Raw genomic sequence first — 72,089 nt, 5'->3', positions numbered from 1 at the left:
TTTCGGGTGCACTGGCAGTAGGCAAAATGCGTATTCGATGTCTGTCTTGGCTAGTAAAGCTCCTTTCCCTACCTGCTTGATCAGATCCACTGCCTCATCCAGAGAGGCATATGATACAGAGCAGCTTTTCTGCTCCAACCAATCATTTATTGATTTACTTAGAGGATGTGACAGATGATGGATACGGTGATATTTCTATTCCTCCTTCCTGGGGAAACTTTGCTGAGAGAGGGGAAACTTTGCTGAGAGGAACACCCTGTGGACTGTGTTGAGGCTCCTACCTGCTGCTGATTGCCTTCGTGGGACTAGGAAACGTCCGACGCCTTGCCGGACCCGCTGCGCGGGTCCCGCTTCGTCCCCTGTCACTGTGGGGCTTTTCGGGACTGAACTGAACTGTGCTCACTTGCACCGGCAGGGCTGCGAGCAGCATAGCAGGGACTCAATTTCCCAGGAGTCCCTGCTCGTAACACCTGAGGCCGCTCTCCCTGCCGGTCACGCCGCCTGCCCTAGCTCTACTTAATTGTTTGGAGAGACCGCTGCGCGGTAGCGCGCGGGAGCGCCCGGGGCGAAGCCCGGGCAAAGGGCGGGCCCTCTGAGGCCAGAAGAGGCCGGGCTGGGCACCCCATATTTGTCAGTAATTCCGAATGCTAGTAATGCTTATAACTGGCGCTTTGGTGTTTTTCTGTTCCCTTTATTTAATTAACATTTTTGTAATCCTTTAGGATTTTGCATATTTGCCTGTTGTTGGTTAATAGTAATTTGTTTATTGCGTCCCCCTTGTTGGCCTGACTAATTTATCCAGTGAAATGTCTTTACCCACTCCTAATTTAACTGAGGAGGCGGGAGCCAAAAAAGGCACATTGGATAATTTTGTCATTAGATCGGCTCTGACAGCCAACAGGGATCTAGCTTTAGCAGATCGACGCGCTAATAGGCGCCGCTCGATTGAATTCATTAAAAATAATAGATCCTCACAGGGCCCTGTTTTCCCCGTTTCGCCTTTGGTTTCCGATAGAGCTGAAGGCCCTAAGAGCCCAGAGCCCCTGCTGGATTCTAGTATTCCCCTACTACTTCAAGAAAGGGATACCCCTCCGAGCTCTATGCCCGTCCCTAATTCTATTATTAATCTTTCCGCCTCGTTGATTAGCATCCAAGACGAGGTGGAACTTTTGAAAGACAACCTGCTACTAGTGTCTGAGCCACCACCTAAGATTAACATTAGGTCGGATGATGTGGATATCCATCGCTGCCTGCTCCAAGGCACATTCCCTTCTCAAGGCTGCTCTACACAAAAAGATCAGGGACCCGGCTGAGGTGGCTAATTGCAGAAAAATCTACCGATTATCCAGAAAGAACTGTAAGAAAAACATTAAACAGGAGGCCTGGAATAATTTGGTTTCTGCCGCCCAATCTAAGGACAGCGCCCAATTTTGGCACGCAGTCAATGCACCCTTTTTTAATACTCTAAATAGTGCGAGGATTGAGGTCGCCATTAGCGAAACTTCCTGGATCAACTTCTTTTCGGAAGTCTACAACCCAGGGGAGACCTTAAAACTAGTCGATATGGAGGGCATAGAAAAAGAGGCATCTCGGATTTTCAATAAAGTTAATCTGGGAATTTCAACTGGTGAATTGTCCACCGCAATTGAGCAGAGTAGGGGAAGAAAGGCCCCGGGAATTGATGGGGTACCTATCGATTTGTTTAAACATTCAGTAGACTTATGGTCCCCTATTCTGAAAAGAGTGATGAATGCAAGTGGCGAGTTGGGCTTTCCTAAGACCTGGTCTGATTCCATCATCATTCCCATTTTCAAGAAGGGAGATAGAGAGAGCCCTTCGTGTTATCGTCCCATCTCCCTTCTTGATTCTTTTATGAAGATCGTGGGAAGGGTTGTCCTAAACTGATTATCATCATAGGTTGAAGACGTAGGTGTCCTATCCCAGGTCCAGTATGGTTTCCGAGAAGGCATGGGCACTGTAGAACAGGTTTTAAATTTCACACTCCTCCAAGGGAAATACGTTCAGGCCAAGGCTGAAAAACTTTATGTGGCATTCGTCGACCTAAGTGCCGCGTTCGATTGTGTTAGGCACGATCGATTATGGGTGGTGATGGAAAAACTTAAAATAGACGAGCCCATTATTTCTTTTTTAAGACAACTCTACGCCGGGGCTAGGGCAAGGGTGAGATTCGGTGCCAGTGGCGAATGTACCAAACCTTTTTACGTGAAACGAGGGGTGAGACAAGGGTGCGTCCTTGCGCCCCTTCTTTTTAATCTCTATACGAACGACCTAGAAGAGGTCCTGTCGTCCAAAGTTATTGATTCACCTAGAATCAATTCTAAACAAGTAGTGTCCCTACTATATGCGGACAACGCTGTCATTATGGCTAGAACTGAGAGGGGTCTGCAGTTAGCCTTAGATACGTATACTAATTTTATGGAATCCAGGGGCCTGTCTCTTAATGTAAAGAAAACCTTCGCGATGGTTTGCACTAGAGGCAAGTTTAAAACCTGCAAATTGTTTGTGGGAAGGGAAAAAGTGCAGACCACAAAAACTTTCACATACTTGGGAGTAGTTCTGGAGGGCGGGGGACACTGGGGTCCAGCAATTAGGAGCAGAATTGTGTTGTTTAAAAAGGTCACAGCAGCACTCATGGCCTTTTCGCGTAAAATGAGAAAAAGACCTCCAGCTATCTTACTTAAGATTTATTCGGCTAAATGTGTAAGCACAGCCATTTACGGGGCAGGTGTCAGGGGCATTTTAGATTCTAGAGAAATACAAACTGTAGAAAACGCTTTTTTAAGGTTTATTTTAGCTGTTCCGCCTAGTTCTTCTGTATATAATTGCCATGCTGAGCTGGGGGTCCGACACATTAGTGACCAGATTTCGATGCAACCATTACTTCTCTGGCACAGGGTCTGGACCGCAGACGAGTTAGTTTTAAACAGAGAAATCTTGCTTGACGTTATGGCCCTCGATAATTCCCATAAAATAGCATGGCTATCTTACATTCGAAAGTTCTACCTAGACTTGGGTAAACCAGAGTATTACATTGATCCGAAGGGGCTACATAGGATCATGAGGGCAGCTCTAAAGAGTGAATGCTGGTCTCATTTGGAATCCCTGAGGCTAGCGGTAGAGCTGAACAAAGTTACGGTAGTGCGGCATCATTCTTTGCTCACTTCAGACAGTATGCAGTCTTATCTGATCTGGTGTTCTAGGGGCTTTGACAGGTACCTACTCACTAGATTCAGATTTGATATCTTTTTCCGCCTGGTGTCTTTCCCTCAAACTAATGACTGGTCTAAAAAACATATTAACTGTCCATGTGATGGGAGATCTGATCAATCAACACTGCATGTGATCTGTTTCTGTGGTTTTTATCAAAATGAAAGAGTCCAATGGATTAAACCTCTCCTGAATAAATATGGCCCATGGCGCCATTGGCGCCTTGCTCTGTTGTATCTCCAGCTCTTAAATGATTAACTTTGTGTGGCCACTATGACCGGTTTTTTAAAGAGTGTCTTTTTAAAAAGGAAAATCCTATCAAGTTCTTAAATTTATTTTAAACATTGTTGTTTTTCCCCATCGTTGTACTGTTCTATATATGCATTTTATGTATTGATTTATGATGATGTTGCTTTTATGATTTTTTATTTTACAAAAATCGAATAAAGCTTTTTCTACTACTATTCCTCCTTTGACACAGAGTCGAGTTGGAACACTATGAAATTTCCCAGCGAGGGTCATCGTACGGACCTGCTACTTTCCCAAGCTGGAGTTCCTCGGCCACCTTCTGACAAACCACGTCTGGATTGTCTTTTACTGACTTTAGATTCTGACTCAGGTGGGGGGTTGGGGCCCATAATAAGGTATAGCCAAACCTAATGTGAAGTCATCCACCATTAGTTGCTTGTCTCTGGGGGTAACTGTTGAGTGACTAAATCAAACTTCTGACTTTGATGGGGGGTAAAATTCCTGCCAACATCCGCTCCTCCCCCTTGGTGGGCGACCTGCCTTGCCCTTCCCTACTTGCTGTTGCTGTTTTCTTTGCTGTCCCCTGCTCCTCTTTCCTGCTTGCAGTTGACTGCTGGGTAAGTGCAGCTGCAGTTGCTGCAGATATGCCTAAATCTGCAGGCGTGCCCTCATTTATACTGGTCTTTGTCATTTTTCCAGCATGTTGTGGTGCAGCCTTTCCCCAAGTTTGCTCCCCAGGACCCCTTTTGCCTTGGCACTCTACATGAAGCCCTTGAGTTTGCCTTTAAATCCTGATAGTTGAAAAATGTGTTCCTGTGTAGCTTGCCGCTAAATTAGTAACTGCTACCAGGCCTCCCCTTAGTATTCACCCTCTGCCCGGGTACCTATTTGGCTCCAAGGCCAGGGGAAGGGGGTTCTCAAATACCCCTGTGCTATGAAGTTCGTAACACCCATCTGTGTTTCATAATTGACAGTTCTCCTTAATGCCCCCAACAGTCCCTGTGGTTGTTCTAGCACCCTTGCACACATGATTGTCCCCTCGCCTTGTGCATGTTGCTCATCAGTCCAAATTGCTGTGTGGTGGTCTGCTGTGCTCTCTGCCCTCCTGGGTGCGCCTGTGTTGGATACAGACACCTCTTCTGGGCCATTATTGCTGGTGCCCTCTGAATTGCTGCTACCATTGTCCTGGCGGGGGCGGGGTGTTGGTTCCACACTCGGTCTGTGCCCAGACTGCCCTGTCATGGCTGTCTTTGACCGTTCCCCTCTTTTGCCTCATGTTGCTGGATGCTTCTGTCTCTTTGCCCCTGCCCTCACATCACCTTTTTTGGAGGGGCCCCCTCCCACTAGGTCTTGGGGCCACTGCTGCAATGTTTGTTTTTACTTTATGGGCCTGCTTGCACTTCTTTGCAGGCCGTTCCTCAAAGTAATCCATCATATGCTCACTGAGCTATTCCTTCCCTTTTCTGGCAACAAGTACCTGTGCCCTATTCAGCAAGGCTTGCAGGTCATCGTCCAACTCAGGGCTGGTCTGCTCCTGTTCCTTCCGAGGTGCTCACCACCCCCCTTATGATGGCCCTGCCTCCTCCTCGTAAGCTGATCCCTCCCAGAATGTGCTGGCCTCCTACTTCATCTACCTCATTCACTGATCTTTCCTGCCATGCTTAGTCCTGGTCTAACAGTCCTCGTCCCGCCCTTTCTTCACAGTCGCGTTGCACACCAACCCGCCATCCTGCTTGCCTTTGGTGGGTTTCCCTCTCCTTTCTCTTGGTTCTTGGAGTCGGGCCTCATAAGGCCACAGCCGCGTGCTCTGATCACGGCCTTTCGATAACTCCACCCACCGCTCTTCTGCTTTGCTGTTTCCCTCCTAGACTGCAGCGGTCAGTTGTGGATCACAACTTCTTGCTCCATTCACGCCATCGCTGGTGCTCCAGTAGCACTGGATTCCACCTTGGCAATCTTCTCTGGCACCGCCCTGGCCCCCGCTGCTACTACCATGCAGCATCTTTTCCTCAATGCGCTTCCCAATAACAAGGCAAACTGGTTCCCATGCTCCAGCAAGCGGCCCAGTCGGAGGTCAGTTTTCACGGCAAGGATACAACATTTTCCAGCTATCTCGACAAGAATGTTTTATTCTATTAAGGACATGGAGGCGAGGATTATGCTTTCTCATTCCTTTACTACTCAACCAGCAGCCAATATGAAAAAAGTAAACATTGTATTAACGCTACATTTCCCATGAGGCTTTGAACCATGCCTCTCTACACAACCAATAACATTAGAGCATATCCTACAAAATAATGAGGCACCATCTTGGCTTCTTCTTTCTTTGCAAAACCAGTCTGTAAAAGTGTCCAAAGTGCAAAATAGTGTTAATTCTCAACGGAGAATACTAACATTACTTCAACTCTCAACGGAGAGCACACTTCAGCATTTTAAAAAGGATTCTCATCCTCCAACGGCGAGGAGATACAGGTCACTGATCCCCCTGACTTTGTTTAAACTCTGTTTCTGAAATAGAAACCAGTTTGAAAATATGGAACCCACAAAGTTTGAAAATTCAGGGTGGGAAAAAGACAGAGCATTGCATGAAAAACATCATTGTAACATGACAGTTGACATCTTACCTATCCCAATGGATGGGATAATCCTCACCTCCGTGTCCTTAATAGATTCAAAAATTCTTATTGCAATAGCTGGAAAATGTTGTATTCTAAGGCAGGACCGGAGGCTCAGATTATGCAGGTTCAAAGCTGACCAACAACAATAGACGAAACATGTGCAATAGGTTTATAATAAAATGTTTTAAACATTGAATCTTATGACCAATCTGCTGTTCTCAAGATATCCTCTAATCAAGAGCCTAATATGTATGCTTTAGAGGCCATAGCAACTCTCGTGGAATGTGCACCATAAACAGAAACATCAATCCCTGATTCAGACATGACCCACCTAACCCAGCGGGCTAAGGTGGCAGCGGAAACTGGACGGAACGGTTTTTGAATTGCTAACAGCAATTGACCCAAGGGACCTGTCCTATGAGCTAAAGAGCATTCTTCATAAACCTGTAAACATTGTAAAACACATACATTTTCATTATGATGGAAGGCAGGATACTCAACCGAACGTGACATTGTCTTCGTTCTCCTTGAGATGAGGAAAGAAACACTCTGAGGGGAAAAATCCTTCCTGCTAAAACTAATGCATGAACATCAGACACGTCTGCAGGAGATTAAACACAACAACATAGTGAGTTTAGCGGACAATTGTTTTAAAGATAAATCTTTGTTATGAGGCCAAGACTCTAGTAACGATAAAACTTTAGAAACATCCCACAAGGAAGTGTTTCTGGGGCGAGGTGGGCAAGCCTCTGATACCTTTCAACAATTTACACACTAAGCGATGCATACCTACAGATTTACCATCGATATGGTTATGCCTGGCAGAAGGGCTGACCTGAAATTATTCATGGACCTGTAGGCAAGACCAGACTCGGCACATTCAGATAAAAAATGTAAGATGTCTTTCACATTTGATCCCACGGACTCCACCTGTAGTTGAAGGCACCAACCCACCCATTGCTTCCAGGAAGCCAAATATCACTTGCGGGCGGAAGTAGCCCAAGCCTGGTGTATAAAGTCAGCAGATGGCGATGAAAGGCCTTCAATTCTCTCATATATGCTGAGATCGTCCACACCATGAGGGTAAGCTGGTTCTGCAGGACCAGTGGATGAGGGGATCCCACTGGGTCCTGGAGAAGCATCGGGAACACAGGTAACTGAAAAGGAAGATTCACTGATAATTCCAACAGTGTCGCAAACCACGACTGAGTCTTCCACAAAGGTGTGACTAACACTAGGGCTTTTCTCAGTCGACGGACCTGGGCCGCCACTCTCAGGATCAGGGCAAAAGGCGGGAATGCATAGTTCCGTTGTGACCCCCAATGTTGCAGGAACGCATCCGTTCCCATTGCCATTGGGTCCGGTCTCCAACTGAAGAACAGGGGAAGGTGAGCGTTGAGGTGAGAGGAGAACAGATCTATCTTGCAAGGCCATCGCATAGTCATGATCTCTGCAAATATCGAAGGGTGGAGTCTCCAATCGCTGAAGTCTCGCAGGAACCTTGAGTTCCAATCGGCCACCTGGTTTAACTTGCGTGGCAGATACTCCGCTATTACACTGATTTTCTGGTCCAGGCAAAAATGTAAAAATTCCGTCACTATGACAGCCAGAAGACGGGATTTCGTCCCTTCCAGGCGATTTATATAACGCACTGCGGACACATTGTCCATTCTGAGCAGAATGCAACAATTACTCTTCAGAGGGGAGATTGATTTTATGACAAAGGAGCCCGCTAGCAACTCCAGACAATCGATGTGCAACTTTAATTCGTTGGCAGACCATCATCTGCTGGTGGCACAGTCCCCACAACGTGCCTCCCAGCACCAACGGCTGGGGACGCATGTCAGGGGAAGCCCCGAAAATGGCTTAACCATTCCATGCTTCCATGTGGTCTAACCACCACTGAAGCTCCTCCTGAGCCTCCGGGGACAAGGGGATGAGATGATCATAAGAAAACCTCTTTTGAAGATAGTGAATTTTGATGCGCTGAAGTGCCCTGTAATAAAGAGGACCCAGGAATATGGCTTGAATGAATGAGACCAACAGACCCACTATCCTCGCTAACACTCTCAGCGAGATCGGTTGCTTCAATAGAGTGGATCGGATCTCCCTCATGATGGATTTGATTTTTGTTATGGGGAGGAGTAACTGAGCGGTGAGTGAATTTATCTGAAACCCCAGAAAATCTATCTGTTGACTTTGGTGGTTATTGACTTTTTGTGATTTATCATGAACCCTAGGTTCTGTAATGAGATCGTCCACTCCAGGTGAGTGAGCAGGAGGTTCCGATCTTGGGCCAGGATTAACATGTCATTGAGATAGACAATCATGCAAACCCCCATTTCTCTCAAGCATGTGACTACTGGTTTTAGCACTTTGGTAAAGTCCCATGGTGCAGATGAGAGGCTGAAAGGAAGGGAGCAGTATCGGTACCATTGCCCTTTCCATTTCTGATGAGAAGGGCAAATCGGAACCGTGAGATATGCATCCTTTAGGTCCAACCTGACCATCCAGTCCTTCTCTAAGAGAAGGACTCTCAACAGATGGATGCCCTTCATCTTGAAATGTTGGTATACCACAAAGGGATTGAACTCCCTGAGATTTAAAACCAACCTCTGACCTCCTCCTTTCTTTTGCACCAGGAAAACGTTGCTGCAGAACCCGTCGGGTATGAAAGGTCCCACAGCAATGGCTTGCTTGGCCAAAAGATTGTACAGTCCGGAGTCTATAAGACTTTTCTCTTGTAGACAAAAAGGATCGGTGAAGGAGGGGTTCACCTGGCACGTGGAGTCGATCAATTCTATCTGATAGCCCTGAACAGTGCGGAGTACCCACGCGTCTGCCGTGAGACGTGCCCAATTGATCACAAAATTCAACAGTCCGCCCCCTAGGGGTATCAGAGGAAGGACAGGAGGACATACCTGAAGATTGATTGTTGAAGTTTTTGTATCCTCTGTTAACACCTGTGTTAACGCGTCCCCGAAATCCTTAGACCAGGAGGGGTAGAAGCCCGCTTGGTCTGGCTCTTGAGTGTACCCTCTTCGATGGGGTGTAAAACCTCTATGGGGACTGGGATTGGAATACCGACCGGTCGAGCGTCCCCTGCCATTACCGGCCCTGCCAGAGACTAGATGAAAAACCCTTTTAAGCAAATATTGTGACTTGTCTAGGGATGCGTAAGTACTGCAGAACGTAGCAATGTCTTTGACAAATTTCTCTCTGAAAAGTTGCCCTTCTGCCAGAGGGCCTGGCTTGGACTCAGCCAACTCCACCCACTGTGGGTCGATGGGCAAGAGGACAGATTTGCATCTTTCGTATGAAAGGGCACAATTGGCGTTGTCCAGGAGATAAATTGCCCTTTGGGTCCACCCCACCAATACCTCTGGATGGATGGCAGCCCCAGTCTCTTGTGCCTGAAGAGCCAGCTCGAGGATTTTTGCCAGGGGGCCGGAAACAACCAATAACTTATCCTGGCATGCCCTGAGGGCTCGATCCATGCCCTTCTTCGGTTCTTTTTTGTACTTTTTCAAGAAGGTTGTCATGGATGAGTCAATGCCGGGGGCAACAGCCACCTTCTGCACCAAATCATGACTGGGGCATTTGGATTTAAGTTGGGCTCTGACATCTTTACCGAATCCTTTGGGTAAGTGTGGCTGCATATATTCGGCCACTGCAGGCACTGGGGTCCAGTCTGAAGAGCGGGGGTGAATGATGTCTGCAGGGTCAAAGGAAAAGGGGGAGGGCTGGACGGGGGAGGAGGCATGTTTGCGCTTCTTCATGCACTTGTGAGGCTGGGATTCTTGGGAAGAATCAGTGTCTGTGTCCGTGGCAGTGGTAGGAGCACTGGACAAAGTAGGGGAGGGAGAAGGAGGGGCAGGGAAAGCGCTTAGAGCTTGGTCTCGGGAAGTACGCAGTTTGGAATAGACTTTAACTCGAGGCTAGGGGAGACCAGGCGGCTCAGGCACGGGAAGGGGAGCCAGCCTCTGATTGACAGATGGGGTAGGGGTATTGCCCACTAGTTGCTCAAGCCGATGTGAAATTGGCATGAGGGCGCAGGAGAGGACTTCATTCAATTCAAAGTCAAGCTTTTTATCAATAATATCCTCTATTGAGTCCTCATAATAACACTCATTGTCATCTTAGGCATCATACACAGCCACCTCCTCATAGACCTCACAGTCCGACATTTTACAGCAATATATCTGTTCAATATATACAAATCAGAGTCAGCCCGGGCGAGGCATCTTTCCAGCGTGTGAAGGCATGGGGCTGCACACGTGCACAGACACGTGCAGGCTCCTGAGACGCACACAGGTTTCCAGATCGGGAGCCTGCATGCGCCTCGCTCCCTGACGAGGGGGGTCAGACCCTGGCAGCCTTTGCAGTGCGGCCATGAAGGGCACACGTGCTGAAGAGTATTACAGTTTTCGGCCACTGAGGCAAAACCCTAATAAAAACAAAGCTGACGATATAAATGGCCTAATCGTTGCAGCGCAACAGGCGCTGAGGGGAGAGCGTAAGTGGGAGCACGATCGCGTGCGATGCAACACTACGAGAGCGCTACCCGAGCCTGAAAATACAGTGCTGCATAAAAATTACATGAAATACTTTGAATAAGGCAACTTTCTAGGCAAATAGCCCAGATAAAGCATCAGCATAATAATGAGGCACTTATCTTGACTGCGGAGCAGCAAAGAAAGAGGAAGCCAAGATGGTGCCTCATTATTTTGTAGGATTTTTCCTGTAATGTTATTGGTTGTGTAGAGAGGCGTGGTTCAAAGCCTCACAGGAAATGTAGTTTAATACAATGTTTACTTTTTTCTTATTGGCTGCTTCCTGCCATAGAACCGCTTCTCCAAGGCAAGGGTCCTTCTCAAAGGCCAGGGTTAGCCACCTATTCCCAAAATTCAAAACAGGGGATGAATTAACTACTGCTAATGTGCTAGTGATTTATTTAGAGTGGCAGGGATTCAGTTGTAATTATTCATGAATCAGTATGCTCCCTGATCAATGTCTACAAAGAAATCATCTTGCCAAACATGCTTTATTTCATAATAATAAATGCCATACATACATTGGTTATGTATTTATTCAAGCGATACCTGTCTTATAAGAAGGTTAGCAATTACTGACTTCTGATGCATGCTTTTTCCCTCCATTACTTCAGGATGCTTTGAGAAACGAAGGGTTTTCTGAGACCGACCGCAAGAGCTACTTTCTGTTTTCTTATTTTTCAGGTTGTGAGTTATTTAATTCTCAGCTTCGTTTACCTATCATCCTTTTGTGGCTTATCTGGACTCGCTGACAGCGCAATGACAGTGTTTCTGCTTACATAAATGCCAGATGAATTGAAATGCAATAGTTAATTTCGTTGTGCTCTCAGTGCCAATGGCAGACCACTGACAATTTGCCAACTGTTAAGACTCGCAGACACACAAATGTGTGGTGGCAAATAGTAGCTGAAAGTGCTTAAATAATAAATAAGTGCCAGGACTATTTGAATTAAGAAAAACGCCTTGAAGCTCCATTTCTATGACCTATGTGTTAATATTTACATATATATCCTGCTGTGCTTGCTTTGTATGGTGCATAACTCTTGATTTATGCTGGCTGCTGTTGGGGCTTTGGTGGCTAGGGACAGTAGGGCACTGCAGCGTGACAAGTCAGTGGTAGTCATCCAGTGACCAGTTTTGCCTCCCCTGCCCCTCCCATCCGCTTCTCCCTGCCCTCTTCTTCTAAAGTAATTATTGGCATGTTTGTTGAGCTCGCAGTTTTCCAGAGCCCTGTGCCACCATCATCAGGTTGAACTGGCTGAGCCCTTCTGTGCTGTGGCGCATAGACGTAGCAAAAGCTCATGGGTGTGTTGTCTTATGGACAGGTGACCCGTGTTTGTTTACTGCCTTGGGTCCCTTGTGACTCCACAGTGGATCCCACACTACTCACTTGAAAGAGAAGTTTGTATAGTTCGGGGGTGGTCATTTTGGAAAAACGTGATTATTATTTTTTTTAATGAGGTTCTTGAACTTTTGTTAAAAGATTTTGAAAATGAATTCATAGAACGTGAGAGTGCTATTATTTTTTATGGGGACCCTCCTTTCTTTATATTACGATCTGCTTGGTTTCTGTTCCGAGCTTCCTCGCCTGCCTTAGATTCGCTTCAGATGGAAAACAAAAAGGAAGTGACTAGCTGTCAGAGGTAGAAGAAAGACCTGGGTTATTCCTCTTAGCAGTCAGAAGATGATGTAAGGGACATGGTGGTATAGTTTACAGGGGGCAAGAAGTCTTTGTCCTGTAGAACGGAATTGATTCATGGTACTCTAGTTATGGTTAATGGACAATATTATTTTTAACTCTATTGTGATAGTATACAGCCCTTATCCCATTGTGTTTACCCCATAGGGCGATACTATTGTGGAAGATAAATCAAAAACACAACAGTGCCCATGATGAGAAAAAATATATATATGTGTGTGCATATGACCTCCTGACCAGTGCTCCTCTCTTTAACAGCAAGAATATTTTTGTAGGCCACTTTTCGCCCCTGTCCACCCTGGAAGAATGAAGAAGCAGTTTCTGCTTTGAGATCTTTGCTGTCCCGTACCTTGCTTACCATATATTGCTGTACACGTCTAAGCTGATACGCATTTTAATTACAATTGTATTTTGGGAATCTGGAATAGTTACTAATTGTGGGAAGCCTTTCTTAAATTGCATTGCAAACCTGTTAAGTTGTAATACATCTTGTCTGTACAGGCCTCCTCTTATGTAAAACCAGATGACCTCTTACAGTGAAGATTTGTATATATACAGACTGTATTTTCAGTCTCAAGGGGTGTCTGGTGGCTGATGTTCTCCATTAGTCAACACACTTCCTCAACACATCTAAATAAATGTGTATTCTGGTATTACCTGAGTAGAGTGTTGTTTTTTCTTCTACACTATGCATGCTCATTGGTTAGTATTAAGCTGTTCTTTACCACACAGGTATAACATATTCATGTTAGTTAAAAAAAAGTGGGCTTTAAGTACTAAGGAATGGGTAGGATTATGGGATGGTTCATGGATGGGTAAGGGGTAGTAAGTGTCTTAAGGATATTTTAAGGATTAGTGATGGGTAAGCATAAATGCAGTGATTATCTATCTATCTATCTATCTATCTATCTATCTATCTATCTATCTATCTATCTATCTATCTATCTATCTATCTTGTAAAATAATTACCAAATCCTATTGGAAATGTGCCCAGTAATGTGAATGGAGAATTTAGGGCTCTGATATAGGACCTACAAGTGAGACTAAATATTCTGGAATACCTGTCTTTCACTTTACTCTGACAACCTTCCATACGCAACATAATTTTGCCTTGTTCACATGCCTAAGTGATATGCAATTGGTCTAGATTTACAGTTTTAAAGGCCAACAATATGCCCTTGGGAAAGCCTGAATGGTCTGGTTTAATGAGAAGGATAAGTTATGGTTCTAGTTTAGTGACTACAAACAGGGGTATTGGGCAGTATATATTTCCTGTTGTAATCCTTTACTTAACATAAGTATATACATGATGGTGAATTCTGTAAATAACCCCCAAGGATTATGTGTGAAGGGAGAATAAGAGATTATTGAGAGAAGTCTTGTTCAGAGGTTTGCCTGACAATGTTGTCAAAACTCTGATAAAACCCATCTGGACCTGATGATTTCCTTTCTTTCCCATTTTATTGTTACTGTTAATGGTTTCTTGTGCACTAATGATTTTGGTAAGAATTGATAGATCTACTGTCTGTGTTGATTTTGGGATAGTGAATTGCAAATAGGAGTGTTTCAAAATCTTTAACAGAAGCAGCCTGCACTGTTGTATTTATCTTTGCAACATTTCTGAAATAATATCCTTTGCTTATTTTTTATTTCTCGTTTTTGGCTTGAAGTGAGTTATCAATAAACTTTCCACTTCTGGTTCATACTGTTATACATTTGGCTTCTGGAGATTGGATGAATGGCCCGGCCCTGTCCCAATGGCCCGTGGTCACCAACACCCCCCCACTGCACACATTTTGCCATGTACCTGTTCTGTGCAAGCCTTCACGCGGACCCAATGCCCAACCACTTTTGACGGTACATAGCGGGGGCTGGTTGCAGCACTTGCCGGCCCTTGACAGGGCTTAATTTGCCATCTGCCAACCACCGACAGAACTTGAGAACTACAAAAGAATTGACATGATCAACAGTGAGTTAAACCCACTAAACGTCTGTCTAATATTGTGTGGATTCACCAAAGAGCACCAAATTTAAACATAGGTGAAGGCTTTTTTATCACCTCCTTGAAATCTCCCCCTCCCTTGATGTGCCTGCATGAAATGAAAAAGCCCAAGAGTAGGCTAAACATGCTAATATCCTGGCAAATCAAGAATAGTTTGAGCCACTCTTCCTCACATTATATCTGCACAAAATGTGAAATATCTGTATGGGGTATAACTTGATAACATCAAACAGTGCAAAAGCTATGTGCAAATGAAAATTGTACCAACCTGCTCTCTGCAACTTCCCCCCTTGCTGTATTGGCACAAAAATTGACATACCAACCAAAAAATAAACTATCCAAGCTTCTGCCAAATTTTGTGTAGAGTTATCACACTTCCCTTCCCCTCTAATGAGTCTGCAAGAACCTACAAATACTAAATGAAGGTTAAACAAGCCAAGTCTCTGCCACATTTTGTGCATATCCATAAAATGTGCCAAAGTTATTATTAAATCAAAAATATGTCTGATTGCACTATTAACCCCCCCCCCCCCCCCACTCATGGATCTTCACAAAACCTAAATACATGCACTCTGTATCATTCGCTAACTACAAATAATGCCAAAGTTATAAGCAAATGAACATATTATTGACCCCCTTACTGTAACTTCACTATGCCCTCCCTTCATGGCATGGATTGGCACAAAACCTGGCATTCCAATAGAAAACAAATCCCTCCTAGCTTCTGCCATATTTCCTGCAGATTCATCACATAGTCCCAAACGCATTACCAAACGAACTCCTCTTACTCCATCCCCTTTTAACGAAGCTTCCTCTTTATGGGTATGTGCACATTTTAAAATACTGATAATGAACTTATTGTAGTAGGTATCTGCCAAATTTAAGGCATATTCATAACTTACTACCAAAGGTATCAACACATTAACAACTGGCTTTTCAATTGACAAGATATAGAAAAGTGTTAACCTTTTAAACTTAGACTGGCACCTTTTTTAAACTTTTTTTAATCTCAAAACCTATTCAATGGATGTACATGAAATCAAAAAAGCATACTATCTGTATAAAGTTGTATTTTCATGCCATGTTTTGCTGCAGATCGGTTCAGCAGTTTTCGCTCTCTCAGTCAGTAAACGTCCTGTGGGCGCTAAAATTGTAAATTGCTCACTTTTCACCCCCTTTACTTTATTCCCATGGATGGACGTTAGCGAAACTTGTCATAGTGAAACCTAGCTGACTGAGCTAGTAAATTGTAAGCATCAAAGGGTTAACCCTGAATTCTTCAGGACCTGGCTATCATATAGTTATAGTTTATAAACAACAATGGTTCTGTCGGATTGTTATTGCTGAAATAATTCACTAAAACTGTAGTCCTGAATAACTCAGTTATTGGATGGGTGACGTGTATTTTATAGTCATTAAGTAACAATACATAATTATGACCAACCAATAAGGTGCTCCATACATGCTAAGTGAGAAGGTGCTCGTGCAGTTAATCAGAGAAAAACAAGTGATTGTAAATATCCAAGAACAAGAACACAAAATAATTTAGATGCTTAGATAACCCACCCCACTATATCCATTTTTCATTCTCTCCTAAATGGGCTCATTTTTCATCTGCCCTCAAAATGTCCAGAAGCTGGAGTGTTGATACAGACAATGAACTGTTGGCATTTTGACTCTCTTTAAAAGCGTGCACCTTCTATGCATCTAACAGGGTCTTTATCAGGACAAAGAATGTGGCAACCAGTGTGTTAAAATATATACTGCAAGGCTTCAGGTAATATAAATTATATATGGTCATGGTGTATCTATAAAACAACACTGCAACTCACCAGTAGAAAGACATGTATGAGTTTCTTTGGCTCCATCAAAACAGCATTTATTCCTGTATTGTAAACAAAACGGGTTCGGTCAAAAAAATGGAAAAATAGTGATGGAAGCACTAGGAGGTATGATCAAATATGCCAAACTCACCAATCATGAATGAAGGTGTACTCCTCTCTCTATCCATCAAAAGTGATTGTAGACTCAACCAAAATGGCTAAATTCGAAAAGAGGTATTGCTATCCTAAACTGGTGTAATCCAGGGCATGTGGTAGAATTTTGATGGAGGGTGTACAGAGGTTGTGCCATGTTACAGATGTTACAGAAGAAGCATTGTTGGGAATCACAGTGTTTTGATATGATCTGCAACTTATGTCCGAAAAGCCCAAACAATCTGAAGTACAAAGGTAAAGATTTCTGTGAGGGAAAACCCTCGCTCACCTCTTGATTGCATGCTTCAAACACCACAGCTTTCCTCTAAGAAAATGCGTGTAGTGTATGTTCAATTAATAGCCAAACCTCAATACAACTAAGAAATAATACCTTTACACATCAAAACCCAGTTTATAAAAAGAAAAAGTTTTGTAAACAACAATTTTACAAAAAAGGGCCCTAGGAACAAGTTGGAAAAAGTGTTCAGTGCTATATCATACGAAATGAAAAAATAGAAGAAAACAATACAAAAAATTGGCTATGGGATTGATATGGAACTAAGCACCCCTCATGACTGATTTTTGAAACATTTCTGGAAGTCTGAAGAGTTCAGGAGGACACGTCTATAAACCATTGCTGGCTAGCGTTCCATCAGGTCACAAACTTTCAGTAAGCATAAGCTTTATAGCCTTGATGCTCTTGCCACAAAACTTGAGAGCAGAAAGAAACAGAGTTAAACCTGCCTAGATTGCTTCTTTTTGGGGGAAACTTGACAGAATGTAACAGTCCTCCAGTAGTCATTTCATATCTAAGTCCACATTTTTCCACATGCTCTGATAGTTCTGTTATCTTTAAGAACCATCCTCAAATCTAGAGGTCCAGCTCCTCCTATTCTGTGAACATCGGAGCAATAAGAGATGTCAGCGCAATGCAACCAAAATGATGGACCATTCCTTACGAACCGACCACACGACTGATGACCTTAAATTGGTGGTAATGTGGCTGGTTCTTAAGAAATTGTTCGTCATTTTAGTCGTATTGCGCTAACATCTGATATTGCTCCTAGTCGGGCAAGTTTTGACATGGATATTAGAAAACGTGTTTGCCAGCTGCTCTGTGTACCCGCCCCAGGCTAAATGCACTAAAAGATGGGAATGAGTAATGTAATTTAGAATCTTTGATTTGGGATATTGGCCATGCTGCAGACTACTCGGAAATATCACCTCTCATCCTAAAATCCTTCCTTTCTGATGAGAATGGCCTATTTTAATATCTCTGTGCCTGGTAGTTTTTTGAATACCTGAAAGAGCTCCCTCATTTGATTAGTGGCTTTTAATTGTAGATGGAAAGTGAGTTTTCTCTGCTTTTTAGACCCCTTACATTACTCCCTCGTGTGGTCTTCACAATGCTTTCTATATTCTGTTGCTAGGGTTTTCCTCTGCCTGTATTCCAATTTCCATCTTTTTCTTTTCCTATTGGCCTGAGTTTGATTTTTCAAGGTGGAGATGCTTCTTTACATCTTGTTTTCTGAGTATTTTGCAATGGAAGTTATCAAAGCAAACATCTGGAACAACATCACTTGGATGGATAGAATCAGAATTTATGGTGAAAGCCTGGTGGAACCTGGTTGGTGAGACCTACATCAACATCTGAGTTAATATGGATTAGTTACATGAGTAGTCATCAGTTATGAATCAATACACTCATATCTGGTTCTTGACATCAGTAGCATTGATGTTGAAGGGGACGACTAGTTATAGGGTAAGTGCTGCTTTATGGGTTGATGATGTAATCAGTTGTATAAACCCTCTGGGGTTTAACTGCTGCTGTAGCCTGCATGCATATGAGTGAGTTCAGAAAGATACGTATAAATATGCAATTTTGATCATTGATTAATTGTATCCTGGTGCAGTCAATTAGTAAGACTATGAATGAAGAGTCAGGGCTGGGTGCAAGCTGCACTGTCATTTGCTTGAGTTATGTACAGTTAGTGGCTGATAAATTAATGCATATTAAAGAGTCATGGCAGAGAGTGCCAGCCCACCACCTGTGTCACAACACCAGTTCTTCATTAAGAATGTAATGTTAAGGGAATGTAGGAAATTCAGTATCGTCATGGCCTAATCTGAAAACCAGGTTTTGCCACCCCCTAGAATGACACAGTTCTCTTTCTCAGTCCTGCAATGCATTTTCAATCAATGTTTTACAGTTGAGTGAGCATTTGTAAGTCCAATCTTCAGTGCTTCGAATTACAGCACACTGGCCCTTGAGGAAACCATTCCAGACCATTAAGTTGGGGCTCGCATGACTGGTATCCTACGTGACCTGTTAGCTTTCTCCATAGATGTTGATGAGTTGTCTAGTTGCTGGATTATGCATCAGGCCTCTGAGACCCGTCCCCCAATTGAAAGCAAGTCTGCACCTTTGTTTATTGATAAGGAGGTGCATGGGCACACAAGGTACATTCTGCGACCCTGACGAAACAGCAGTGCGCCAGCAGAGTACCACAGGAGTTAGGGAAGGTCTTTAGTTCAGGGTACAGGTGCTGTGCCTCTGGTGCCTGTTAGATTAGTGTGAAAAATACCGGTGCACTGCCTGAGACACTGGACAGGATCATTGAGGGTATTTGCCCTGGAGGGTGATGGCCCTATCCTGAAAGAAAGACTTGTTCCTCAGCCTGACCCGTGATTGTTTTTCTGTGTTGCAAGTTGTGCAGCTCTACCGTGGAAGAAGTGAACACTTGATGAATGATAAGAGCCTGCCTGTGAGGCGCAGACAGACACATGGAGAAGACTCCCCTCTGGCTGGTTATACAGTGGCTTCAAATCCCGAAGTACTTTTTTTGTTAGCAATGTACCCCTATGGTCGTCCCATTTTTGAGGAGGAGCAGCCCTTTGCGGCTCCTCGTCCTAATTCCCATGACCCCGTTTAGCCCTCCTGGTCCCCCAAAACAAAAATTGTTTATGTGACAATTATTGTGTTCCTATTTCGAATACTGTTTTTTCTGCAAGAAAAATATTTTGTGCTCACTTTGATAACTACTACTCTGCCCCCCGAACATATCATTGGTACTCTAGCCCTCATAAAGAAGAACCCTGGAAGGTCTCTCAATAAAATGTTTTTACTTAGACAATGCATCAGACATGAGTTGGTGGCTATTTCCAAACTCAATAAAATAGCTACTGAAATCCGCCAGGATTCAGGAACATGGACTTTGAGGGGATGGCTAAGAACAATGTTTACTGTTTCAGGCTGGAAGTTATTATCAGCCCTATGTATATTTGTTGCGATCCTTTTTTCCTGCTGCCTCTGTATACAATGTGGCCTAATGCTCTGTCCCCTATGTATTTTTACTTGTACCTCATGTATACAGACTAAACAAAATGCCAATAATGTATATGGCCGACTAGTAACTGACCCAAAAAAATAGGAAAACTGATGTTAGTTGATATAGGTGATAACTTTCATGTTTCTTCTATTACATAACAATGTCTTCAGCTAATGCTTAAAGGGCTGTCTCTGAAAATCAACAGAAATTGGTGTTAGCATGAGCTGAAGCCATTTTGGTTATGGCACCCATTTTGTTAGCCATGTGATTCTGCTGTCTTCACTGTTGCTTGCCTTTCTATTCTGCTTGAGTCATCAACTGTAGTTAACTCCTTCAGTACTGAGCCAGAGCACTGTGTAAGCTCAGAAAGGCTTTTAGCTGCTAGAATGCTCCTGTTTTAGAATGTAACTGTCAGGCTATTTCAAATGATGTAAGCAGTTCTGTCTCCCCTCCCACTTTGCAGACCAAGTGATATCTGTCTGCCCATGTTAATCGATAGCTACTCCTGTGTATGCCTCTACCTTCTATTTGAGTCTCCATGCTTACTCAGCAACAAACTGGGTATATAAGCACCATGGTTTCTGTATTCCATGGACTACATCATAGAGTCCCCGAGGGGGTTGTATTGATGTAGTCCCACTCATGAGTGATTAATACATGTGTTATTTGATATTTCAGCTTCCATGCCAATCTCTATTCTGTTGGTTTAAGGACCAGAGGACAGATAAGGGCGAACCCCTGCACTGTGGGCCCCTAAAAAGGCTCATTTCCACAACGTGTGGTACCCTCTACACATCCATGCACTATGTGCTAGGCACCACTTGGTGCCTTGCACACAATGCATGGAAGTGCATGGATGTTAGGAAAATGCCCTTTTCTACTGTGGCTTATGCTGTGGCCCTTTTCCAGGCTGCAGCAAAAGTCGCAGTAGAAACATTTATTTTATGACTGCCTACACGGCGGTCTAATCAAAATATGGTAGGTGGGACCACCGACCACTTGTTGGCCGGTTTCACTCCTGCAGCGATGCATCCTATCCTATAACCATCATAGTGTGCCCCAAAGTTATGCAGTTTGCTGTGTCCCTTATATATAACTACAATACAAATAAAGACCCAATCCAATGGCGTACAAATACATCAGTGACTCAAAAGAAGGGAGGGTCCAAATGTCCTGCTCCCCACTACTCTCTTATACACGTTATAAGGAGGTAATGCACTGTACTCCGCCCACGTTAAAAGGCCTGTTCTCCCGGACAACACCACAGAACACCAACAAATAGTGAACTAAAAACGAAGTTGGTCAACACAAGTCCACACCAAATATTGAACTACACTCTTAGTAGAGGAAAAAATGTGCGAGAAGCAAATGACCCCTCACGGAAACACCACCATCGGGGTAACTGGTATGCAATTTCCAGACAGGCCCCTGTCTCATCATCGGTAGTCACTTGCTTCTCAAAAGAAATAAGAAGAAAGAAAAGAAGTGTCCAAAACAAACAACATACAATGTGACAAATAGTGAAGCGCAGAAAAATCTGCTGGTGACAAACACACACAAATATAACTGAGTGCCTAAAAACACACAGCACACCAGTCCCTTAACCAATTTTATTCATAGGGCGGTGATAGTGTGCTGTTTATATTAAAAAGGCTGGTAGCTAATCATGCGTACCATTACCTACTGCCAGTGCCGACATGTTTCACTGCTATATTGCGTTAAGCAGTTTCATCAGGGCTGCGCTCAAATGCTGCCACTTTACTTTTTGGACACTAGTTCTGTAACGTACAGGAGACAGCCAAGTTAGTCATACCCGCCGCTCCGGTATCAACAAGGTCACTGGGTACTTCAAACGTAAGTATGTCCCTTGTTCCTTAGTAAAAAGTTTTTTGGCGTGACGAACCCAGGAAGACGCCTTTCCTCAGCCGGCTGAGGAAAGGCGTCTTCCTGGGTTAGTGTCCAAAAAGTGAAGTGGCAGCATTTGAGTGCAGCCCTGATGATGAAAATATAAACAGCACACTATCACCGCCCTATGAATAAAATTGGTTAAGGGACTGGTGTGCTGTGTGTTTTTAGGCACTCAGTTATATTTGTGTGTGTTTGTCACCAGCAGATTTTTCTGTGCTTCACTATTTGTCACATTGTATGTTGTTTGTTTTGGACACTTCTTTTCTTTCTTCTTATTTCTTTTGAGAAGCAAGTGACTACCGATGATGAGACAGGGGCCTGTCTGGAAATTGCATACCAGTTACCCCGATGGTGGTGTTTCCGTGAGGGGTCATTTGCTTCTCGCACATTATTTCCTCTACTAAGAGTGTAGTTCAATATTTGGTGTGGACTTGTGTGACCAACTTCGTTTTTGGTTCACTATTTGTTGGTGTTCTGTGGTGTTGTCCGGGAGAACAGGACTTTTAACATGGGTGGAGTACAGTGCATTACCTCCTTATAACGTGTATAAGAGAGTAGTGGGGAGCAGGACATTTGGACCCCCCCTTCTTTTGAGTCACTGATGTATTTGTACGCCATTGGATTGGGTCTTTATTTGTATTGTAGATTTTGAGTGGAGGGCGACCCTTTCCGTATTCCCTCTGAGCTCCGAGGTATTGTTTGTCCCTTATATATAAATCAAACTCCTAATGTTGATGATTATGGGCCAAAGACAAAGTATCTAGAAGCAAAAGGTAGAAGACGTGGATTTAGAAGCCTTCAAGAGTAATTCCAAGATTGTGGTTCCTCTGGAAAAAAAGAATGTACACTAGTGGCCTAGTGTTCCACCCCAAGATGGATACTCCCTTGAGATGCAGGAAGTGTGGATTATGGCAGTGCTATACCCTAATCACTGGCCTAACTATAATTTCTCCATGATGTTTGCCTTTTATCTCTACATGCGGACCCACTAAAATGGACATTTCCTGTGATCTAGTGCCATTCTTGCATGTTCTCATCGAGGGTTGGTTTAGCTTTTTTTCAGGAGTATGTTCCCACTACTGAGCGGGGCAGAGTGCTGGGATGTGATTGTATGTGGATTTCCCTGAAGACCATACATAGTGGCATCAATTTGCACTTGCAAAGTGCTGCAGGTTAAGCAACCCTGGGGCTCTATAGCTTTATGATGCTGAAGAATCGACTCCATCACGTTAAAGAAGCTGTTGTCCCAGGAAGGCTGCAAGGACACAGGGCCTCAGTTAAAAAAAAAAATTCAAAAGCCATTTTGATGTGCCGAGATGCGTTATTTTAAAAGCACAGGGATGTGTTGTATTAACAACAATATGACGCATCTATGTGCTTTCCCCTGCACTGGCACACAATAGTCTGCCATGTGCCAGCGCAGGCACCCTGCGTTGCGGGAGGATTGTTTTTGTGCATACCTTCCTGTACAAAATCAATCATTCATGGAATATTCTTCCCTCTATGCAGAATGCAGCGCATATAGAAAGAGGAAAAAACGAGGAGAAATGAAGTATTTCTCCTTGTTGTGCCACTCCTCTTCCTCCATTGGGGAGGAGTAGGATTCTGACGCATTCCCAGCTTTTCTAAACTTTTGTAAATGGAATGTGTCAGGTTCCATGAATGCTACGTGGGAACACCCACAGCAACACCCATGAAATGCCCCTTTCACGCAGATTAATGCATGAAAGGAGGCTATATTTACAAGGCCACGAAAAGCCACGCAGGGTGACTTTACGTGGCCACACACACTGCCAGACACACTTCACCGCTGGGGCGTCAAAAAAAGTGATGCACAATGGCCTTGTAAATGAGGCCCCCAGAGGTTATTGTCGGGTTGGACTGCTGCATGATGCAAGCAGAAAAATAGAAGACTGCATTTTGTGCATTAGTGTCGGCGACTACTGCTCAGGTGTATTGGGTGGGTTCAAGTACCATCCCCCACATGTGAGGTTCTAGGGTCCCACTGTGAAGAGGACGCTGGCAGCATACTGCTAGCCATATGGCATCTTGCCAATAATATTGACCCATCAGCCTTCTCTTTGAATCGTCCAGTTTGGGCATCAATACGCCCACATTAGAAATAATTATTCATTCAATACAGAACGATCCAACACAAATATGCTACCTGCAACCTGCATGCAATTGCAATGCATTCGTGAACAGATCTACTAGAACCTATTAAACTCCACAAACAGATAAGGAGCCAATGTAAAATATAAAATATCACACCCACAGTCTCGAGAATAAAGACCTGGCAGTATGAATGGTTCACCCGGCTCCATCAGTAATATTATTTTTATGTACCGTTTATAAAACCGTAAAGATATTTCCAACATTCATATTAAACAACTGTCTACAGAGTTTTGCAAGCCCTAACAAAAAGGCTCCTGATCTCGAGTGTCAACGCGAATCTTATGGTTACAAAGTATTGAGATTTAAAAAGAAATCATTTAAGGGTAAGACCTGCTGCGCACAATTGGGATGCGGCTCTGAAATATATAATGTGTCAGCTCCGTGGCTGATTTGTAAATCCCAGCGTCGACCTACTTTAGTATCTGCACCATAACCCTTTGGGAATTGATTGCTCATGAAGAAATCATCTTGAAGATGAAAAAAAATTCTCCCCGCTTAATTTTCTTGCCTTGCAGAATTAATACTTCGCCTGTGAAATGTGAAATGTGAGAAATAACTTTTTTTTACGGTTTCAGCGAGAGGCTGAGCTCTCAGATGTTGACTGCGCATATTAAAGTCTCTGGTGTAGCATCATCGAGAGTAAAAGAAGACGCCTCTCTTCTAATACCTTTTAAAATATGAGTAAAGCTTCATATCTGCCATTCGGGCCATACTGTGCTTATTTTGTTAAATGAAAATAAAATAAACAAGGAGCGAGGATAGAATACATCATCTTTCAGTTTCTGGGAAACATTACGAAAGGACAGTCCTTCCAGTGGCAAAATGACACCCACAAACCTGCATGTTGCTGTACATACTGGCACAGGTAGTTCTGTGGATGTTTTAGTAGAGTATTTTAGTGTAACTAAAATATTAAAACTGGGCACTGCTAAAATCTAGTATCAAGCTTGGTGGAACCTGTTATGTCACCATCACAGACTAGATCGTGCATATGCCACCACTACTCCCCTATTGATTCAAAAGGATTTACTTTGGTTACCATTCACGACATTCCTTTCCCGGTTGGCTGCTTGATCTATTTCGTATGTAGAGTTTCATGTTCCTTCTCTATGATATTATGCTCAGTTACCTCTTATGGTGTTTTTTTCACTAATGGTTTAGCTGCTTCCTAATTTCCCCCTTTTCCCTCTCTTCCTCCCCCATCTTCATTTTTATTTAAAAATGTTGAATTGCATTTGCCTATGTATAGTTTTATACCGTTCGGATTGGTTTTGTTCACTTTTTACTCCATGTTGCTTACATTCAGTTGTGGTTCAACTACCTTCCTCCTTTTACATCCTATTTCTCAGTTTGCATGACGGATATATATATGTTCTGACCTTTTGTTTGTAAAAATTATACCGATGTTTTACTTTCTATATTTTCTCAATAAAGCATTATAAACTCAAAAACTGTTTTGTTGATAGATTGAGTTTAGGCTTTAAATAGCTTTGAAACCGGTTCCATTCACTGGACTGCTACTCAGAGACTCCATACGGAAAGGGCCGCACCCTACCCAACAGGCACCGAAGGGCTCCCCCTGCTCCCGGAAAAGGGAAACAGGGAATGACCACCATTCAACGCTCAGATGTGCACTGCAGTCTAAGGAGACATTGCATTTCTTTGGCACGCTGACCTCGTTATGTCGCATCACACCTAAGTGCCCCAAGTACATCTTCAGAACGGGGCTATAAACATAAATTCTTTGGGGGGGGGGGGGGGTGGATTTATCATGATACAAAGAAATGATAGAGTAAGTAAAGATTACAAAGAATAAGAGAACGGAAGATATACAGGAAACAGAAAAAAAGAGCCCCAAACTGCCAAAGATCAATAAAAGATTACTAATGCAAGTTTGGTGGACAGCAGCAGCCAAAAAGAAAGCAAAGGCTAGTTTGCTAGACAATTTTGAGCGGGACAGCACAAACCAGAAACCCCTCTAACACTTAACTGTCTGGGAAAAAGCCTGCTTTACAGGTGTTTATTACAGCTAATATGCCTTGGCACTTGCCATAAATCCTATGAACAAAGCCACATTAAACATTGACGGTCCATTTACCGCCCCTAAAACATCCTTATAAATTACCATGTACAAATTGCAAACTCCCCTCTTTCAAAATTTGCGTGCATCAGTAAGTGCATGCAAATGTACAGCATGCATATTTAACTTTGCGGTGGGTGCTGCTTAAAGCAGCACCCGCCGCAATGTTAAATATAGGGATGTGACCACCAGGGTGGCGGTCACATCCTAATTTCACCGGAGAGACCGCCGCTGCGCCTGCGGACGGTCCCTCCACCTTGGGGATGGCAGACGGACGCAGGTCCGTCCGCCATCCTAATAGGCGCCTAAGTTCTCAACTCCCAACTCTCCCCCGTTGCTGATCGTTATGAGCATTAGCATAGCCAACCTTCCTTCAAGTCCTAAAATGACCTCCTAAACTGCCCAATAAAACTGCCTAACCTGTCTATTAGTGACAACGGAACTTTACAAACTCAACCATTCTCTGCACCTGTCTTACACTAACCACCTAAAACACACACACACACACAATTATGCCCAGTACCTATCCAAACGTTTTTAGGGGTGGGCAAGAGGTGTGAAAAATACCTCCTGACTCCAGGTAAAACCAGTGTGCCATCTATTCACTTTACCAAAAGGGACCCTGGCTGTATTATGCTTTGCACCATCTATCCCACCCCACAAAGTCCTACTGGCCAAATGACCCCTTGCATTACCTGGACGACACTACTTGCTCAAACAATCTGGGGGTGGGTAGGCATTTAAAGTCTTCCCCCTCCCAAACCTCCTTTGGATGGGACAGCGCAAACCAAAAAACACTCTAACACTTAAATGTGTAAAAAAGCCAGCTTTAATTACATAGTTGCGTATTACAAGTAATATCCCTTAGCCCTTCATAAGCAGCCTACGATCCAAGCCTCACTAAACATTGAGCACAACTGACCATCCAGATCCCTCTCTCCTAAAACAAATCCTTAAACATTACTATATACAATTGGCAAACTTTCATCTCCAAAAATGTTTATCCATCAGTTAGTAACATACCAAGAAATACTTGGACTTTCCTATGATACTCGTAGCTCTAACTCTCATCCTTCACCATACCACCTCCTCTGATCATCCAAAGAATCAACATAGACAGCCTTCATTCAAGTCCAGCAACACTTTCAAAAACCAGAAAAACCATACAAGATGTTTTATGCACTGCCAAATTAACCTCCACAATCTCTCTACCAACAAAACCGACAGAGCATCTCTCACTTGCAACAAGTATAGCTCCATTCCTACGACTGATAAGTACACACCATCATCCCTGAAAAATGGTGTTTCTTCAAATGATATGTTCAGGGCGTATCACCCTATTCAGGTCCTTATCTGTGTTAGACCGGTCATCCTTAGGGTGGTCTTAGCTTAACGTTTTTGCCTGCTTACCTCCACATTTGGCTGTATCTTTTTGTTGGGTTTAGGACTCTTAGCACTTTACCACTGCTAACCAGTGCTTGCTAAAGTGCATATGCTTCTCTGCTAAAACATGGTAAGATTGGTGTACAACTGATTGTCATATTTAGTTTACATGTAAGTCCCTTGTAAAGTAGTATAGCATATACCCAGGGCCTGTAATCTAAATGATATCAGTGAGCATACAGCCCTGGTTACCACCCACACAAGTAGCCTTTCAAACCTGTCTCAGGCCTGCCATTGTGGGCCTGTGTGTGCATTCTACTGCCACCTCGATTTGGCTTTTAAAACCCCTTGCCAAGCCTTAAGCCTCCTTTTTATTATGCATAAGTCACCCCTAATGTAGGCCCTAAGTGACCCTAGGGGCAGGGTGTCATGTAACTAAAAGCAGGACATGTCATTTTAAGCTTTACATGTCCTGGTAGTGACAAAGAGCTAAATTCATTTCTCACTGCTATACGGCCTACTCCTCTCATAGGCTAGCATTAGGGATTCCTTTAAAAACACTCTGAAAACAACTGTAATTCCCGATTGTAGAGGAGTATCTACTTCAAGTTTCATATCTTTAAAATGGTGGTGAATAATCATCCTTAGTGGTAAAGTTGGATTTGATATTACCATTCCAGGAATGCCACTTTTAGAAAGTGGGCTTTTCTCTGTTCTTAACATTTTGCTGTGTGCCTGCAGCCTGTCTCCAATACACATCTGGGCTGGATGACAACGACCCTTTGTGCATTTCCTCTAGACAGCCACAAACACAGGAAGGGCAGAGTGTGGCAGAGGACTCATCTGCATTCTGATAGCCTTTCTCAGCAGGAAGGGGGACAGGTGGCTCCCAGTTACAGCTGAATAGGCTGTGTCCTGTCCCTACATAGAGGGCTGATTACCCATCACAGTTAGTCTGGCAGACAGGACTGGGTTGAAAGGGATCCTTGTGTACTTTAGAGAACACCTTCGAAGTCACCCCTACATCAAAGACACTTTGAGATATAAGTACCAGGGCTTTGACCCAACCTATTCAGTACACTACTGGACCTGCGTAGAACTCTGCTGGAGTACTGTGCTGTAAATATTGCCACTTTTCTGTGACTGACTTTTCTGAGGAACTGCTTTTCTGCTTTGCTGAGCTTGTCAGGCTTGCTTCGCTCCCGATCGCCCACATGCCTGGGGTAGAGTCAAGCCAGAATAAAAAGGGCTGTGTGCATATTGGCCGTGCTTCACATTCAGTTAGGCATTGTCCTTCTATGTCGCGCTCCCCTGCATTTATCTGTTTTTGCTCCTCTCCGATTGTGAACACGCTGGGGAATTCCCAAGTTGGGCATCCCTGCTTCGGCTTTCAGTTCTCAGCTCTTTCTGGAATTTACTTCTGGGTTGCTGACAGGCTCTGCAGTTTTCTCGTTGGGCTAGCAATCGATTTCCAATGCCGGTTTTGGCAGTATACACAAACTAAAGCCTCTCATGTATCCTGAAATCAATCAGAAGGACATACATACTTTAAAAGAATCCACGTATCACGGAAACAATGGTAACAATGATTTTGCATGTTTTGTACTCAGGTAAAAGAATGCTTAACTGATGTGTTCTTTCCACGGTGAGTGGGGCTCCCATTTATGTACTTGCAATACTTGATGGCTGAAAAGACCATTATATATATATATATATATATATATATATAAATATATATATATATATATATATATATTACCTACTGGCGGTCGCCAGTAGGTATATATAGTTAGGATTTTTTCTCTATGGAACTTTTGAAAATTCTATGTCTAATAACTTTGGCGTTTGTGGACGGAATCGGCTGAAATTTTCAGGAAAATGGCACATTTTGTTTCTGAGCAGCCCCTGAAAATGTGGGGGGGTTTCGTAAAGGGGGGGCCGAGAAAAAAGGGGGGTCCCAAAACACGTTTTTCCCATTCATTTTTCCATAGGGCGTTTGGCCTCACTTTTAGCTCGAACGGCTGAATGGATTTACACGAAACTTGGCAAAATTGTAGGGACTGTTAGCCCGATGTGCCTTTGCTGGGTCTCAATATATGTGCTCCAGTGGATTTTGAGAAATTAACGTTTAAAAAAACAGATATATCTGTGACAGCGTCCCGGATAGCGCTCCAGATCGCGTACTTTTCGCGTAACGGAGCTTTGCGAAGCGAAGCTGATTGGCTCTCCGGTGTCTGTCAACATTCTAAACAGTCCGGTGCGGCCGCCATCTTGTCTCTCGGTAGGATCGAGAGACAAGAGGAGGAGAAAAACGAAGGGGGAATTTAATGAAAGGGGGCAAGGTAGACTCCTCTTGACCCCCTAGGAATGATGTTGGGGTTATTAAAGGGTCCCGTGGGGCAAATAAAAAAAATTTGATTTTTCGCGGTAGAAGCGCTTCTCGGTTCGCGAACCGGGTCGCAAACTGGTAGCGAAACGGGAATTCGCCATTTTGTGTTTCGATTTAATTAAATTACAAGATGGAGGAAAAGCAATGTGAGTATTGGGTATAAGGGGGTATGGGAGACGTATCCTGACCCCCTATGTTTTCTGAGGGTGGTTGAGGAGGCTCATATATGTTGATACTTGTCTTCCAGCGGTTGCGCGTGAGCGTTTTTTTTTTTTTTTGCTGCGTGACTTCTGTTAACGTTCGATTTGAAGGAAATCAGGAAGTGTTGACCGCCATTTTGACACTGCGAGTAAATATATTGTTAAAAATAATTGTTATAAATTAATCCGTATTGATAAACATTGTCTGCGCCATCTTGCTTTTTTTCCAATGCTACACTTTTGTCGTGCACGGCAGCCATTTTAGATGCCTTGACCAGACCCACTCTCTGCACGCCGCCGATCCTCAACATGGCTCCCCACCCTCGCAAGCATCTCCCCCATGCACTGGTCACCCACGCTCTCTCTCTCATGTATGGGCCATAAACCTCCTCCCATATGCGCTGCTCTTCCCTGAGAATCATACCCCGTGCTGAGGAAAATTCAGCCCAGATTACAACCGATGCCCAGGCTGCTGGCACAAGACGCCACTTAGTTCCCATCTTGAACGGTTACCAAATAAAGAGACGGGCGCTGGAAGCAGGAACACAAGAACAGAGTTTTATTTCTCATGAGGAGAGCCTGTCATTTCACTCTACATATCATACAAGTACCACTCAGCCCCCCGGCCCCCTAATCCTGAGGCAGAATTGCCACTGCAACAAAGGACTTAAACTCCTGCAAAGAACACCATGTAACATTTAATATCATTTTCCACCAATGTTTTCATATATCAGTGTTGCTGAACTCACTCAGTGAAATGTCGCTCATTTCATTAAATCACTTTTAAAGCATGCCTTATAACAATGCACCCAATCCTATGTGGAAGTGCTTATATTAAACATGACATTGCTTTAACCAGGATAGACAAAGAAATGACACAGTGATGTAAAAGTTTCTGAAAGAAATGCCAAGAACATCCCATGTGAAAGTTAATTTTATCTGGCAATTTTTTTCTTTTTCTTCTCATGAAAAGAAAGTTAATGCCAGGTTCGTTACCTGCCTCATCTGCAAAAAAAAAAACTCTCGAGAGGGACCGAAAAAAAATATAGCTATGGTAATCATACCATGCATCGGCACATGGAGAGGTGGCACCCTCTTAATTATTCTAAAGCACAACTTCGAGATTTGGTGGATAACCCCCGCCCGGCAAAAACATCCACCAATGACTTAGCAATAAGTGAGTCAGAGGCAAGGGAAACGGTCCCAAATCTGCAAAAGAACTTTGGGCAGATGAGATTGACTTGTGTAGCATGTGGAAAATTAATTTCATGCGGAGAGATGAGTATTACTTTAATAAATAGATCAAATGAAAATCATCAATGTCCAAAACGTCCTAGAAAGTAATTTTTGTCATTTTTGAGGAAGAGAGATAACCTACAGTGGTACGGGGTCGTTTTCGTTCGTACTAGGGGGGCCAGGTGACATTCCTTCGGGGTGGCTTAGGGGCATTTAAAACAACTTCCCTGATATAGGTAGCATATAAAGTAGAGGCTAAATACCAGGATCTTTATCGATTGCTTTATGCTGTACAAAAATGAAAAACACATACAACAAACCTAGACCATTCATATTTTCAATGTTTCTGCGTACTATACTTTTTAACCCTTAACTAATTGAGCTGCTTCATTTCACCTGCTTTTTAAAAAAAAAAAAAAAAAAATCGGAAGCAGTGGCCATTTATTCGAAACTTACCAATCTACGCGTTACAACTACGTTTGCTTTTTCAAAAACCTTTAATAAAAAAGTTGGTGCCCAAATACGGGCCTACAACCCCGTGGGCCGGCCACGGAGCAGGCTGGAACTGTAAATGGGGGGGGGGGGGTATTTATTTGTGGAAAACATAACAGAGTCAGTGGTCGTTGATTTCATAGTAAAAAGAGCGACAAGTGCAACAAAATCATATCGATAATTCATTGTGAGCAAGTACCAAAAGTGTCGACAATTCGAACCTTCAATAATAAATACAGCAATCAATGATGCATTAGAACTTAATATCAATTCATTGTTCGAACGTGTAATCAGTACCCGTCCCATGTCAATTCATTGTTCGAACGTATAATCAATACCCATCCCGGATCAATTCATTGTCTGAACATATAATCAGTCTTATCCCATATCAATTCATGTGCTAAAAACTGCATACATATCTCATGATATCAAGGCTGAGCAATCGGGGCACAACAAGGAGTTGAGAGTTTCATTTGTACCGGCGCCATTTTGGGTGAGGTCAGGAAGGTCCAAGTATAGTCAAAATGTCTCCACCAACTCGTGGTTGGACCGGGACCTCTTTCGGCAGTCCAAATGTTTTCGTTGACGGGTAGCAGAGGGGACTGCCGACATGAACCATCAGTCAAAGTGGGGTGGGAGGCAACAATCTCTCCTACCGGGTCATACTGGTGTCCCACCGGAACTGATCAAGTTGGTAGTCTTGCAGGATTTTGGTCATTTCAAGACTGAGGCCGGCGCCGGCATGAGCGCGCCGACGTCCCGCGGCTACGTCGTGGTCGTTCCGTGGGTGATCATGGCAGTCATTCCCCATTGGGGGTGTCTGCGGGGGTCGGGGGCCCCGTGGCTCCTATAGAATCTTCAAAGTTGAGGAGAACGTTTCTGGACGCAGGACTCATTTTCTAGTTGAACTCAGAAGCGCCGTTGCACCGCAACAGTGGACGAGACCCCCGCTGGGTGAGCGGAGCATCATTGCCTCGCAATAGTGGACGAGACCTTTTGTTGGGTGAGTGGAGCGTTGGGGGTGCAGCCGAGGGGCCCCCACCTGTGGGGGTGGGAGAGGCTTGTTTGCGCCGCCTCTCCCTCCCAGCGCACCCCACGCCGACACCTGGCGTTGATATTCATGATGTCCGGACCAGGCGATAAGAGGGGGGGTCGGAGGCAGAGGCAAGACATACCCCCCCCGTGGCCTGCAGGGCGCCGCTTCAGGACCAAACGGGGAGCTCATACCAAGCCGGGGCCAGACCAGGAGATACGAGGGGAGGGGGGGGTCGGTGGCATGTGCAAGACATCCCCCCCAGTGTTGTCGCAGCCATTATTGAAGAAAGAAGAAGATCCCGTCAGCCTCGGCTCCTCTCCTGGTGCACCTTACGCGACGACCCTTTTGTTGGGTGAGTGGAGCGTTGGGGGTGCAGCTGATGGGCCCCCACCTATGGGGGTGGGAGAGGCTCGTTCGCGCCGCCTCTCCCTCCCAGCGCACCCCACACCGACACCTGGCATTGATATCCGTGATGTCCGGACCAGGCGATAAGAGGGGGGGGGTTCAGAGGCAGAGGCAAGACATCCCCCCCCGTGGCCTGCAAGGCGGCAGAAGAAGGGAATCGGGAGACCAGTACATTTCGGGCTATCCACCCCGCGGCTGATGGCGGTTAGCCGGGCCCCGCCCTGCACGTGTCGAGGCCTCATCTTCCGGATGGGCGTAACCGTGGCCCTGTTGCACTTTGGGAGTTTCCGGAATGGGGGTAGGTATCTGCTGATTTGTATCTATTTCATGTTACCGTTAATGGGCATGGCGGGCGGTGGGACAGACATGCTTGGAGCAGTGGAGGGGTGGCGGAGCCTAGCTACCTCGTGGCTGCCGTAACGTCAAGCTTGGCTTCTTTCACCACTTCCATGTTTCTTATTTCTAGCGAAGTCAAAAACTCATCAGTGGCCTACTGATTTTGTTCGATTTCTTTCCCTTCCTTTTCAAGTGTGTTTCATGCTAAAGTTTCTGTTTAACAGGATACAGTGATTACTTCGTATTTTACATATGTCTTCTTTATTAGGGGTACTCTCTGGTTGAGCCAGATGATGTACCTCTAATAAATGGTCCGGATGGAACTAGTTTCTCAATCAGTGGGGAGTAGATGGGCATGACAGATTACAACGGGGGACAAAGGTCCGCATTACCCACCCTTCACTACTTGCAAAGACTAGACAGAATATTTCTATTCCACGTTATTTGCAAACAGAGAATACCTCGAAAGAACTATTCCTTGAACAATAAATGTCCAGCCAATCAATCAATCAGTGGGGAGAAAAACAGGCATGAAGGATTACAACGGGGGACAAAAGTCCGCATTACCTATCCTTCACTATCTGCAAAGGGAGACAGAATATTCCTATTCTTCTCTGTTTGTAGACAGGGAATATCTCAAAGAGCAAAAATCGATAAAAAATTAGTAGGATTATAACACTTTAATAACTTATAAATATATACATCGCAACAAAAACAGTAAACACCTTAAAACATTTTTTTTTAAAACAGAAGCAACAATGACAACTAACAGTAGTGATATTCTGGGCAGGTGATGGAACTGGGATTGTTAATGGAAAAAGATCTACAGAGAAAGCTATTGGTGAATTATACTTCTCCGGAAATTTAAAACTCACAAATGTTTTATTTGTGTAATCGTTTCAGGTCAAACGGATTGTGGAAAAATGTTCAGAATGGAAGAGTCACCAAAAGGCAAAAAGTACACTCATGTATGAAAATCTTACTATTAATGCTTGACTGAGGCCAAGGAGATCAGAGTGCATAAGTATCATGCTCGATCGATTGAGCTAGCCGGATCGGGCAACAAAAAGTATAAAATAGTTATGTAAATAGTTATTTAATAAAATGTTTTACCCTGTTACTTTGCTGGTGTGTTGTATATATTTATAATATTTGCATAGGGTTTGTCGTTATTTTGGGTGGGGTGTGTGGCGGAGCCGAGCTGTCTTGCAGCCATCATGGTGTGGAGCTCAGTTCATCTCACTAGTTTCGTATTTCTCATGAGGGGTTGTTCTTAATGTTTCTATTTTAGCGAGGTCAAAAAGAGATCCCATTAGTGGCCTACTGATTTTGCTCGATTCCTTTTGTTTTTTTAAACGATTTTTCACTATCTGCAAAGACTAAACAGAGTATTGCGACTCTGTGCTTGTTTGTAAATAGAGAATGAACCAAAGAGAACCAATTCTAAAACAGTAAATGCTTGGATAACAATCAATCAAATAGAGAGAGAAGCAGGCACGACGGATTACAACGGGGGCAAAGGCCTGCGTTAACTACCCTTCACTATCTGCAAAGAGAGAGTACTCCTAAGAGAAAAGAGGGGGGGGGGAGGGGGGGCAGCGTTCAAAGCACATCAGCGTGCATAAACACGAAAATGTTTTTACCTATCACGTACTTGACATTTGACAGCTTTTGATATTTGCTATTAAAAAACCATTGAAATTCACTGAAAAAACCATAGGTTATAGACCATATTTAGGGGCCGATTAGGATGGAGGATTTTCCGCCTCCTCCGGGCCGGCGGAAGCCACCTCCGGCCCGGAGGAGGCGGAAAATCCTCTGCGGACTCACCAAAGACCCACCGCCGCATTACGATGGCTGGTGGGTCTTGGTTTCTGTCCGCTGCTTTTCCGCCGCGGTCGGATTACAACCGCGGCGGAAAAGCTCTCATTTGGCTGGCAGTGTCTATCAGACACCGCCAGCCAAATTAGGAAGCATTAGTAAACATGCTTTTCCGCGGCGGTTTTTCCGCCGTGGAAAAGCATGTGTACTTTTGATTTTGGGGGCCCGTTGCGGGCCCCCAGGGTGTTGGCGGGTGGGGGGTGCACATGGGGGGTACCTATGGTACCCCCCAGCATTTACATGCACAATGCGGCAGGCACCGCGCGGTGCCTGCCGCTTTGTGCATGTAAATGTAAAACATGCACTTTTAACATTGCGGCGGGTGCTGCTTGAAGCAGCACCCGCCGCAATGTTAAATATCCAGGATGTGACCGCCAGGGTGGCGGTCACATCCTAATCGCACATGAGGGAACGCCGCAGCCCCTGCGGACGTTCCCTCATACTCTGGGGTCGCGGACGGACTCAAGTCCGTCCGCGATCCTAATCGACCCCATAGTTAGGAATTAGCATTTACAAAACCTTGAAAATTCACTGAAAAAACCATAGGTTATAGACCATATATAGTTAGGGATTAGCATTTACAAAACCTTATTTTATTCGCACAAAACTATAGAAATTCGCATATAGAGTTAGTTTCAATAACTATATATCGCGCACCCGCAATCCACTGCTGATGATGTCACATATTACATCATTCATGACATGGTCAGTGACATCACTGATGACTTCACTGATGACATCTCAAATGACATCACTGATGACATCACTGATGACATCACTGATGACAACTCAAATGACATCACTGATGACATCTCAAATGACATCACTGATGACATCACTGTTGACATTACTGATGACATCACTGATGTCATCTCAAATGACATCAATCAATCAATCAATCAATCACAGACATTTATAGAGCGCGCTACATACCCGTGGGGTCTCAAGGCGCTGGGGGGGGGGGGCGGGGGGGTGCCGCTACTGCTCGAACAGCCAGGTCTTCAGCTTCTTCCTGAAGGAGAGGTGGTCTTGGGTCAGGCGCAGGTCGGTCGGGAGGGAGTTCCAGGTCTTGGCGGCCAGGTAGGAGAAGGACCTTCCTCCTGTAGTCGCTCTTCGGATGCGGGGGACGTCGGCGAGGGCGTGGTTGGCTGATCGGAGGTGGCGTTTGGGAGCGTAGAAGTTGACTCGGCTGTTGAGGTAGCTCGGGCCTTGGTCGTGTAGGGCTTTGTGTGCGTGGGTGAGGAGGCGGAAGGTGATTCTTTTGTTGACGGGGAGCCAGTGAAGGTCTCTCAGATGTCCGGAGATGTGGCTGGATCGTGGGATGTCGAGGATGAGTCTGGCTGAGGCGTTCTGGATCCGCTGGAGTCTCTTCTGGAGCTTGGCGGTGGTGCCGGCATAGAGGGCGTTGCCGTAGTCCAGTCGGCTGGTGACGAGGGCCTGGGTGACGGTCTTCCTGGTCTCGGTGGGGATCCACCAGAAGATCTTTCGTAGCATGCGGAGGATGTTGAAGCATGCCGATGAGACGTTGTTGACTTGCCTGGTCATGGAGAGGGAGGAGTCCAGGATGAAGCCCAGGTTGCGTGCATGGTCTGTCGGTTTGGGTGCGGTGCCCAGGGCCGGAGGCCACCAGGAGTCGTCCCAGGCGGAGGGTGAGGAGCCCAGGATGAGGACCTCCGTCTTGTCCGAGTTCAGTTTCAGGCGGCTGGTCGTCATCCACTCGGCTACCTCTTTCATCCCTTCGTGCAGGTTGGCCCTGGCGGCGGCGGGGTCGTTGGTCAGGGAGAGGATCAGCTGGGTGTCGTCGGCGTAGGAGATTATGTTGAGGTTGTGCTGGCGTGCGATGGCCGCGAGGGGGCTCATGTAGACGTTGAAGAGGGTGGGGCTCAGAGAGGATCCTTGAGGGACGCCGCAGATGACTTCGGTGGCCTCTGACTTGTACGGTGATAGACGGACTCTCTGTGTTCTTCCGTCGAGGAAGGAGATGATCCATTCCAGCGCCTTGTCCTGGATTCCGACATTGCTGATGACAACTCAAATGACATCACTGATAACATCACTGATGACATCTCAAATGACATCATTGATGACATCACTGATAACATCTCATTTGACATTACTGATCACATCATTGATGATATCATTCATGTGATAAAACGATGAATCTCTTCAGACTCTAATATAACCTTAGATACAATCAGTGTAAACAGACACTCACAGACTGTCACTCATCCATGGAGTTACTCACACACCTAGTCAGTCATGCAAAGAATCAATCACACCTCCATTCCCTTAACTATACAGTTATACATACCTTACTTATTAAAACATATACTAACACATATTTACTCTCTTATACAATCCCTGATACAAGTTCACAATGATCCATACAGCCACTCACACATTCACTGGCTCTTATGCACAGTTATTTATATATGGCAACTCTCACATGGACTGTGTTTTACATATGTACTTACTTTGACATGTAGCACTGAGATATCCATTCATTCACCAATACACTCATGCACACAGTCAACTGCCCATGCAGCTGTTTCCACTTGCACTTTTGAACTCATACATCTAGTGAATCAACTGCTCACACATCTATGCACAGAGTCATACACCTCCCAGCCACCCACACATATACTCAGTCTCCCATACAAATACCTGGGCAACCAATCAATAACCCATATAGTTACTCATATAGCTACTGATCAACACATGCAGCAGTTTACATAACAACAGACATAATAATGCACAAATTAAGACAGTTTAGTCACTAACCCATGCACTCAGTGAGACACATTTAATCATTCTCTCATACAGTCAGTCATGCACCTACTAAATCCTTTCATCCAGACACTTATACATCCACTCATTCTTCAATATGTAAGACATAATTTTACTTTACAGAAACATACAGTCACTGGATGATGTCATCAGTGATGTCATCAGTGATGTCATTTGAGATGTCATCAGTGAAGTCATCAGTGATGTCACTGACCATGTCATGAATGATGTAATATGTGACATCATCAGCAGTGGATTGCGGGTGCGCAATATATAGTTATTGCAACTAACTATATATGCGAATTTCTATGGTTTTGTGCGAATAAAATAAGGTTTTGTAAATGCTAATCCCTAACTATATATGGTCTATAACCTATGGTTTTTTCAGTGAATTTTCAAGGTTTTGTAAATGCTAATTCCTAACTATATATGGTCTATAACCTATGGTTTTTTCAGTGAATATATATATATATATATGTATAAGTATCTTGATGCTGTAAGGTGCTAATTAGATAGATCTCCTAGCTCTTATCTTTTTGTGAATTTACTTTTCTCTCTTATCTAGACTGGAAGAATATGTTTTTGTGTGGTTTGTATTGGATGGTAATTAATGGGCTTGACTGAATTATTTTGTGATATATGTTGAGGTCAGTTACACTACTTATTTTTACATATCCTATAGTGCAGTTACATAGAGAACATTGTTTAACACATAGTTTTTCTATTTTCTAGTTATGTCAACCTGTTTCTGTTTTCTACTTTTCTGCACATAGCTACGAATAGAAGAGGGACTCAAACCAAGTAGTTATACTTAGAGGGTAATACACATTAGATATAAGTAAATACCTCAACCTATGTATATACAGGATAACTCATATTTTGTTTCTAGCCAGGAAGTGCACACAACCTGCTCCATCCAAAGGCCATGCAAGAAGTCCAACCGTGACACATCTCCTTTTTACTTTCCTTGTTTTGTTTCCCCTGTTCCCCCATCCCCACCGTTTTTAGCTTTGACATTGTAGGGCTGGCTATGGTGGCTGTGGGAAATTGGGACCCAGCATCAGATCTTACATCTCCTCCTGCAGAAACACCAGGTCAAATCACATTAGCTGACTGTTGGACTTGGCCTTTTTCCCCCCAAATTTTTCGCTTTTGACCCCCTTATCTGGATTGTCTCCCCCATGGGATTAAACCTGTAAAGGCCATGAGTGGTGTGAGACCCCTTTTGAAAAATGTAATTACCTGACATAATGTGAGCACTTGTAAAAACCCCCATTTTAAAACTGCACCTGACTGAAATGTATTGCTTTTAAAATGGATGCCATGGCCATGGGTTTTGCCACTGGACTGACATAGGTCAGCGGTCTAGTTAATATTACCCAGCTACCCCTAGCTTTTGGAGGGAAAGCCTGGCACCCAGGGTGCTCACCCCCTCCCCTAGAACCAGTTTAGGCTAGATGTGCCAACATTCTAGAAGGTCCTGGCACTGCCTGGGAGGAGGGTATAAATAGGGGGAAGTGTCACCAGAGAGTCAGTCAGCGCTGGGACAAGGAAGGGAGGGGGACCTGCTGTGAGGTGCTACCGCCACATGGGCCTGTGAGCTGGGCCCTGCACCCCTATAAATTCCCCCCGCTGCTGTCCCCATGGGCCCCTGACAAGGGAGGACCCTGCCCAGGTCCCAGACACTGTGGGACCTTGAACTACGCCAGCGCTGAGAGAAAGAGGTGCCCAGAAGAGGAGGAATGCTGTGGGCCTGAGCCCCCCAGGAGGTGAGGAGTGTGCCCCTGGGGCTGGCTGTGGAACTGTTCGCCCCTCCCCTCAATGAGGTGCGCCTGTCAGACGCTGTCTGGGGAGGTTGGTGCCCCCAGGAAGTTGTGGCCCCTCTGGAGGCAGTGGGCTGGGAGGATTGCGCCCTGCTGGAGGAACTGTGCCCTTTGTGTCTCACGACCCTGGAAGTTGAGGAGCCCTGAGCGCTAGAAGATCGCAAAGCGCCCCCCTGCCAGTGATAGCGCTGTGCCTGCTGTGTGGCCTGAGGAAGTTTGTGACTGAACAGCGCTGAGGGAGCTTACCCCTTGTTGTGGCGCGCGCTCTGCGTGAGGAGAAACTGACCAGAAGGGAGCCTACCCCTCATTGCTGTCCTCTGTGAAAGCGCTGGGCCTGGGACTGTTGATACCCCCCTAGTGCTTGTGGCCCTGAGAGCTGTGTGAGCTGAGGGAGGAGCGATGCGCTGTGAATAGCGCCGTTTACTGTGGAGACTTTGGCAGCTGGTGAATAGCGCCGTTGTGGAGGTGCGCTTTGATTAATAAATAATAAAAGGGAGCCTACCCCTTATCGCCGCTGGAAATCACCGCCGCAGCCCGGCGTGTGTGGGACCCCCCACTGTGGTGGGTATCGTTGCGGCGGCCCCCGGTGCCAGGAGAGGGCCGCCGAGGTGGAGAAGGGGCCGCGCTAGGCCTGAGGCCGCGTCCCTCGCGTCAGGTGATGGGGGCGTCCGGCCGCGTCATTGTCCCGCCCCCGCCAACGCCGCGCATTGATTGGTTGCCGGCCCGGGTAGCTGGGAAGACGGAACGGAGCCGAGTCTAACCCCGGGTCCCCGTGAGGTAGGAGGGGGACCCGGGTGAAGCGCAGTATGGAACCCCCGTGGTTGTGAGGGGGGGCCCCGTGGGAGCGACCGGAGCGGGAGCTCACTCCGCCGGTCTGTGCCTGTCGACTGGGGCCGGTGCCGGGAAGGGGTGCTGCGGAGGGAGGCGGGGCCGGGGCACACTGTTGGTGCCTGCCTCGGCGCCGGGCCCCAAGGAGAATTGTGGTGGCTGTTTGAAACCACTGAGGTCGCTGCTGGTGAGCCGGGTGAGGAGCTAAGCTGTGGCGGCCTCCCACAAGGAAGAGGGAAGCCCCGTGGTGCTACCGCTTTGGACCGAGAGGGAGGAGGCATCGAGGCACGGGTCGGTGCCTGCCCCTCCCCTCGCCTAGCGTGAAGACCTTCAAGGACTCTGCCAAAGGGTGTCAGAGCCCCTGGAGAAGACCGCGAGGAGCCTCTGGAACGGCCCCCCCCCCTTTTTACAAAGGGGGCAAGCACGGCAATGTGGTGAGAGCCTGGAGCCAGGACCTCCCAAGGAGCCCGGTGAGTGGGGCCTCGGCTGCGTGGTGGTTGGGGGGCTGGAGTCGGGGCACAGGGTCGGTGCCCGCCCCAAGGACCGGATTAACTTTCCAGGTGCCCCGTCTGGCAGTGGGCACCTGCAACGTTGGGCCCCAACAGACTGTGCCAGTGGTAGAGGGACCCATATTTAGCCCATAGGGTCACCCTGGGGGCTATGGAGGCTTAGAGGGCGATGTAACTTTTGTGCCTAGGGGACTAGTCAGGTGTGTTCTGCCCCCCTGAGGTTACTGCTGGGTTGCTAAACATTCAGGCCCCAGGTTAAAGGTGATACCGGCCTGATCAATCTTAGGAGTATCTTCTGTTGCTGAGGCAGTGGTTACCCCTATGGGAAAGGTTCCAACGGCTAATGAAATGTCTTACATTTAAGGAAGTGATCTACATGTATTGAAATGTTTATTCTCATTCAATGCCATATGGTAACGCAGCATTTCCATGTTTCCTGTCAAGGTGTGGTGCGCTTCCGTGCCTAGTTTGAATTGTAGGCTGATTACCCTGCTGATGAGAATATGCTAATGTTATGCCTACACTAAAGTGATGCCCAGGTGCAGTGGGGTTCAAGCCTGGTTTATATGTTGTTGATACCAATGCACTGCTTAATGTTTGTGTTGCAGGTTGCAGGGGGGGGACTGAGGATTTATGTTCCTGTCTGGTATTATATGATGTTTTTCCCTTACAGGGGTTGGGTTGGCGTTGGCACGCATGAGGTGTAATTACGCTAATATGCAACTTACAATTTCAGCCCACCTCCTAAGGATGAGACCCAGAGTTGGCCCCGCCAGATTGGCCCCAGGTCTAGTGTTTAATTAACCATCCTTTTTCCTTACAGCTATGGACTATGGACTATAGACCCAACCTTTTTATCCCCTGTAAATAATCCCCCTCTGAAGTACTTGGCTCTGGTGCCAGTTGGCGCCGTGTTATGATGACACTGTTAATGCATTTTTGCCTTGCAGGTTGGAGATACTAAACTGCTTAATTTTCCAACTCAAATTGGTGTCCTGCCTCTTTTGTAGTGTGCCTGGTGTGTTGACTGAGGGTACTGCGTGAATGCTTCACATGTCCTCGAAGTTTGGCCTGCCCGCTTGATGCCATGCTACCCCCTTTGAGACTTGGGCAACCCCCATTTCCAACACTGACGTTGCCCATATGATAGGAAATTTGCAGAAAGAAACGTAAGACCTTACACTTAGGGTAGACGCCTTACAGCATGCTTCCCTATCTGCATCTATTGCAGACGCTGCGAAAGGGCCCCTTGGTAATCTGTTCTCGTCCCTACCCTGCTCTTCCAGTACTGGTCCTCCGGTGTATCACATAACTACTCCATACTCTATACCATTAGCCCCACCTGAATGAATTCTATGAGATCCTGCTAAATTTGCTACTTTCATTAATCCGTGCCGATTGCATTTTATATGCAAAGCATCTTGTTTCCTCACTGAACAAGTGAAGGTAGCATTTGTCTTGTCGTATCTAGGGGGAATGGCTGCTACTTGGTCGATTCTTTAGTGGAATGCAAGGACTCCTTATTATACAACTACACTGAGTTCAAAGAGGAGTTGCATCGATTGTTTGACAGGCATTCCTTCATGCAATCAGTAGACACAGAACTTGTAAACCTATAAAGAAAGGGTCAAGGGATCTGATGACTTACATCTCCTGTTTCAATAGGTTAGTGGCTGAAGTAGGATGTCCTGAAGCCAAACGTAGTGCTCTTTTAATAAAGGGCTGAGTGACAAATTAAAAGAAGTATTGGTGCATGCAGTGGACCCTCCTGAATCCTGTAATGCGCTAATAGAACTTGTGGTAAAATTGGACCATCGATTACATGAGAGGAGGTGATAAAAAGCCCAAACTCTCTATGTTTAAAGAGAAGAAAACAGAATCAAAAAAAGTTGCAGAAGACCCTTAGCCTATGCAAATAGGTAGCATCAGAGGCCCTTTGAATGCCAAAGAAAAACAGCGACGTAGAAACAAAAAATTGTCTATATTGTTGGAAATGAGAACACTACCTAGGAGACTGCCCTGTTGAAACACAGGTTAAAGAAAAACGTCTTTCTCCATAGAATTATACTGTAGTGGGTAACTCATCCACACTATATAGTTAATTGTCCCGCAGATTATCAAACATTACAACGTAATATCAATTCACATTTTATTAGTATCAAAATTAAATAAGGTGGTCACATAAAAACACATTAAAAATGGTTTGCTTTTTCTTGTGACAATGTAGACAGTATAAAAACAGAGGCCCATGGTAGAAATACAAGGCAACATACACAACATTACATCTCTGACATTGACATGGGATAAATTACCAATAATAAACACATCACAAGAACACCATATGCAATAATACAATAAACAACAGTACAAAAACAAAGACTAAACTGTAAAAACGCATAATCGCATTTCGGAACAAAAACAAACATACGCAGTTCCTTCTTCAGAGTGAGAAAATAATAGCCGGTATTTGAGGGGCCATCTGTATTCAATTGGAGCAACCACCGGATATGTGGTATCACAAGCTCACAAGCCGTTAATCTGCGGGAACAACAAAGTAGATAAGAAAACTACAAGGACTGGTAATGAAAAATAATAACAACCCAGATTGAGCTTGTAAGGTAACATACATCTAAGTATGCTAACATACGTAAAAACGACATTACCAGTGTTTAGGCAAAAGATCCGACTGCAAAGAAAACACCACCACCAGAAGAATAAGAAGGAACAGCTTTGAAGAGGTAGTCAAGCACCTACTGTGAGGGATACAAAATTAAACATAAAAGTGCATAAAGATTGAAAATCAGTGTCTACGTGTACGTAGGGTCAATATGACACCTACTATAGAAAAACAATGTGCCAATATTGTCCAGGGGTCCATGAAAGTAAGCATCAGAAGGGTCAGCGGTCCACAGGAATCTAACAGAAGAATTACAGACAAATAACTAGCTGGCTGCCTTTTGAAGCCAGAATACATCTGAAAATCGCCTGCATGACTCACAAGGCTGTAGACCACAACTCGCCCAGCTACCTCACTCAAAAGCTGACAATCTCTGGTGGCTCTAGAACTACTAGAAGCACAAACAATCTTCTGCTGAAACCTCGAAGATTCAGGAAGGAAAAAACCTATAAACGCTCCTTTTCAGGAATGGCACCCAGGATCTGGAACTCACTCCCTCCTGAAACCAGGCTCATTTCCTCCAACAAACTGTTTAAGAAAGAAGTAAAAGCGATCCTCATGGCTAAATACACATGATCTATTATCCTGTAGCTCTCATGAATCCGCTCCGTAATACCTGCCTGACCCCTTGGTCTACTTGTACTACTTGTATTATGACTTATTTGATTGTATATGTTCCCTCTTTGTACTACTTGTACTATTGGTATTATGACTTATCTGATTGTATTTGTTCCCTCTTTGTATTTTGATGTATTGTTGACGCACCTGTCTGACTTTGCACACTGTACCTACACCACCTCAACCATCCCTACTTTTGTACTACTGATGCACCTGTGTGACTATACATCCTGCACGCATCTACCTCAATTATGCCCACCTTTATGTTATCTCCAAAATCACTTGCAGCACGCTTAAATATGTATATGCTTACTTTTGTACTTTTATATTATTGGCGCAACAGTTTGACTATGCACCTTTTACTGACACTACCTCACCTATGATCTACCTCCTGTTTTTTTGACCTACCTATGTAACTATGCACCTTGTACCTAACTACCTCAACTATTACATTCTATTACTCCATCTCCCCCGTGCCCTTGTAAAGCGCTCTGATATCTGCAAAGATCTTGTTCGCGCTATATAAAACTTTCAAATAAATAAATAAATAAAGCAGCAGCTAGGTAGACCATGAGTAATAAAACAGATGTGAAAAAACAGATGTGGAAAAGCAAAAATTACCCCATTTCCTTTCACTTATTCCTATAATCTTTATTTACACCACGTTGTCCCTTGTTTGTCTTTTACCTCTATTTTGTTACTTTAATTAGTTACAGGAACGTGCCTAGCTGCTCCATCCACCGTGCCCGCTTATTTACATCAGCAGCTCTTTTTTGCTTCACCTGCTTTCAGTTACCTTTCGAGCACTCCTATTCCCTCTGCTCAGTACTGTCTAGTTCCACTCTTGAACACTGCCCGGACATCCAGTTAGCGCTCTAGACGTGGCTATTTCATTTGCCGGTTGCGGCAGCCCGCCCCCTTCCATCAGCATTTAATGTCGTTGATTACTGGAGACGGATGCATGACGTTACAACGCATACATTCACCACGCATACCATTACAACAAAACTTTTACAACGCAGGATCCATTACAACGCATGCCATTACAACGCATGCCATTACAATGCAGTTGCTATTACAACGCATGCCATTACAACGTAAGTATGGGTAAGTATTTTTTTATTTTTTATTAATGGGAAAGTAATAGTAGTGTAAGTGTTGGATAGTGTAGGGGTTAAAATTACTATTCTAATCCAGGGGGGCGTAATAGTAGGATAAGTGTTGGATAGTGTAGGGGTTCAAATTACTATTCTAACTTCAGGGGGGTGTAAAAGTAGGGTAAGTGTTGGATGGTGTAGGGATTAAAATTTAATGAAATACTTACCCATACTTACGTTGTAATGGCATGCATTGTAATAGCAGCTGCGTTGTAATGGTATGCGTTGTAATGTCATGCGTTGTAATTGATCCTGCGTTGTAAAAGTTTTGTTGTAATGGTAGTGCATTGTTTTATTTGCGTTGTAATGGCTGTTTCCCCTGGAGACTTTACCTACTACGGCAGGACCAGAGAGGCCGACACTGATCCCTGTATCCAACTACCAGGTAAGCCATGTACTTTCTTTCTATTTTAATGCATCCGCAAACTATTATCTTCATTGACATCACCTTACGGCAGTGCGGGATCTCTTCCCCAGATCGCTGCATTACCACTGTGTCCCACAGCCCCGCCCCTGTATCTATTGCAGCTATCTCCACGTTTTCCCTTCCACCCTAGTGTACCGGTTAGCCTAATTTCTTCTCCGGCATCACCGCTCGACTGAGCGGGATTTCTTCCTCACCTTGCTAAATTCATCATCTTGACCTGTAGCCTCAAGTGAGCTTTTGCTGCGGGTATTTACGCGCTTCCCCTTCTACCTGACGCCAAACTATGCCATAGCCCTGGCACTTAGTTTACCCACTTTAGGGCCCCTACGTGCACCATTCTTAACCCCTGGCCCCTGTAGCATTCTCGTTACCTCAGCGGAACATGAATTCATTCTATGCCATGGAGTTATCACCTTATAACGTATTAGGTGGTCTGTCAGGGGGAATTTGAATGGTTTTGTACAAGTGAAATGTCTAGCTAACTATAACATCCCTGAAACCTATGTTTTTTTTCAGTGAATTTCTAAGGTTTTTTAAATGCTAATTCCTAACTATAACATGTCTGAAACCTATGATTTTTTCAGTGAATTTCTAAGGTTTTTTGAATGCTAATTCCTAACTATAATTTGTCTGAAACCTATGATTTTTTCAGTGAATATCAAAAGTATTTTAAATGATTATTCCTAACTATAACAGGCCTCAAACCTGTGTTTTTTTCAGTGAATTTTCAAAGGTTTTTTAAATGATAATTTTTAAATATATTTATTGTTCAATTTTTTATATTCTTTAACTTACATCTACTTATTTTTAGATATCTTATTTTTAAATTAAATTACACATATTTAAAAAAAATATTTTTTTTAAAATCTAAATATATATATTTTTTATTATTTTATATACTTTTAAATATACTTATATTATTTTTTTCTTTTTTTTTGAGTCACGCACCCAAAGTGCACCCTTCTTGTTCACTGCGTGGAACGTGTCTGCCATTTTAGGATTGTTGTGTAGGTTCCGCGTACGGTGTGCGACGAGTAAGACTTTCCCAACGCAGAGGCTATGCGTCATATGCGTATCGGACGCAGTGGGTGCGCGTCTCCGGCGCAATTTTTTAATGTTCAAAAACGTGTATATATATATTTAATATAAATATTAAGACAAGACATTATCTGAGCTAATCATAAAAATAATATTCTTTAACTCTTAATAAAGTTACATTACTTTTACCCTACGAGGACCCCATGTGACCACAAAAAAAGAGATTTGATTGGTTCATTACACTTTGAATTCTAAGTATTGATGGACCCCACCCATTTCAATCATTCTTCTTAGACCTTCCTTAGGAGAAGACCTCTGCTAAGAAGAACTGCTCTTTTTGGTGATTCCAGAACTGCTTGTCCTGAATTTTACCAAAATGGCTACAAACCAACCATCTTCAGATTCTGAACATTCTGACACTGAAGAATTTGTTCCAGAACCTCCCTCTCCAGAGAAATATACTTCTATTGTCTGGAAGTTTTTTACTTTCCCACCGGGGCAAAAAAAGGTAAATGCAGCAAAGGTGCAGGGAGGTCCTCACCTGTGGAGACCCAAATAAAAAATACTCATGTGGAACAGCTAGCATTAGGAAACACCTGCAGACACGGCATCCAGTGAACTTTTCACGAGAAGAAATGCGAAGCTTAGTTGAAAATGCTCCTGCAACACCAGCTGTTGCTAGCACATCTGGGGCAACACCATCAACTTTCACAATAGCACCAGATATAGGTCCCCAATTTGGAAGAGTGAGGATGCATTGCGTGCAATGCAACCGTTTAATTTCTTAAGGGGAACAGTCAGTGGACCTTGTTTGCTGTGCCATCAACAACCGCAGTTGCTACTTTCTTTTGTTTTTTTCTCTTCATAGTATTTGGTTCTGTTTGTCCTGATGACATTTTTTCCCTGTTTAAAAAACAAAACAAAACACAAAATCATTAAATATATATATATATATATATAAAACAATAAGAAAAAAAAGTTCTTTTCAGAACTAACTAAAAAGAGCTAAACTTGTATGCTAGTGTGTGAAAGTTTAAATGAATGTATGTCTAGTGGTTAATTGACTGAAAGAATGCATGTGTGGTGTATGGTGAATGTATATGTGTAGAACTATAAGGAAGCGCTGCAGCAAGACACTGTAAAGTCTTTAGCTACAGTGTGCTGTGCTACTTCCGAAGCACAGGGATGTAACATATGTATATAAATATGTTGCAAGTCTGTGCTTCCCTCTGCACTGCTGCTTAATCTGCAGCCATTTTTTTTAAATTTGTTTTTATTGCAGAATTAGAAACCACAGAATACAATGGCTCAACCAATCCACTCGTAATGTCCCCCCGTTCAAGCATTGAAACGTAAACCATACACAGCCATTCAGCCCGCATCCCGGAGGCCGGGCGGCGTAGTACCTTAAATATCAGGAAGGCATCACGGTGAATGTCCCATAGGGACCATGGTCGAAAGATCATTTTACGTATCTGCATTTTACCCCCCCACCCACAACAAATAACATCGTCAGCCATCCCCTCTATGCAGGTCGTTGCTACCATCTGCTTCCTAACCCGCCCCGCGCACTGTTGGGTCCTCCATACCTGGCCCGCGCCCCTCGCCTCCTCCCGCTCATCATCCACGCCCCTCAGGCCTTTTCCAGCCCTGTGTCTCCATCGCGGTCCCTCAACCTCCTGGCTTCCGGCCCACCCCGAACTCCCACTAAACAACCCCCCAGTATCCCCACCCCGGCAACTGCTGATGGAGTGTGTCCCGTCCTGAAATGTAGTATGGATCCCGCTACAGTGTCAATGACAACTCTGAGTTAGTACGCCTCGCAGTATCCACAGGTCCCATTCACTCAGTCCTCATATTCCACTAAAGAGTCACGCAAGGCTTGCACCACCAATTCCCACGCACGCGCTGCATCCAAGGCTTTCTCATTACCAAGCTTGACAGCCTGTTTCATTCGGAGCACACTCTCACACTCAGACCACCGCAACAATTCATTCTTCCACCTCCTCACCGACGGCCCGCTCTTGGACTTCCAATGCCACGATATCTCTCTTTGCGCCAGTATCAGGCCCAAGTCAATAAATTTGCTCGTCACCTTGGTGTGTCTGGTGTGCGGGAACCAGAGCAACAGGCACGCCGCCATGTCGAAGTCCACCTCCCTGTCGGTCACCTCGTTTAGGAGGTCCCCCACCTTTGCCCAGTAGGCCTCCAAATGCGGGCAACCCCAAAACAAATGGTCCATGTCCGCCTCCGGAGACAAACACCTCGGGCACCGTGCGTCCTGCACCTGAAAGTACCGTCGTATTTTGTCCGGGTCAGGTAGGGCCTATGCAGCACAAAGAAATGCACTTGTTGGAAACGCGCATTCCTCGTGCCTTTCCATGTGCGCCGCAGAATGTGGCCCCACACCGTGTCTGGGATGGGCCTGCCCACACTCTCCTCCCATTTAGCTTTGAGTCCCTGGAGCGGTTCCAGTCCCTCGTTTAACATCCTGTTATGGAGGCAGGTCACAGCCTTGAAGGTGCCCGCCGCCATCACTACATACTGGCACGCCATAGTCGTATCCGGTTCGATGAGCCCACCTTTCCAGTGCTTCTGTATAGCCGCTACCACCGCCGCATGCAAGAGAAACCCCCCGTCAGACAGCCCGAACTGCTCCTGAAGCACTCCAAAGGGCACCAAGGTCCCGTTGACATACAGGTCTCCCACCACCTGGAGACCCGCCTCTTCCCATTCCAGCAATGAGGACCAATCGCCCCCGTGTGGTAGGGCCGTCAACTTGCCAATCGGGATTTCTGGCGCATAAGGCCGAGTCGCCCTCGCTCTCCTAAGACTCCTCTGCCAGCACTGCCTGAGCGTCCGTTCCTCCATTGTGAGGCCCCGCAGCTCCAGCTTCTGCCGCATAACGATGTAGGACAGCACATGGCGTTGTATCCCCAGCTCTCGATCTCCCTCCGGTCCCCTAAACACCTGGGCCACATGTTGCGTGAGAACCTGGAGCTGCGCCGCCAAGTAATACAGTTCAAAACCAGGAACTGCCATCCCCCCCTCAATCTTGGGGCGTAGCAACGTGCTTAGAGCCACTCTTCGGCGGCCATGTCCCCACAAATAACCAATAATCATCATCATCCTCAGATCCCTAAAGATCCTCTGAGGGATCCAAATGGGCAACGTCCTGAAGTAATACAGGAGTCGGGGGAGCGCCACCATTTTCAAGAGAGCAATCCTACCCAGTACCGTCAGCGGAAGCGTCGACCAAAAGGACATGCTGCCCCTCAGCGCCCGAACGCACCGACCAATGTTGCCGTCTAATAGGTCCGTGGTCGCATGGTAGATACGAACTCCCAGATAAGTGAAGCAAGATGGCTCCCAGACTACCCCCAGGTCACGAGCAGGGCCGGGCATCTCCGCTCTCAGCGGAAATACACAGGTCTTTGCCCAGTTGACTTTAAGGCCCGGCAACTGGCCAAATTCCGACAACAGGTCCATCGCTCCCTCCAGGGCCCGCTCCATGTCATTCAAGTACAGCAACAGGTCGTCCGCATATAGCGAAATGTGATGTAGCCTCCCGCCGCTATCTATCCCTGCATATCTGTCACCCGTCCTGGCATGGACCGCCAAGGGTTCCATCGCCAGTGCGAACAGGAGAGGGGAAAGGGAGCACCCCTGTCTCGTGCCCCTACCCACCGGGTACGCCGCAGACACCAAACCACCCAGACGTACCCACGCCTTCGCTGAGGAGTACAGGACCTTCGTCCACCTGCGGAACCCATCACCTATGCCAAACCTCTCCAGCCCTCCATCCAGAAAGACCCATTCCAAACTATCGAACGCCTTCTCTATGTCCACAGATAATACCGCTTGACTCCCACCCTCGCCCAACATGGCGTCCATTATCCCCACCAGGCGGCGGACATTCATCGCCGTGCTCCTCGTGGGTATAAACCCTGCCTGATCCCTGTGGACCAAGCTCGTCATGTGTGGGGCCAGCCGGGCGGCCAGAATCCGGCTCAGGATTTTGTAGTCCACCGTCAGCATGGACAACGGGCGATAGGACCGCACATCTGTCGCATTCCTGCCGGGCTTTAGAAGCGGTACAATCAAAGCCTCCCTCATGGATTCAGGCAAACCCCCTGACTCATAGGCCTCCGTATACACCACCAGTAGTCTGGGCCCCAAGCTGTCCACAAACTGTTGGTAGAATTCCACTGGTAACCCGTCCACCCCGGGTGTTTTATTCCGAGCCATATTTTTAATGGCCATCCGTATTTCAGTAAGCGTGATCGGGCCGCCCAACTCTTTCGCGGCCTCCCCATCAAGGACCGGAAGCTGCCTCGCCTCTAAGTATTCCGCAATTTCCGGGGCCTCCGCTCCCAACTGAGTCTGGTACAATTGCTCATAATATAACCGAAAGCACTCCAACACCGCTGCTTGTGAATATACCGTCTCCCCCAGTGTGTTGTTAATACTAAGGACCGGGCAGCCCCTAATTTCAGGGTTAGCGAGTCTGGCCAAGAGCGTACCCACCTTGTCCCGCTCGGCATGCGCTCTGATCGCGTATTGCCTGTAGTCGTAACACCTCAGCCACTCCGTTTCGGCGGCGACCACCTCCTTCGCTTCCAGCAACCGGGCCTGTAAGTCTGGCCTAGCCGGCCTACGCCGCTCCAAGTCTCTCAGATTCTCCTCCGCCTTTGCAAGTGCATTCAACACAGTCGTACGCACATTCGAAAACCGACCCAAGCATACCCCTCTCACCACCACTTTCATCGCATCCCATTCAGTGGACCTGCACGTGGCTGTACCCTCATTCTCGCCGAAGTAATTATCGATGCCCTGTTGGACAGCGTCGCTAAACACTGAGTCCTCCAGCGTGTCTGGCCGGAGCCGCCATGTTGGGATTGCTGAGCGCTCCCGCTGCCACTGAATGTGTATATCAATGGGGCCAGGGATCCACCACAGAGCACTGAATCTATCCTCACATGTAGTGCATGGAGAGCTGAATAAAAGGAATAATCCCTGGTGTCCCTGTGCTGTTCCCGCCACACATCCCGCAACCCCCACCTGTCCTGCCAGTCCTTCCTATGCATGGCCAACCTACGCACAGGGGAATCAACAAGGGGGGGGGTGAGACCTATCCAGTACCACATCCGTGATTGAGTTGAAATCCCCCCCAAGTACCACCGGGCCCGCTAGGAAAGAAGCCAAGGACCCGGAGAGGCCATCGAAGAATCGGGCCTGATCAGCATTTGGCGCATACACACAACAGAGCACCACATCCCTACCATACAACCGCCCCTCCACCGCCACAAACCTGCCCTCAGGATCCACCACTTGGTTCTGCACCTGAAACGGTATCCCCGCTCTCACCCAAATCAGTACACCTCTGGCATAGGCTGAGTAAGTGGTGCCGAACACCTGGCCCCGCCATCTCTTTTGCAACGCAGCACATTCCTTTTTCGTCAGATGGGTCTCTTGTAACATAGCAATCTGGACCCCCCTTCGTACCAGATATGCGTGCACCTTGTGGCGCTTGACCATGGTTCGTAACCCCCGGACATTCCACGTTAGGCATTTTAAATTAGGTAACGTCCCCATACCAGCAACAAGCAGTCCAGGTCCAACAACACCAGTTCACATCCCCGCCAAAGCAGTTGCCCCCCCCGAAAGAAACTCTAGAAAGAAGAACACCCCAAACCCCACTCCCCAGGACAGAGCCTGCAAACCCAGTGTCAGCCCCAATCCAAACCTCAAACCAACCACTCATTCTCCAAACCTGTGGTCTCCACCACAGAAGGCCTTAAGGGCCCTAGGGGGGTGAGTTATTGCCGATCCCTGCTAGCGGAGCCCACGCCCCGCACTCCCATCTCGTTCTGCACGCGTGGCACCCTACCCGGCAACCCACCCTTAACCAGCAGGATACCGCCCTACCATCAGATCATGTACAAGTCTCAACACAGCCTCAACCGTGAAATATCCCATCAGAAGTCTGGGGTGTCACCACCGGCCCCTTCGAGCTTTCCGCTTCCGAAAGGTCCTCTCCTGTCCTGCTGCCCTCACCGCCAGAGTCCGACTCCACCAGATCACTCTCCTGCTGCGACCCCGTGATGGCCGCCGTTGCTGCGAGCGCATCCCTCTTTTCCGCAGCCATTTGGGCCTCCCGTTTCTCTCGCTGGCGCCTATTGCGGGAACGGATGCGTTGCGATTGTCTGATCTGAGGCTGTTTAGGCCGATCTCGCCTGCTTTTGTGCGATCGATCTGTCCCCGCTCTGTACGACTCCAGCCACTGCCATGCCTCATCCGGAGTCTGAAAAAAGTGCGTGGTCTCGTCCAGAATAACCCGCAGCTTGGCCGGCAAGAGCAAGGAGTATTGAATGCCCTCCTCTCGCAGCTCCTTCTTCACCGCCAGGAACGATGCTCGGTTCCTTTGGACTGCCTGGGTGTAGTCCGGGAAGATTGTGACCCTGCTGTTCTCCACGTCAAACGGGCCCAACGTCCGGGCCCTCTGGATGAGGAGGTCCCGGTCCTTATAATGGAGAAGCCGCACCACCATCGGTCGGGGGGGGCGGCCAAGTCCTGGCGGGCGAGCCGGCACCCTGTGGGCTCTTTCCAGGGTAAAGAAAGGAGTAAGCCCCTCCGGCGCCACCACAGTTCGAAACCAGTCCTCCATGTAGGCCACCGCATCCTCCCCCTCAATTCTTTCCGGCAGGCCCACGACCCGCACGTTATTCCTCCTATTGCGGCCTTCAGCATCCTCCGCACGTCGCTCCAGCGAGTCCAACCTGGCCAGTATGTCCGTAATCTTATGCTCCGCCGTCACCACCGACGGTTTCAGATCCGACAGCAGCTGATCATGGTCCTTGACCTTATCTGCCAGCTTTGCATGGTCCGCTCGCAATAGCCCCAGCCCTGTGGCTACCTGCGCAATGTCCTGCTGCAACGCCTCCTTGGTCGAGGTAATTGCGTCCAGTATGGCATCCAGGCGTCTATTCAGTCGCTGTTCCTGGTCCAACTCCGGCGGGGGGGGTCTCGCCCATCTGGGACAGCGCCGCCATGTCCCCCTGCCCGCGCTCCACGGCCACCAGCCCTCCCGGAGCCGCCATCTTAGGGTACTGCGTCACAGGCCAGGAGACCCGTCTGGTCCCGGCACTCGCGGGTCGATGCGAGCTTCCCAATATTGGGCAGGATCAAGTGCCACCGCTGTTGCCCCCAGCTCCAATGGCCAAGTGAGGGTACACCGTCCGACCTGCCTCCTCGTGAGCCAGGAGGAGGAGGGGAAAAGGGAGGGATAGCGGCCAGCTAAGAGTCTCAAAAGTCGAGCGGAGCCGGTGTCCCCATCCCCCGATCTTCAGGACTGTCACCACAGTCCCTACTGCTTCGCTCTCTCGGCTGCAGAGTCCTCCGCCAGTCGGGGCCAAGGCCGCTCAATGTCGATGCCCGGAGCCGCCCGTCTGCTCCGCCGCCATTTTCTTCGCACTCTCGGCGACACCTCAGCCGTCGCTCAACAGGGTCTCCTCGGGGCTAGCAGTCCCCCAGCAACTTCCTACCGACACCCAGCAGCCCCCCTACACTTCTTAAGGCAGGAATGTCGAGCATGGGTCGCCCAGGGTGCAGAAATCAGGAGAATTAGCGGGATTCCGCGCGGAGCTGCGAGCTCACGCCGCCATCCCGATCGGCGTCCAAGCCACGCCCCGCTTAATCTGCAGCCATGTGGTGACTCAGGTACCCTTTCACCATGGCACAAGGATATCTGTGTTGTATGGACTTTGTTTTTGTGCAAAAAGACACACCTTTCTGCACAAAAACAATTTGTAAAGGCCTTTTTCTCCATCATTGTATACTGTACATTTTAGCGTACATTCAAAGAGAAAAAATTAGGAGAAATGAAAATAATTCTCCTTGTTGTGCCGTGCTACACCAATTGAAGGAAGGTGCAGCACTCACAAACAGGTTCAGATTTATAATTTCTGATACATCTGGGCGGCAGAGCCTTTGCAGTCCTCATGGCCAAACTTTGGAACAGCCTACCTTTAGACCTCAGATTTGCTCCCTCTGAAGCACTCTTTCGTAGCCGTCTTAAGACGTGGCTATTCTCATCTGCATAGATAGATCTCCTTTTCCTGCTTACAGTCTTAGCGCCGGGACACCCCCGTTGGGGGTAGCCGTGCGCTCTACATGCTTCATAAATAAATAAATAAATAAATCTGATGTGTCTTGTTCTATGACTGTTCTGTGCAACCATGCACAACAACACACATATCGACGCAAAGTGGTGCGTATGATGAGATTGTATTTACATGGAAAAGAAAAGGTATACAGAGTGCCTTTTCCTCTCCTTGTAAAAATGAAAGAGAGTTAATGGCTAGGCCTATTCTTATTATAGGAGTAATAAGTAGAAACATTTCAGTACTGCTAACAGAGAACAAGATACATTTATAAGTACTTGCGTTTTGGGAAACTTATAGGACATGTTTATATATTACTGAAGTGAAGGGATGGGGCCTAATGTGACATGTGCAAAGACACTCAGTGATGAGTTTTAAGTTAAAGAGTTTTATTTCTTTTAATTCTAAAATTCCCTGGCCCTACAAGACCACCATATCTCTCTATTGTATACCATACCATGTGTGTTGCAGACAGGTGCTCTGAAGCTGTGTCCTATTTGATACCTGTCCGCAATGGAATTCTCTGGCACCAATCTACTCCATCCATCTTCCCTTTTTTCAACTGTGTGCAAACACACGCCATTGTGCATTTTAAGACTTACTTAAACTTACCTCAGCAGTAATACAACTAAAAAACGCTACACATTTTATTCAGTTGTTTTTTATAACATAAATTGTGGTAAATTGCATATTTTAGAATTAGGATCTGTAAAAGAAAAGAAAAAATAGTTATAACATCTAATAATATATTTTTAACAGCACAGCATAATTTTAAAATTTCACAAACTAATTTCTTTGCCTTTTTTACAGTTCTCAGTATATATTGAATTTCAATAGAAACCGTGATTTCAATCAAACTCATCACATAACAGTGGGCAAAAAAACCCAATCAATTAGATTATTTATAAAAAAACAAGAATCATCCTCAATAAAATACCTTATGATACAAATCACACATTTATAAAATGCTTACTGCTAAGAAAATGTTATAAACTGATTTTATAACTACTGTAAATGTTGTCGCTTAAAAGTATACACTGAGACAATGTGCAAGAAAAAGTCCATAATTCAAAGATATACCTTTCCATGAGGCCAAATGGTATTATTGCAATCCTTTTTATGTTAATTGTCCAATGATAATCCTAATAAATCATAATAATAAATTCCTCAGAGGCTGAATTATCTTCCTAAAACTTTGGCTTTAATAATATAAGGTAGGAATTTGGTAACTCGCTAGGCAAACGTTGTTTGAAAACCAATTTAGCATCATTACAAAGAGTACAGCCTTTGTCACATTTTAGATACGCAGTGTAATGTCCAGATGTTGTGGAAGGACCATCTTGGAAAATTATTGCTACTGCTACCAAAGTCCTTCCTAATATTGATAGTTGAGTTGCTACAAAATGTTTTATTAAAGTGTCCAATTTTCTCCCATCAGTTGTACAACGTTGCATCATCAAAATTATATATTGTCCATATCTTTGTATAAATAATGTGGATAACATTTATGATTTGCATTGGCTACACTCATGTTTTGATTTGCTGCTTTAGCTAATTTATTGACAGACACTGATTTACAGTCCGGTTATGTCAAATATAGAAATCTTTCAGTGTCTACATTAGTGTTACATGTATACATACAATTTTCACAATGATGTTCCCATTTACACCAGAGGCCAAAAATATTATCTAACTCTACGCCTTCATTTTCTAATATGGTAAGCATATACATTGGAAATTCCTGAGCATCTTGTTGGATATTTTGTGTAAATTGTGTATAACCAGAACATATATCCAAAAGATTACGAACATCACAAACACTTTGTATTTCAATTGTATCAGTTTTCAATTTTTCATAAATGGAATGCAACAAGGAACAAAATCTTTTTTCCTGATTCTCCATAATTTGTTGTTGCAAACCTTCAAGAAAAAAAACAACATTGACCACTACATTTGCATAGCAATTGACACCTGAACTATTTTCAAACTGATAACCAACAATCTCTTCAACAGTGACCTTTTTCTTTTTGCTGGCAATGACAACATTTTCTTGTTTTTTTCCTTCTCTACACCTTCATTACAAATATTCTCATACCTTCTTTTTCGACCTACTACACGCTTTTCAAATACAGGATATTGACCTAAATTGGGAGCATATGTTTTTCTTAACCTATTATACTCTTTTACATAGTTTGCATCTGCAGTAACCTTTGCATCATCAAAATCAATCAAAAACAAACCAGATAATGTTCTGACTCGCGACAAAGCACCATATGCCATACCCTCTTTAAAGACAGTATTTCCAATGTTCACCAAAGCACTGTCAAGACTTAACCCCTTGGGTGCTCACGACGAGGTTAGCTCGTCATGAGCTACGGCGCTCCGGTGCTCATGACGAGCTGAGCTCGCCATGACCTCGCCCGTTCCGTGGAACGCTCGCATGCTAGGCTGATTCCCCTGCTGTGCTGAATGTTCCATTGGAATGGGTGTGGCCATGATGAGCTCAGCTCGTCATGAGCACCGGAGCACCGGAGCTCATGACGAGCTGACCTCGTCATGAGCACCGGGGCACTGAACGCGCCCCCCGCTCCTCCAGCACAGCGGGGGAAACAGCCCCGCACGGAAGGGGTTAAACCTTGATATTTATGAATAGTTACTGCATATGCCAGAGAAACTGGAATATATAAATCTTGAACAAGCAAAAAAAGAACTGAACAACGGCCAATTTGTTTCACTTCTTCAATCTGATCAAATTCAATTTTTAAGAAATCAATAGCATCTTTATTCTGATAATTAACAAAATCCACAACTTTTCCCATTGCTCCATTAACTAAACCTTTTTCTACGTCCAAATTATGCCTTAAAATTACCCGACAGTTTCTACATGCATATAGATTCTTTTCTAAACCAGCAGTTTTAGATATCGATTTTTCTAAAGAATACAATTATGTCTTCAATTTTTCTTTCAAAATAATAGTGATTCCTTCATGCTCCATTTTATCAATGGCTTCCATTTTTATTATTTCTTCATTTTCCAGTTTCAAAAGTTGTTCGTTGATTATACAACACTCGCGCAGTGTTGTCATTAAGCAGATTACGGATTTGTTTTCTCTCATTTTCATGTATATTTTCCCAGGAACTATATCTTCATTTGGGAGCAAATTGGAAAGTAATTGACTCTGCAAAGCTTGTTTGCCATGTTCTGTCAGTAGTCCACTTCTTGTATTTTGAAGAATAGTTCCATAATCAACATCATTTGCCTGTCACACATTTGTAATGAGTTCTTTGTATTTAAAATATGACCAAATGTTCATGTTTCCAACACTTCCCAAAGACTTTCTGGTGTCTTCATGCACAAGTGTTTTAAATACTGGTTGTCCTTTTATGGAAGTAAGTAGCAGTAGATCTCCAAAAACTATGACATGTTTTCCTCCAAATAACACGCCATACTCTGTTTTAAGAATTTGCTGCATTTCTAAATGCACAAAAGCAAACATTAAGTTTGAGACCATGCTTACCTCATCAATAATCAGACGTTTCATTTTCTTCAGCACTCTTTTTTTTTTTGTCCTCATCTCCACCATGGTTGTAATCTGCCGAGCCTCTGAATAGGGAAGAATGGCATATAAAGGTGCTGACATGCTGACTAAGTCAAAGACTGGTAAGGGTATAAACGATACGCGGATCTACCATAGCCCTACAGCTATGTCATTCACCCTGCCGATCCTAACACCTTGTTACTTATAAGACAGATATTTACCATAAGCCAATTACCACCATTGCTTATATCACCAATACGCCAAGAAAATAGGCGAAGATGTTTAGCAGGGAGAGCATATCATGGCTTCGTAATCATCGGACCTGGGGGGGAAAAAAAAAAAAAAAAAACCCCAGGACAACTAATGGAATTCCTCATCGATCTCTTCCAAGATTAAGTTGTACCATAGGGAAACTTCCTTGGATGCTGATGGTTTATCAAGCAAAGAGGATTCCAGTTGGCTACCTCCCCCTAGAGGCATGTTGAATCGACGGCGAACTCTAGCTGACTGTGCTTGTGCCCAGCTTGAAATTTGCAAATACTTCAATATAGGGAAGTTGGGGCCCACCTTGCTCGCTAGATGTTCCCAGGAAAGCATAGTCCCTTCCACCAACAAGTCACCCCATGTTGAAATTCTGGCATCTTTTAGTGGGATTACCAGAACAGCGTTTACCCTACCAGGGACAGCAGGGAGATCCCATATAGGAGAACTGTTCGAATGATATCCTAGTTTGGTAGCAACTCTAAGATTGAACCAAGTTTTTGCTAGGCCCTGCAACACCTTCAGTTTGACCTTCTTAAAAAATGTGGGGTCTCCAAACTTGAAAAGAAAACCCGACTGCCCCACTCCTTCACACTGTAGTAATGCTGTAAACATCATCCCTATGCCTTGGTCTGATGGGATTTTTAGCAACATTTGAGCGTGTGTCATCTGAAAAGCCCAAGCGTATATCTGAAGGTCAGGACCAGCCAAACCACCCTTCTCCCTGTGACGCCATATTTTCTCCCAAGCTATTCTTACACTCTTGTTCTTCCAGATAAATGAAGAGATGTCACTCTGCAACTTCACCGTCAGTGATGTGTCGAAATAAAGTGGTATGGTATTAAAAATAAAAGTCAACTTAGGTAAAATAGACATTTTCACTAAATTTGCACGACCCAGAACTGTCAGAGGGAGATGTCCCCAAGACCCCATTAACTTCCTACACTCTTTAGCAAAGTTGGTAGAAGTAATCAAGTTGATATCTTTAACGATTCTTAAACCAAGATATCTCATGTTGCTGCTTAGTTGCTCAAAAAGACCAGTTGCATCGCTGTTCCAAACAATAATTTTGGTTTTGGAGGCATTTACCTCGTACCCTGACACTTTCCCAAATTCCAGTGCTAAATTTATGGCTGTCGGAAACGCAGTACTAATTTCTGACGTCATGATCATAATGTCGTCTGCATACAGGGACACCTTTTTTTCCCAGTCTCTATATTTAAAAGGCTTGATGTTATTGTCCCCCCGAATTTTTTGAGCAAACAGCTCTATATAGAGATAGAAAAGCAGGGGAGATAGAGGACAACCCTGCAGTGTGCCCCTTGTAATAGTAAATGGTTCTGACAGACCACCATTGGCCAAGACTGAAGCAGATGGATTGTGGTATAGGAGTTCCACCGCTCTGCGGAAAGCCCGACCCACGCCGAATTTTTCCAAGGCCCCCGACAGGTACAACCAATTGACCCTGTCGAAGGCCTTGGTGGCATCCAGCGTGAGGATTTCCAGAGGCAAGGAGGAGCTAATCGCCACATCGATTGCTCCTATAAGGTCGTACGTCAGCTCAAAGAGCTGGTGACCCCTAACAAAGCCCTTCTGGTTGGAATGTAGGACTGAGGGAGCGACCTGGCCCAGCATCTTAGCTAAAAAGGACGCAAAGATCTTGTAATCAGCGTTGAGAATTGAAATGGGGCGGTATGAACCGCAGTCAGTGGTGACCTTGCCTGGTTTCAGGATAAGTGTGATGGATGCGTTATTCCAAGAAATGGGCGGTAAAACTCCTTCCTGCAGGACTTCATTGAATAATGCAGCAAGGAAAGGAGCGATGTTGCCCGCAAGGTGCTTATATATCTCGGCGGGCAAGCGGTCAGGCCCCGCCGCCTTACCCCCTTTGCTGTTTTGTATCGCAGTCACCACCTCTTCTTCCATGACTGCCTTGTCTAAAAACGCACTTTGCTCTGGGGAAAGAGATGGTAATGAAATGCAATTCAGCCACTCCTTTATATTTTAGAGGGAGATGTTGTTGTCCTCCTGATAAATGGTCTGAAAAAAATCTTTAAAGGCTGATCTTATTTCTAGATCCGAAGATACGGACCCGACGCTAGTTGTTATAGACTCGATATTAATACGAGTCCGATCGGTTCTCGACTTCCAGGCTAGAGGTTTACCCGCCCCTTCTCCAAATTCAAAATGGGCTAGTTTACTAGCGTCCCACTTTTGGAGAATGCGCTGATTAAGCATTTCTGGTGTCTTCATGCACAAGTGTTTTAAATACTGGTTGTCCTTTTACAGAAGTAAGTATCAGTAGATCTCCAAAAACTATGACATGGTTTCCTCCAAATAACACGCCATACTCTGTTTTAAGAATTTGCTGCATTTCTAAATGCACAAAAGCAAACATTAAGTTTAAGACCATGCTTACCTCATCAATAATCAGAAGTTTCATTTTCTTCAGCACTCTTGAAACTTCACAACAAGCTTCTCCAGATAGCTTGTGATATTCCAATTTGTTTTCATGCTCCACAGGTAGCAATAGTAAATGATGTAATGTAATTCCTTTAATGTTGTGTGCTGCTAACCCAGTTGGAGCAGTTACAACACAAGACAAAAGTGACTCAGTTGTTGTCTATAGATAACTGATGATTACTTTAATTAAAAAACTTTTTCCTGTTTCAGCTTGTCCATTCACATACATTCAGATAGGTTGAAATGATGTACATGTGCAATCTTTCTTTTCATGAAGAAATCCATGGTCAATCTGTTGCCTCACTTACTGATATATATTTTTCTGTTAAACATTTAATTGTTCTTCCAAGTTTGCTAAGTCCATTACATCTTCTTGAGCTTCATGCATTGCTATTTCCACCTCATTCATGGCGATGGCTGCTTCATTTGCAACAATTGGTTGTCCTAGTGGATCTTGACTCAGCACAGCAGAACTTTGACTGTCTTGAGAACTGTCTCTAGCAATCTCAGCTGCAATTGTAGCTTCTTGATGAATTTCAGTGTTCAACATTTTCACATAATTTGCAAAAGCACTGCATTGTATGGTATCTTTACAAGCATTGAAGGAATCTTCATAGCTCTGGAAAACTCCAAGTAATTCTAGTTCTGAACACCACGGTTTGAACAGTTGCAAAAGCGCTAAATAGTAAAATTTCCTTTTATCTGCAGTGTCGCAACTCAGCTTCTTGTGATTAATCAAATTTCCATTCGTTTGTTTCACCAAACATCCTTCGGAACCAATGACTGCATATTTTCCATCATTGATGTTCTCTGTAGTATTCCGTTTAAAAGTGTAGTTTTGCAGCACTTCATAGAGACACATGTTCTCCAGATGATGACTTCTGTTTGGGTAATATGTGTTCAACATACTCGTACTCAAAACTCAGTACTTTCTGGATATTTTCCTGCTAAATATTCAATTTCTTGAACAGATTTCAGTACAAGATTTTGCATTGCTGCAAGACCTAGGCTCACCCAAATTATTTTTCTAGATTTGGAGTATAGACTTGCAGATTATAACAGATCTGAGCATTCATATGCTCCAATGTCTCGATGCGATAACATCTTCAAACTGAAACTGTATAATTTCTTACTAAGAGTCTTCCCGTGAGAAATCTCTTCCCACATTTCTTTCAATTCCGTCTTTTCTGATTTTGTAATGTAGGACGTTACATATCAAGCAAAAGCAATGGAATTGTTCGCAACGTACTGAATATCCATGTTAGAGTTCCACATGGACAGAATAACTGGATTGTAGTTCTTTATGTATTTTGACTCTTCACTTCTTCTTAAGTTGTAGGTATTTTTGGAGACTTTCTTGTGATGGTATGTCGCAAAGATGACTTAAAACTGTTCACTATTCCTTTGGATATTACAGGACTTGGAAATGCAAAACGACATTTGTAATAGATTTTATCCTTAGACTTGTACTTTTTGTCAACAGTATTTTCCACATCGGTGGCTTGGGAATCGTAAGACTTGTTCTCTTAAGTTGTTTTCTTCTGTGCTTTTCGGTACTGCACATGTGGCATATTCTTCAATAAAAGACAAAACCGTATAATCGCATCTGTTGCAAATTTGGGGGCGTTCTTGATCCATAACAGCAAATGTATATAAGGAGCACCTCTTGCTTGATACTCGTTTCTCCAAAAGAAATCCACAACTTCTCCAAGAGGAGGATTTTTTTTATAGCTTTAAATCTATGATTGAAATAGCTGCATACATTAACAGGATCCAAAGAGCACAATTCTCCAGGTGTCTTATATTCAATATTTTTTATATTGGAATTTGCCTCTCAAAAAAATTCAAGTAAATCATCCCAAGCATACCCAGCATAACTTAGGGAAAGGAACCCTGTAGGAGTTGCTGAGTTCCGTAGCATACATTTCAGTTCTCCATGACAACGGTACCAATATTCATTCGTCCCATGCTGACATGCAATCAAAGTAATCAGCTGAGATTCTAAATGATCATCTATCTGATGCACTTTATCCATTAAATCCTTTGCAGATACATTTTGAAGATGTACTCCAGTTTTTAAAATGTGATTGCCTGCATATGAAAGTCCAGACACGTCACTTTCAAACAAAGATTATTTTTTATCAAATACAAAGTTGCCTTCTGTACTTTCCTAACATCCACTAACTCCTGCCAGATTTTCTTACTCTTAGTCGGCACACCATTAACAAGAATAACTAGTGGTTCACTTTCTACACTCTCTACACCAATAGTTTCAATATTTTTCTTTAAATCTAATGGCAAATACGCAACACTTCTTTTTAATCCTATTTGTATATCGGAAGGAGGCAATTTACCTGTTTTAGGCTTCATACGAACAATAGCCTGAAACGGGTGCACACATTGAATGAGAACAGACTCATAGGTATTTATCAGTTCTGGAGGAATAGCAAGTAACTCTAGATTATTATGAACAGCTCTAGCGGGAATTTTGTTCTCATCTAATTTGTTATAACAATATTTACAAATACGCTGATCTGAACCCAAATCAAAACACTTCTTTACCAACAAATAAATTGCAAATTCCTTCCACATATCATTATTTTATCTTTCACTTTTTAAATACAGATCAACACTCCTAGTCGGAATTTTATAGTGAGTTTGCTGGCAACAAATACAAGAATAATTTGGCTTTTCACCTGAAATTACATTAAACTTCGTAATTTCACTTTCAAAAGTTTTTGTACAACTATGTTCAACATTCTCTTCAATATTTTCTTCTATTAATGTATCAGTTTCTGCACTCTCTTGTTCAGGACCAAAGTAACAACACTCAATTTCATCACAAACCTTCTTCACATCTGATACTGACCCACGCAAAAGAGCACTGTTCAACTCATTTAATTTTAGTGCTGGACTTTTTGCATAATACAATCTTCTGACTTACTTCCGCATTTAAGTATGATGTACTGCCAACATCCTGAAAGCCAAGCCAGAGAATGACCTTGCAAACCAATATTATTTCTTACTCTGCAAGGGTCTAGTCCTTGCAACATCTTAATCTTTTGTTTAACACTTTTTTTTACTATATTCTCATAAGAAATTGCGTAAAAGATCAATAGATTCCTGTCGTACACTACAAATACTACTGCAATCCCAAGTGAACACTGGGGCTTTAGAATGTCTGCCTAGAACTTCTTCAGCTATCACTTCTTCTGCATTTCTGTGAATCATTTTCTTTTTCTCAATTGGACAACCATTTCTAACCTCATAAGCTCGACCACTGGTGTGAACGGCATGCAACAAATCATTGGTCTGAAAATAACTCTCGTCATTAAAGAAAAGCTCTGAACTTGAACTGTGTTTCCATTCTCCCCAAAAAAATCACAAAAATTAGTTCTATTAATTACTTTTTTGCTCTTACTTTTGGCCTTTATTAGATGGATTGGTTTATCTAGTGATCGAATTCTGTTTAAAACTAAAATAAATAATTTCCTCTTTACTTCAACAATAGATTCAATATGCTTCTTTTTTTTATAAAACAGTGCTCTTTTTTTATATTTCTTCATATCTTTCCACAAATTATGTACTACTCTATTGTAAAATATTTTTTTACGGATTTCTTTATATTGATTTCCTCTTTGTTTGCTGTAAGTTGTATCCTTTGTATGTATATTGCCTTTTTTCCTTTCCTATTTTTTGCACTTTATTTTGTGCTTGGAACATTTTCAGTGCTTTAACATTTTCAATATTCTTTCTGAGTCTAGTAATATTTTTAATAAATTTGTTAGTAGTCTTACCAGAACTTTTTCTCTTTTTAGTTACATTATTTTAGTCATCCAATACTTGTTGTTGAGTTTTCTTTGAGTAACTGTCCTTTAGCTCTCTTTTTCTTCTTCTGTTTTTCTCAGGCATGATAAATTTATTTTAATGATCATAAGCAATATCTGTAAAAAATAAACAGAAATAAAAGTATATTAATAACTTTATAAATTATACTTTTCTATTACTATACAAACACATTTTACATAGATACTAACTGGGGAATTGTAGGCCTGAAACACAAGTGTAAATGTGGTTACATCACTACATGCATAATCCATAACAGTTTGAAGCACTCTGTATCCTAAAGCCTCGCTCACTGCATGAGTACATGCTTACTGAATTAATGATTACAGTATTATAAGGAGAGACAGTGAGTCAATTCAAAATTCATTGTCTTTTACTTCAATGAATGGATTAGTACATGGTACTAAAAGAGTCACTAGGGTATTGCAAGAGCACTCACAAGGTGTTTCCTCAAGTGTACGGATACTAACTGGAGAATTGTAGGCCTGAAGCACAAGTCTGAAGGTGGTTAGACCACTACATGCATAGTGCATAGGAATTTCAAACGGTCTGTACCATAAATCCTGGCTCACTGTGAGTATATGTATACTGACTGAATGATTACAGTACTGTAAGGAGAGTCAGTGGGTGAATTCATAATTTATTTAGTTTTAGTTTAGTGAATGTATTAGTTTATGGTACTGAAACAGTCACTATGGGATTTCAACATCACTCACAGGGTGTTTTCTGGAGTGTATGGATATTACCTCAGGAATTATAGGCCTAAAAGACAAGTGTGAAGGTGGTTAGACAACTGCATGTATAGTACATAGGAGTTTGAAACTGTCTGTGCCCTAAATCTTGGCTCACTGCATGAGTACATGTATACTGACTGAATGATTACAGGAGTATGAGGAGAGACATTGGGTGAATTCATCATTTATTTAGTTTTAGTTTAGTGAATGGATTAGTACATGGTACTGAGAGAGTCACTATGGGATTGCAAGATCACTCACAGGGTGTTTGCTGAAGTGTATGGATACTAACTGGGGAATTGTAGGTCTGAAAGACAAATGTGAAGGTGATTAGACCACTACATGCATAGTGAATAGGAGTTTGAAACAGTCTGTGCCCTAAATTCTAGCTCACTGCATGAGTACATGTATACTGACTGAATAATTAGGTAGGAGAAGGATCTGCCGCAGCGGAGGTTTTCCGGATGCTTGGAGCTGTGACGAGGTTGGAGGAGCGGAGGCTGCCGTTGGGGGTGTGGAAGTTGAGTCGGTTGTTGAGGTATGCTGTTCCGGCGTTGTGTAGGGCTTTGTGTGCATGGATGAGGAGTTTAAAGGTGATCCTCTTGTTGACAGGGAGCCAATGCAGGCCACTCAGGTGGGGAGTTATGTGGCTGCGTCAGGGGATGTCAAGGATGAGTTGTGCCGAGGTGTTCTGGATGCGTTGTAGCCATCAAAGTAGCTTAGTTGTTGTTCCTGCGTAGAGGGCGTTCCCGTAGTCCAGTCTGCTGGTGACGAGGGCCTGGGTGACGGTTTTTCTCGTGTCGGAGGGGATTAATTTGAAGATCCTGCGGAGCATTCAGAGGGTGATGAAGCAGGAAGCAGAGATGGCGTTGACCTGCTTGGTCATGGAGAGGATGACCTCCATGTTGCGTGCGTGGTCGTGGGTTCCGGGGCTGTTCCCAGCGATGTCGGCCACCAGGAGTCGTCCCAGTCTGAAGGGGTGGGGCTGAGGATGAGGACCTCCGTCTTGTCTGAATTCAACTTCAATCTGCTGTCCTTTATCCATTCGCCGATGGCCTTCATTCCTCAGGGGAGGTTGGCTTTGGCGGTGTTGGGGTCTTCGGTGAGGGAGATGATCAGCTGGGTGTTGTCAGCGTAGGAGATGATGTTGAGGCTATGATATCTGGCGGCGTGGGCGAGTGGTGTCATGTAGATGTTGAACAGCGTCGGGCTGAGGGATGATCCCTGTGGAACGCCACAGATGATCTCAGTGGTCTTGGAGCGGTAGGGTGGGAGGCGGACGCTTTGGGTTCTGCCAGAGAGGAAGGATGTGGTCCAGGCCAGGGCCTACTCTTGGATTCCGGTATCATGGAGGCGTGCTGTTAGGGTACGGTGGCAGACTGTGTCGAAGACGGCTAATAGGTCCGGGAGGATGAGGGCGGCTGTTTCTCCTTGGTCCATGAGGATCCGGATGTCGTCGGTGGCGGCGATGAGGGCGGTCTTGGTGCTGTGGTTATTGCGGAAGCCGGACTGGGATGGGTCCAGGATGTTGTTGTCTTCGAGGTAGCGGGTCAGCTGTCTGTTGACGATCTTCTCTGTGACTTTCGCCGGGAAAGGGAGCAGGGAGATAGGCCGGAAGTTCTTGAGGTCCTTGGTGTCCGCCTTAGGTTTCTTCAGTAGGGTGTTGATCTCGGCGTGCTTCCAGCTCTCCGGGAAGGTTGCTGTCTCGAAGGAGATGTTCATTGTTTTCCGGAGGTGGGGTGCGATGGCTGTGCTGGCTTTGTTGAAAACGTGGTGAGGGCATGGGTCAGATGGGGATCCAGAGTGGATGGAGTTCATGGTCTGGGTGGTGTCTTCATCTCTGACGTTGGACCAGGCGGTCAGGCGACTGGTGCGGGTTGTGGTCGCAGGGATGATAGTCTCGGTGGTGGGGGTGGGGGTGGCAGTGTTGAAGCTGTCGTGGATGTCGGTGATCATGCGGTGAAAGAAGGTGGCCAGTGAGTCGCACAGGTCTTGTGATGGTGGGATGCCATTGATGTTAGAGCTGGGGTTGGAGAGTTCTTTCACTATACCAGAAAGGGTCAAGGCAGCAGACCAGGTCAAGCACTACTAGTTCCGTGTTTCTAAGTTTTGGGTGGTGCAAACTTCTTCCTACACCTGCTACCAATAGGTGTTTAGGTCAAAGATACAAACGCAAAAGTGGAAGGTGCACACAATTAGAGTCCAAAGGAAAAAAGTGTATTGTTTATCTTCTTCTTTATTAGCAGTTTTTTTCAAATACAGGCACAGCCAACGCGTTTCGTTCCATTAACCTTGTGGAACTTCGTCAGGGCGAATTGGTTCAGTTTTGAGATTGGGATCTATACAGACCCACCTTGTGGATCACACTCTAGCAGATTCTTGGTTTTCAAAGGCATGCAACCTTCATTTATTCAGAGAAGGTATTGTAAACTGGATACAACTTGGTGCGCCCAGTGGATGTTCTTATAATATATCTCGCAGTCTTCAGAGTGCAAATGAACTAGGTATAAAACTGGTTCAAGGTGGGGTGCCGCCACGAGACGTTACACGAATTTGGAGCACCCGACTGCAGGTGCTCAGTGGTTATTACCACGAACACCGAGTTTTACTACGGACCGGTGACCTCTTCTTGTTGAGTTTATGCCCGTATTAGAGCCTGGCACTAGAGGGAATAACAGGAAACTATCTTTGCGAATATTAGATTCTCTGCGAATGTCCACCCCACCTTGAACCAGTTTTATACCTAGTTCATTTGCACTCTGAAGACTGCGAGATATATTATAAGAACATCCACTGGGCGCACCAAGTTGTATCCAGTTTACAATACCTTCTCTGAATAAATGAAGGTTGCATGCCTTTGAAAACCAAGAATCTGCTAGAGTGTGATCCACAAGGTGGGTCTGTATAGATCCCAATCTCAAAACTGAACCAATTCGCCCTGACGAAGTTCCACAAGGTTAATGGAACGAAACGCGTTGGCTGTGCCTGTATTTGAAAAAAACTGCTAATAAAGAAGAAGATAAACAATACACTTTTTTTCCTTTGGACTCTAATTGTGTGCACCTTCCACTTTTGCGTTAGTTCTTTCACTATGTTGAAGAGCTCTTTGCTGGTGTGTCTGTTGCTGTATAGGCGGTCTTTGAAGGCGGTCCTCTTGGCGGTCCTGATGAGTTAGTGGTGTCTGCGGGTGGTGTTCTTGTGGGCTGTGTAGCTGTCTGGTGTTCGGTCACGGAGCCAGCTCTTCTCCAGCTTCCGACAGGTGCACTTGGAGGTCCGGAGGTCTTAGGTGAACCATGCAGCTTTCTTGTTGGTGTGATTGGTGGCTGAGGTCTTGAGTGGGGAGAGGGTGTCGGCGCAGTCATTGATCCTTTGTTTAAGGTTGATGGTGGCGGTGTCTAGGTCGGTGTGGTCGGCGGGTGGTCGCAGGGCTAGGGTGGTGGTCAGTTGGTCCTCGGTGACCTTGCCCCAGCAGCGGCATGGCATCTGTTGTGTGCGGTGGTGTGTGGTGGATTTTCTGAAGGTGAAGTGGACGCATCTGTGGTCTGTCCAGTGGGGTTCGGTGGTGTGGTTGAAGGAGACGTGGGGACTTGCAGAGAAGATTGGGTCCAGTGTGTGTCCGGCGGCGTGGGTGGGTGTCGTCACAAGCTGTTTGAGTCCGAGGTTGGCGAGGTTGTCGACCAGGGCGGTGGAGTTGGTGTCATTGTTGTTCTCGAGATGGAAGTTCAGGCCCCCAAGGAGGATGTAGTCCATGGAGGTGAGGGCGTGGATGCTGATGAGTTTGGCGATGGTGTCGCTGAACTGTGGTCGGGGTCCGGGTGGTCTGTAGATGAGTGTTCCTCTGAGGGTGGTGTTGGGGTTGGTGTGGATCTGGATGTGCATGTGCTCGGCTGTGGTGAGGGTGTCGGCGGTGTTGGTTGAGACTCTGAGGGTGTCCTTGTGGATGATGGCGATTCCCATTCTCACTCCATTGTTGCAGTCTCTGTGGAAGATTTTGTAGCCCTCCGGGATGGCTATGGCGATGTCTGGTGCCGAGGTGGTGTTCAGCCAGGTCTCCGTCAGGAGAGCGACGCCAGGGGTGGTTGAGTCTAGGAGGTCCCAGAGTTCAATGGCGTGTTTGCAAGCGGAGCTGGTGTTGAGGAGGATGCATCGGAGGTGGATTGGTTCTCTGGTTGATGGTTTGGTGGGCCGGATGCTGGTGAAGCTGCAGTTCCTGCAGGTGAAGGGCCCTTAGGTGCGCTTTGGGGTGGCCCGGTAGCATGAGTGATCTCGTCCGGGGTTGAGTGCCTGGAGGGTGCTGGAGTCGTAGTGTAGTCTGGTGTTGTGGCTGCTTCCGGGTCCAGGGGTTCTGGCGCTGGGCGCGGTCCAGGCACGGACGGTCGCAGACGGGCTTGCCTTTGGCATGCCTTCGTCCGCTGCAGCGGCCGCCATAAGAAGGGGAGGTGGGAGGGAGGAGCAGCTGGGAGGGGGGAGGGAGCCAATGGGGGTGGGGGGGCAGGGATGCAGGGACGCAGTGGCGGGGATGGGCAGGAAGGAAAAAACAAGCCTAAGGCAAGGCATCAGAGGAGACAGCTGAAGCAGAGGCAATCCGGTCACAAAAGTAAGCGGTCACAATAAAATACTGGGGGCACAAATACGACGGTCAAAATTCAATACTGGGGCACAGAAGCAAGCAAGCGGCAATGGAAGCAGGGGGAGGGGCCACAGAGACGCAGCGGCAGGCACGGGCAGGAAGGGTAAATAGGCCTAAGGCAAGGCAGAAAATAAACAAGAAAACAGAGGCAATACGTTCACAAAAAGCAAGCGGCCACAATAAAAATACTGGAGGCACAAGTACAGAGGTCACAATTAAATACTGGGGGCACAGAAGCAAGCGGCAGCAACAAACCTAAGGCCCACTGGCCACCAGGGATGAGGGGCAGGATGGTTGCTGGAGAGTATGGATACTAACTGGGAATTGTAGGACTGAAACAAAACACAAGTGTGAAGTTGGTTAGACCACTACATGCATAGTGCATAGGTGTTTGAAACAGTCCGTGCCCTAAATCCTAGCTCACTGCATGACTATATGCATACTGACTGAATAATTACAGTACTATAGGCAGAGACACTGGGTGAATACATAATTGATTGAGTTTTACTTCAGTGAATGGATTAGTACATGATGCTGAAAGAGTCACTATAGGATTGCAACAGCCGTGACAGGGTTTCTCTCACAATGGTTCTCAAATGCAAATAGATTCACAGTGTGATTCTAGATAAGCAACACTATTCACAAGTCTAGAAAAGGTAAGTTGACTACACACACATTCCACATATTTCAGTACTGCATTTTTGTGTTAAAACCTAACTTGTTTTCCAAATACATAAGCAATATCTATTTTCTAATTCTACCAACACTTAACAAGAAAGGTCTTTAAGCGCTTATCTCTCTACAAACACATCAAGTAACAAAAACATTCTGTCACAATTTTCTCAAATGCATACTGACTTACAGTGGGATTTCAGACAAATAACAGCATCCCTTGCACTTTACCAAAAACATTTAGTACTCTGGAACACGTGACATAACTGCACACATTCCACAGACTTTAGAAATGTACAGTACTGTGGAAGCATTACTCATTTTGCAAATACATAAGAAAAAACTGCTTTCAAATACTACCAAAACCTGGCATCAGTAAAGGTTTTTAACCAGTTATATATCTGCAAACAAATGAAACACCCAGAGTCGTTTCTCACAATAGTTCCCAAATGTACACAGACTCACAGTATGATTCTAGACAAATAACAGCATCCATTGCACTTTACCAAAAACATTTACTAATCTGGAACAGGTGACATAACTGCACACATTCCACAGATTTTAGAAATACACTATACAGGGGAAGCCTTACTCATTTTGCAAATACATAAGCAATAACTGCTTTGAAATTCTACCAAAACTTGGCAACAGCATATGTTTTTATCCACTTATATATCTGCAAACATATGAAACACCCGCAGGCTTCTCTCACAACAGTTCCCTGATGTACACCGACTCACAGT

This window comes from Lissotriton vulgaris, chromosome 3_1, assembly GCF_964263255.1.
Source record: "Lissotriton vulgaris chromosome 3_1, aLisVul1.2, whole genome shotgun sequence".
NCBI lineage: Eukaryota > Metazoa > Chordata > Amphibia > Caudata > Salamandridae > Lissotriton > Lissotriton vulgaris.
The sequence above is the reverse complement of the archived record's forward strand: the minus strand, read 5'-3'. Positions refer to the sequence as shown.